At 46.8% G+C, this 52,071-nt stretch overlaps 6 protein-coding genes across 6 annotated transcripts; 1 reads left to right on the top strand and 5 right to left on the bottom strand.

Annotated features, from left to right (window-relative positions):
* Positions 1 to 9,793: 9,793 nt before the first annotated feature.
* Positions 9,794 to 13,408, bottom strand: PtA15_3A150 (uncharacterized protein; the record flags this gene model as incomplete). Its single annotated transcript, XM_053167090.1, has 12 exons — positions 9,794 to 9,941; positions 10,004 to 10,266; positions 10,332 to 10,495; positions 10,581 to 10,669; positions 10,749 to 10,849; positions 10,913 to 10,986; positions 11,075 to 11,398; positions 11,509 to 11,695; positions 11,790 to 11,880; positions 11,969 to 12,246; positions 12,354 to 12,492; positions 12,576 to 13,408. 12 exons carry the CDS (start codon positions 13,406 to 13,408, stop codon positions 9,794 to 9,796), a joined length of 2,691 nt encoding a protein of 896 aa, XP_053018341.1.
* A 9,383-nt stretch (positions 13,409 to 22,791) lies between these two features.
* Positions 22,792 to 24,554, bottom strand: PtA15_3A149 (uncharacterized protein; the record flags this gene model as incomplete). Its single annotated transcript, XM_053167088.1, has 3 exons — positions 22,792 to 22,862; positions 22,971 to 23,667; positions 23,928 to 24,554. The coding sequence occupies 3 exons, from the start codon at positions 24,552 to 24,554 to the stop codon at positions 22,792 to 22,794; spliced, it is 1,395 nt and encodes a 464-aa protein (XP_053018340.1).
* Positions 24,555 to 25,807: 1,253 nt separating this feature from the next.
* PtA15_3A148 (uncharacterized protein) lies at positions 25,808 to 27,987 on the bottom strand (the record flags this gene model as incomplete). The annotated part of the gene is made up of 6 exons (XM_053167087.1): positions 25,808 to 26,383; positions 26,463 to 26,615; positions 26,703 to 26,896; positions 27,008 to 27,341; positions 27,497 to 27,775; positions 27,874 to 27,987. 6 exons carry the CDS (start codon positions 27,985 to 27,987, stop codon positions 25,808 to 25,810), a joined length of 1,650 nt encoding a protein of 549 aa, XP_053018339.1.
* A 312-nt stretch (positions 27,988 to 28,299) lies between these two features.
* Positions 28,300 to 29,780, top strand: PtA15_3A147 (uncharacterized protein; the record flags this gene model as incomplete). The annotated part of the gene is made up of 2 exons (XM_053167086.1): positions 28,300 to 29,679; positions 29,772 to 29,780. The coding sequence occupies 2 exons, from the start codon at positions 28,300 to 28,302 to the stop codon at positions 29,778 to 29,780; spliced, it is 1,389 nt and encodes a 462-aa protein (XP_053018338.1).
* Positions 29,781 to 30,322: 542 nt separating this feature from the next.
* PtA15_3A146 (uncharacterized protein) lies at positions 30,323 to 31,932 on the bottom strand (the record flags this gene model as incomplete). The annotated part of the gene is made up of 4 exons (XM_053167085.1): positions 30,323 to 30,697; positions 30,767 to 31,150; positions 31,217 to 31,770; positions 31,866 to 31,932. 4 exons carry the CDS (start codon positions 31,930 to 31,932, stop codon positions 30,323 to 30,325), a joined length of 1,380 nt encoding a protein of 459 aa, XP_053018337.1.
* Positions 31,933 to 40,482: 8,550 nt separating this feature from the next.
* On the bottom strand, positions 40,483 to 41,824 carry PtA15_3A145 (uncharacterized protein; the record flags this gene model as incomplete). The annotated part of the gene is made up of 2 exons (XM_053167084.1): positions 40,483 to 41,672; positions 41,734 to 41,824. The coding sequence occupies 2 exons, from the start codon at positions 41,822 to 41,824 to the stop codon at positions 40,483 to 40,485; spliced, it is 1,281 nt and encodes a 426-aa protein (XP_053018336.1).
* Positions 41,825 to 52,071: the final 10,247 nt, after the last annotated feature.

Below are 52,071 nucleotides of genomic sequence, written 5' to 3'. Positions count from 1 at the left end.
GCCATTGAAGGGAGCCCGCACTCCCTTTGGTGCCCGGTACAACCCAGCTGTCAAAGGGAGTGCATACTCCCTTGCACTCCCTTTGATGGCAACTACACCTCGGCCATCGGGTGTAGACTCGCCTCGATGACCGGGTTGCACCGGCCATCGAAGGCAGTGTGTACTCCTTTTGATGGCCGTTACAACCCGGCCATCAAAGGGAGTACACATTCCCTTTGGGGGCTGGCACAGCTCGACCATCGAAGGGAGTGTGTAGTTTGCCTCCCTTCAATGGCCAAGTTAGCCATTGAAGGGAGTGTGTACTCCCCTTGATGGCTGGTACAACCCAGCCATCAAAAGGAGTGTGTCTCCCTTCAATGGCGGGTGCAACCCGGTCATTGAAGGGAGTTTACATACACCCAACGTCTGAGATGTACCCGCCATCAAAGGGAGTACGCACTCCCTTCAACGGCTGGATTGTACCATCAAGGAGTACACACTCCCTTCAATGGCTGGTACAACTCGGCCATAAAAGGGAGTGTCCACACCTCTCCATGTCTGCGTTGTACTGGCCATTATGGGGAGACACTTCTTTGATGGCCGGTACAACCTAGTGGCCTTATCCCTCCGATAGCCAAGTTGAGCAATGGGGTTATGTTAACATCCTCATTGCCCAAACACACACTTTCACCCTCTGCCTGTGAAGACAGCTGAACCTGAGCACCTGTAATCTTGTCCACCGCAATGTTTGGCCGAATGTTGTGGTGGACAAGTGCGCGGTTCGGACCCCACTTGTAAGGCGCACCCCTTTCTGGGGACTTTCCCGCCCCCACCCCCTTCAGACAAAGGGCCTGCCTGGAACCCTTGCAAGATTCAATGGGAACCAATTCATCTCAAGAATTTTTTATCTGGTGTACGGCCCACCTTTGTCTCCCTCATGACCTACAAGTTGTCACAGGAGGGTATTGGTCCAAAATCCATGATATTGGGCTGGTTTTTTTTTTAACAAAAAACATTGCCTTTCTCACTTCACAATAATTGACAGATGACCTCTTGTATGAATATGAGGTTTGTGGACTTAAACATGACAGACACAGGGGCAACACCCATATAGCATGAACAAGGAAGGTGCAATCAATAATTATAGTACAAAATGTTTGTTTTGAGCTGAATGTGACTCAAAGATGGCAAACTGTGTAGGTTCTATACCGGACTGTTTGATGTATGCCAAAAATTGGATTTGGCAATTTTTTGGGTACATTTATGATAAGGGGCATGCTAAATGCACCCCAAGCTTTTGCTTCATGTACACCAAAGAAATGGGGTACCCAGTTGGGTACCCCAGTAAGCTTGGGGTACTGGTAAATACACCCCAGTTTGCATGGGGTATTCACCTGAGCACCCCAAAATAGTTGGTGTACCGGGACACAGAGACTCAATCTTGGGGTAAAACCTCTTATACCCCAAGTAAATTGGTGTGCACAGTGTGCGCACCCCAAAAGCAACCGCTGGTCAACAGATTTGCACCCCAATTCAAAAATTAATGGGGTGCATCCCCGAGCACACCAAGAACTTGGGGTGCATCTTGGGGTGTGATTGAATTTGTGGGGTAAATTAGGGAGAAAACCATGAGTGGTGTACAGGCTTTCATTGTACTTGAAAAAGTTCAAGTTCTTGAGACAATTTTTATTTATTTATATATGCATGTATAGTCAGCAAGAAAAGAAAAATTAAACACCAAAAAAACAAGAAAAAAAATCAAGCACGGGCAAGGGACTTGCAGAAGAGAGCAAGGCCTGCCTGGATGTGAGTCAACCAGCTTTTGGCATTTTGTGAAGTCACCCGGGTTGCCAAGATGGGAGGGGGGATGGGTTTCACACCATCATTCCCTACCACATTGGCCAAAACCCAATGATTATCGTTGATGTGGAGTAGATAAATTGAGTCTGATTGGCCTGAGGGACCAATGCGTAACGGAAGGTAGGTGCGGCAATCTTTCAGAGAGAGGAAAATGATTGGACATCCGTAAGTGTTGGCGAGTATCTGACCGTGATCCAAGCTGGAAAGCCATTTGTTGGGCTCAATCCTTGTCACCTCTTTTTCCACCTGAAGGTTTTGAACAATCCTTTTCATGGGTTCGTCGCCGCCCTGTAGTTTGGAGTAGACCGCTCGGTATTCCGTCGCTTCCTTGAGCATCTCCTTCCTGACACGGAACCACCCATCTTCTTGGTAACCAAGGGCTTTGGCCACACAGTGAAATCCACAATTCCCATCGCCAGTGGGATTGAAAATATCGAGAATGAACTCTTGGAGATGTACGGGAATCTGGGAAATGTAGTCAGGCTGATCAAAGCTCACATCAGTCATTTGCAGACACCAAAACATCAGACAAATGATAATGAAAAGCTTTACCTTCACAGACACTGTCACTCCTGCATCGGACACTTTGACAATTTTGCCTTTAATGCTGTCACCTTTATTGCTGTCATTGTCATTGACGTCATCATCATCGTCGCCATCACTGCCATCGCTGGAGCCGGACTTGTTGCTGTATTCAAGTGATTCTTCTTGTTTGGAAGATCCGATATCATCGCCGCCCGTTATCTTGACTCTTTTAGATTTCATTTTTGTGGATGCCTTCAACGCTTGTTTCTTAGCCATGTGTTCGTGTTTTAGCTTAGCTTCAATAATCTCAAACCCCAAAGGATTTCTTGTCGTGGCAGTTGTAGATCGTTTCGATTTTTTCTTTGCAGACGGACGACCTTTTGTGTTTGTTTTGATCTCGGGTGCCTGGATTGCAACGGCGGTATGAGTTCCAGCCACAATTTTGTTGATTTGATCGATTAAATCAACGAGTTTGCTGGGCTGTTCGTGCGAGAGCAAAACCATAATTAACTTCATTTCTTCATCCAAATCGAGTTCAGGTGTGTCCAATTTCTGCATGGACACAAAGGTTTTGAACAAAACAGCTAATGAATGGGCTTCTTACGGAGGAAGAAGATGCGTACCGTTATCTCTGGATTATATTTCAGGTGCCACTGAAAGTGGAAATCTTTGGGAGCCAATGCATCCCCCCGTTCGAAAATCTCAGCCATGATGTGCGGGCATGGTATGCCAAGTCCAATCAATACTGTATGCGAGCACGGCTCGCTGCGATCAAAGTCTTTGAGACGTTCAAATTGCATCAGGCACTCCCTGAGTGCAAACGTCGAGATGTTTCCGAGGAGTGGGATGAAGCTCTTGGGAACGTTGACCAGCGTCTTGACCGTATCTCGACCAATCGACTCGTGAACCTGGTTGATTTGGGTGTCAACTGCCAAAGCTAAAGATTTGAAGACTGAGAGCAAGTCTCCTGTCGAATTCTTGATGAACAATTTCAGATAGGCATGGCCCGATTTGACTCAAGAGGTATTGAGGTTTTGCAGATGGGGGTACTGACAAGCCCATGCTACGATAAATTTCTCTTTGAGCGGAAGAATCGTTGATTCAATGTATTCTAGGACAGCGGGGCGAGATGAGAGGTGCTTCTTCAAAGCGTCCAATCGTTCAATATAGATTTCCGGAGTTTTGGCTTGGGTGACTTTGCCCCACACGGACATAAACTCCTTCCATGGATCTGGTTTGGGTTTTTCCGGGGTCTTGTCCTTGGTCGATCAAGGCTTGGGTTTTTCTACAGGAGCCGGGAAGTGCTTCTTGCAATGTGTCGTGATGTTATTGTTAAGGTGCCAAGTACAGAGATTGGCTTGCGAGTCTGGCAAAATTTGAGCCAAGGTGCCACGCAAGGCGTTGTTGCGATCAGTGACAAAAACTTTGGGGATGCGTTGAGGTCGCCATACGTGCTTCTTCAGGCAGTTGACCGCCCATAAGTAACTTCCACTGTCTTCGTGAGCCATGAAACAAAAGCCGATCGAGAAAGTTCGGTTTGAAGCTGCTTGGCCGATGATATGAAGCAAGGGCAATTCATACTTGTTCGTTTTGTAAGTTGAATCCAAAAGGGCAACATGGTGGTTGATCCGAGCTAGGTGGATGGAGCCGGGGTGAGCAAAAAAAAGCGTTCTGATTGCCCCGTTATCTGCCACCTGAACATCGAATGACCAGTTCGATTCCTTCAAAATACACAAGAGTGCCTCGGTTGGTGATTGACCGTCCAAATCCTCCCGGCGCATTTTTTTCAGTGTGTTGCTAACTGTCTTATTGGTCGCATAGGTTTTGTTATCAGACGTTTGGAGCTGGAGTAGGATCTGTGCTGGCTTGAGGTTTGACTGGGAGAGCTTTCGAATTTCCTCAACTTGTTTGGGGAGGAGCTGTTTGTGAGCGGAATGAGAGGAGGGTGCGGCCAATGCTTCATGGTTGTGTTGGCCATGTCGGATTTCTAGACTCCAAGTCTTGTCGGTAATTTTTTTGCTGGTGGGAATCGAGCCTTTAAGTTCAAAGGGGCACCAAATTTTTGAGGTGGATGTTTTTTGTCCAGACAAATTAAGGATTGAGCCACAAAATTCACCAGATCGATCACACCGAATGTACACGTTTTTGTTGGCGTTGGAGCGGGCTTTTAAGATCGCGTATCCGTGCTGTTTGGCCCAGTTTTGACAAAATCTGACCAAGTCGTCCATCGAGATAAACTGGGTGCAAGGCGGAGGATCCAACGGTTCTGAAACGCAAAAAGATAGAATAATTTCAGCTTTGGTATTGTATCTATGGGAGAGGGGAGAGTAAAAGAGAAGGAAGATTCTTACCTCCAGTGGTGTAATTGAAGTCTTTTACATTAGTCACCACACCAATTTGAGAAGACTGGCCTTTGAGTTTTTTGGTTGCTTTGTTTTCATTCATTTTCAAATCTGCGGTGGTGGCGGTCTCACAAGCGGGAGAAGTCAAATCCTTGTCTGAGGATGAGGACTCATCAGATTGTTCTGATTGGGCCAATGGTGGGATAATTGGAGGCACTTGAGCTGGAGCCAACGGAGGCATGATTGAAGCCGTGGGAGGGATAATTGGAGCCAATGGAGGGATGATCGGAGCCAAAGAAGCAGGGGGGACGATTGGAGCCGAAAAAGCAGGGGGGATTATCGGAGCTGAAGAAGCTGAGGGAGCTGAAGGGCCAAAACTGGCCAGAAGCTGTGCCATCTGCGCCCAAACCTCTGGAGGTACCGTGATACCAGTGGTTGATGGGGTGCTGGCGCCGGTGTTGGACATATCTGTTGTGAGAGGTTGATATCCTGCTTCACCGTCGCAGAGTGGTGTTAAACCAGAGGGTTGGTGCCTGGGTGGTGCTGTGTCAAGCTTGAGAAGCTCGGTACCCCAGGAATGTCTGGTTTGGTGTGACACCCCAAATATATCTGGGGTGCCCAGCAGCACACCCCTTTCACGGGGGGGTCACTTTATCAAGGCTGGGGTGCGGGTTATATGCACCCCAGCGGGATGGGGTGCAGGGGCTTTACACACCATTGATTTTTATGTGTTTGGGGTACTCCCTGACACACCCCAACTTTCATGGGGTTCGAGGGTATGTACCCCAACCTCACTGGGGTAAGCGCCTGTACACCCCAATCGACTTGGGGTACATATGGGATGCACCCCATTTTGGTGTACATGGAGCAAAAGCTTGGGGTGCATTTAGCATGCCCCTATCATAAAGATCATTTAGTTTGTGTGACTTCCAAAGTGGTAAATGACACCCAAGAGAAAGCAAGTAATCAGATGATAAATATGTGGTGTGGTAGATGGAAAAGTGAAAAATCAAAAGTTTTTTCTATACTACATAATTACTCACAATACGCCTCAAGATAGGACATTCAGACATGATGAAAAGGAAAACATTTTAGTGGGAACAAGGCTAGTATGCCACTGGTGGTATGGGAAGCAAGTGAGGAGAAGAGAGGGGCTGGGAAGAGGCCTCTTTTATAGCATACCAGTCCGTCAGGGGGCAACTCACTTAACGGTCTCAATGCGCAGACGGCCCAACCCTCTAGTCCACACAGTAGCAGAAAAACCCATGGCCAACAACATTGTACAAGGGAGGACTTCGGATCGGGCCGAATTGAACACCTGCAGGATAGTGCACAACTCGCCAGACCGTACGATGGCGTCAAGACGGTGAAAGACGGCGAAGCTTAATATTTGACGGTTTACACTCCACCCTTGGCGCGAATAATACTTTGAGGACGAATTCATGGACCTCAGCCAATTGCTTCCTTGTATACAAACAAACACTGGCCCACACGGGCTACTCGCTGGAACAAAACAGACCCCAAAAAACAAACAAGCAACCAGCTCGACAGGAGGAGACGGTGGCTTTGGTGGCGTATGCAGGCCTGCAGATCAATGATTTTTTCAGAGTCAAGTCGGTTGTTGGTTGAGGGTTTAAGTTGGTCAAGGTCTGCGGCATCGGAAGGCGTTGGAAGTTTAAGGATATATCCATACCCCTCAGGGGGTATGGGCAATATACATACCCCAGGGCGAGCCCAGACACACACGGGCGGGCGCAAGCAGCGCAGAACACCCGGGTGCCAGGCCCGGCTTAACTAATCAGCGGGTCAAGTCAACGGGTCCCCGATCACCACTCGATCACCGAACCTTGCGGCTCGAGGCGCGCGCACCCAACCAAGCGCTCGTGCGACTGCGGCGGCAACTACAGCAGCTCGACGTCGAAGACTGCGGCGCTGCGCAACTGCACGCAGCACTTCAACTCACTAACACCTCAAAAATTTTCCTTCAAGAAAAGTCAGAAAAACGACAAAAATCAATTTTTTTGGCCAAAACTCACCCCGCTCAGCCTCTCAGTCACTGCACCCAGGAGACATCCAAAGGCTGATTTCCCAAGGATTCCTCATACCACCCGGTAAAAATTCAAGCCTCAAGCTTCCAAACGTCAAGATACAGCACTTTTCTGGTGGAATTGTCTGGGGACAGACAATAAGTTGGGGGAGGATGTGGTAGATGGAAAAGTGAAAAATCAAAAGTTTTTTCTATACTACATAATTACTCACAATACGCCTCAAGATACCACCAAATAGACCTCAGAAATGGATTCTACGGCCAATTTCACCCTTAGTCACCACTGGAAGCGTCACTGGAACCCTGCTGGATTGGAAGTTACACCCTCTTGGACCCTCATGGACACGGCCAGCCCCAGTCATCAACCTGTCACACCCCTCAAGTCACCTTTCCCAGGTACACACATACTCAGACCCAGCCAAACACATACTCTTTTCCATCCCTCTTATCTCCACTGCTTATGCAGGGGACCAACCCCATTTCCTCTGTATTTGACATGTCCCCGCCTCATTTATGCACCCCTTGCAGCTGCATGCAGTATTCTGACCCCATTTCTGCACTCCTTGCATTAGTCTGACACCACTCATGCACCCCTTGCATGAGGTACCCCTGTATTTGAAATTTCCCTGCTTTGTTTATGCACTCCTTGCATAGTATGACCTCATCTTTCATTTCTCACCCCACTTTCTGCCTGTATTTAGTATCTTCTGACACCACTTGTACGCAGCCCACCAGCTAAAATCCCTCATCCAGGGTCCCCCTTGTAGCTAAAATCCCTCACATTTGTCTATATAAGGACCTCTCTCCCCCCCAGTTGTTTTTCCCTCAGCTCAGTACTCCCCAGTTATTTACATACCACCTTCACACTTACCATCACCACCACACATCACTACAACCCTTATGTTTGCAAATAATTACTGAGCTCATTCTCATATTCTCATACTCTCATATCTCCTGGTTGCATATCACACACCTGTCACGAGTTACCCGGTTCCTGGTTCAACTCCCGACTAAGACATATACCCTTCTCAGTCCAGACACTCTTCTCAACTTCTTATATCACCCTCTTGAGGACCTGTGTTCAACCCCCATCGGAAACATCAAGTCAACTTTCACCCTTTCCATCATCATAAACCCTCTCAACTCTCACATAACTGTCATCAAACAACTTCATCTGGAACTAGACCAGACCTATCACTTGATTAAAACTTGCCAAGCTTAGCTTGGTGGGTCTTGTTATCTGATAGTATAGAAGGGCAGAGTTTGCACCTCCATCATCCCCTTCTCCATTCAGCAAAAGGGTTTCACAACCCCTTTTGAGTCTTACAGCGGATGTGAGTATCACAGAGTGATGGAATCTTGCTTCAGTTTGGCACAAAGAGACTTTGATCCCTCAGGCATACAATGGACTGAGGAAACATGGCTTGGAATTTGATTTACTTTGGTAAATTTGGTGACCATGTAACACTTTTTTGGCTTGCTTGGCTACAAGTGCATCTGTAGTCATGCTGGGTTTGATCAGATATCCCACACAGACTGTAAGGATGGACTGGAGGTCAGATTCACATCAAGATAATTCACTCCTGAATACATACTGGAAGAAATATATATATATATCATACTTCCAACAGGTCTCATGATGAGTTACGCATGAGGATAAAGATGAGTTGCAGTTGAAATTAGCACTGACATATGATTAACATCAGACAGGTTGTATGACTGAATTATGGTCTGGCACTCTCTGGAAAGTGCAACCATTCCCCCCCTGGTGATTAAAAATAATAAAAAATAATACAAAAAATTAGCACTACGACTCCCAAAAAACCCGTACCCAAAAAAAGGGTCTAGGTCGGCGTCAAGCGCTGGTCAAAAAATAGTCGCGCCGACGTATGTGAGTCGTTTTCCCAAAAGTTGGGAGTCGTTTTTCCAAGACCCAAAAAATATGTACACCCAAACACGCAAATTAGAGCAACCTTTCTAAAATGGTACATATCATTATCAAATCATCATTTGAAAGTTTTATGATTTTATGATTTTATGATTTCAACTTTGAACACATTAATTTATGGTGTTCAAAGTTGGTTTGCATAATTTTATGCATGCATAAATCATAAAATCATAAAAATATGTTGGTGAAGAAATTTTGTATTACATAATCAGACAGTCATATCCCCTGCAAAAAAGATCTTATGATTTTATGATTTATTCATGCATAAAATTATGCAAACCAACTTTGAACACCATAATTGATTTAATGTTTGCTTGATGCACTCCTTTGTTGCCCCAGGGTCATACCACCATGTCATGATATACTAGCACTGACCAGCTTCAGATTGCTGCACATTAACTGGTATCAGTTCCTTGAGGTTTTCTCTGCTCTGATGATCCATCTCCACTGACCATGTGAAATAATTTGGGCCACTTCCATTTCTATTGCACTGATATGTACAGGTCCCTACCAATTATTTATGACTAGGGGTAGAGGGGGTAGACCTGTCAAACAGCCATAATCATCTGGTAAGGCACTGTATGTTGAATAAGTGCTCCATTCCTGCATGAATTCCTCAGGTTTCAATTCTTAATATTTAATGTCCATTTTGGGCTTGAGAAGATTAAGGCCCCGTTTGGCTGCCGTGTTATACGTCATAAATGGTTGAATTTATGACGCCGCGACCCAAAGTTCGCCCCCCGTTGCCACCAAAACTTTGAAACCCCCGGGGGTCGCGCGTCATAAATTCGACCACTCATGATGTATAACGCGGCAGCCAAACAGGGCCTAAAAGCAAAGAAATAGTTGCGCAGGCATCTGTGCGACTTCAAATATGCAAATAATACGAGGACTATGATAACAGAAGAGATTAATAAATTCACGAAGTGTATTCAAGAAAACAAATTGGAAACTGAGAGGAAAAAGATATTGACGAGAAGTGTCTGAAACTAACTTTACATGAAGTAAGGTTGGACATCAAAATAAGATCACAGGGCAAGAAAATGAGGTCCATCTCTGAAGGTTGCTTGTTCTGTTTCTGGGGGAAGTTGATCATCGTAAGGTTTGATCACTTTCATTTGATGAACTGGTAGCCAGACTGGTGGTTGTTGAATAATCCTCTTCGGTTACCTCCCGAGCACCGAATCGTTTCTCATATCTACTGGTGGGCTGTGCAATGCGGGTATTATTTTTAAATCGACTGAAAAAAAAATATAAATCAGTATTAGAAAGACAATCCCGAAAGACGGGAGTCACACTGACCTGATAATTCTCAAAGTTTTCAAATCAAACGATTTTTTACACCAAAGACTGAAATAAAACTTGATGATGAATCGGTTCTTCTTGAGACGGATTTGATTACGAATCTGATGCAATTTGGTTAAATTATACCAAAGGTCAAAGCAGTTCATCAAAGTATTCAGTCTTGCTCGTCGAAGCAAGAAAATCAAGCTCGATCTAGTCATCCATGCATGCATCATTTGGGTTGTGTAGTTCCTATTTCGCACAGAATTAAAGCTTTGTTCCTAAGAACAAAAAAGAAGAAAGGTCATTGTTCTGTCTCTAAGTTTGAGGATGGGCGATTGCTTACAATAGGCTCCAACTCCCGGGACCGAGTTTTATCCCTCCACCTTTCCCAAACGGAAAGAATAAGTAAACGGCGATGACGATGTGAAAACTGGTCAAGTTTGCAATTGTGGGCAACCTTAGTTCGAGTTCGATCCAGCCAATAAGCTAGTAAGCTCGACTTTTCGGCTGCAATGATCGAGAAGCGTAGGTTAGAGCTTGAATATGGGAATTGTATGGGTATGTTGGCCCATAACGAAAACTGGTTCATTACTTTGACAACGTCGGTGTATAACCAAACTTGATTCATCGAGGAAGACACCAATCAAATCATAACGGCTGGTCCAGATTTCCCAAAATCTCCTATTTTTCAGAATCAGTTTTCCGCTACTCAGCTGCTATTTACCGTAATGAACGTTGCTCAATAAAATGCTGCACTAACTGTTTTAAATTTTTCCGAGCAAGTTTCAAGGCCTTGTGTTTGTTTCTAGTCGTAAGAACCAGCCTAACCCGCCAGTGGGAAAGTGCATTGAGACATTGACGCTGATGCATTCAAGTCGAGGGTGAGTCATTATCGTGGAAACGTTTGTTCAATTTTGTACTCACTTCTGCGATTCTTTGCTGAAATATGGATAAGGCTGACGAGAGTCGTCGTTTTTTTCGAGTCAAGAGTCGCCATGCTGTCAAAGGTGTGGGGCATTCCAGTCTGTCAACTCATGATCTATTTAAGCCCCGATTTGATCATTTCGATATGAGAAAAAACTCAACTGATGAGACAGCCGCGTAGATTTACCAGCATTTTTTCCTGGCGCCACGAGTTTCCTTTTATCCTCTGTATTCTGTGTTTCCAAACGAACAAAACCCTTTTCTGTAGAAAGTTGATCCGGGTCGAACTAGCTACCACTTGCAGCTCTCGGGTCCACTGGAGATGAAACCTCCAAGCCAAGAATGAATCGCGAATGATATAAAGTTGGTAAATATTCTGAGCTCGAGCCAACTTTTGAGTGAGGTCATGCTGATACTGGATCCAATGCTGGAGGTGATGATAAGCGAGGTTGAGTGTGCACTGCACAGTGAATTGATTTTGTAAGCCTGCTCTTTACATCCCGTTACAAGAATAAAAGATATCCCAAACGTTAATAAATATATTATATCTAGCAATGCAAAATCCCTCAATTTTCAGATGCTAGACGTCCGCTTACGCGGGAGATTATGGCGAACGTATGCCACACGCCGCCGCCATTGCTGCCAACGCGTTTTTATTAACCTTTTTTGGACGAAATTTGAAAATAAAGACCCCCGCCCGCGAATAATCCAATGTCTGAGAACGTGTAGCTGAGTGTTTGAACTTCGAAATGCCATGACTGTGCTTTCTGAAAACTCGAGCATCTGGGGATCATGTGTACGTGTACATTGACCGATATACGTCAGAGTAGAAACGCACGACAAGCCTTTCACTTTTTCGAACGTTAAAAACACTGACACGCTGGCGAGCACGGAGTTTCTTGCACGCCTTGAGAAGCCGGTAAAAGCGTGATTTAAGCAAAAACAGGTTACTCTGACGAGATTGGGAGCTGTGTAAAATGGGGGGGATAGAAATCTGACGAGTCAAAAGAAGACACCATAAGGGAGAAATTACTGCTGACTTTGATGGCCACTTACAAAGTAATGTTCCAATTTGTAAAAAACTGATGCTTCACTTGGGAGTCCCGATGATGTAGAAAGCCTGTGAGCTTCGAGAGCAAACAGGCGTGTTGAACCCAGTGTGAAAACTTTTGTCGGAGTCGCAAAGAATTGAATTTAACCGATAAATCGTGGGATGCAAGAGACAAATGAGAGAGATATTGCAGCTTTTGATACCATTGCCTCAATGATCGGTCAACGAGTTTTCGCCTAAAGGAGTCATAGATCCTTGTTGATTTCATGTAATTCGCCCATATCTTCATGTTGGCATCCCCATCAATAGACAATCGAGTCAGGTTGTTAATGTTTCAATCACCATACAGTGCTTTTTCATCATTGAAAAAGGTAAAGGGGACAAACAGACAATTAAGACTTGACGACAAAGGTTCCTTTCCCTCGTTCCTTTAGTTTTCCGATAAGCATTCCTCAAGGCTAGCGACTTCTTCTGGATTGTTCTTGAAACCGTTAACTTCTTCCAATGACCCAGATGCGCAAATAGTAAACTATTAGTAATTAGAATAAAACGAGGATAATATCAGCGTTTGTGCCGGATAGCAAAAAAAGATAGATTGGAGAGGGTCCGGACCGAGTATTATAGGATGTATCTACTGATTTCAATTTGCTCTGTCGATTACGGAATTTTCGTGTCCAAGTTTGATGAGCAGCACTGATATCGAGAACGCGCCTGGCAGCTTGAGCATTTGAGTCCAATGTATTCCAATCAATTATCGAATTCATCCATTTGTTCAAACAACGAGCCAGTAACTGCTGTCTTCTGAATTTTCTAGCTTTCACGTCGATGGGATCGACTAGAAGGGTCATTTTCGACTGCAGAATTGCCGACTGAGGCTCAAGGCAGAGATCTGTTGGTGGCGGTTGTTCCGTTGGTCTGTGGACATTTTCTTCTACTCTGGTAGGTAAAAAGTGTACTGATTTTGGAGGGCGAGAGTTCCGGTTGACGGCTGTTTGATTAGTATCTGGTTTCGCATTGTTGGTGAGGGCCTTCCGTTTTCCTTTATCTTGTGGGCCAGTACACGCCGTTTGGTTTATTTTCCTTGGTTCATGGTTTGTTGCATAAGCTTGAGAAGCAGCAGGTATGACTGCCTGATGTGAAGGCAAGCCTGAGGGTGTGGATCGATCGGATGAAACCCTTGCCCATTTCTGCTTCCAATCGCTGCCAGGCACCAAGCTGAGCTTAAGTAGAAAGGTGTAATATTTGTCATCTATCTTAGGATCGATTCGATAACGCCTCAAAGTGCTTTCATAGGGTGACAGAAGGACATTGAAAGCGTTTGTATTCGGGGACGTAAGACTGATGATCTGCGAAAGTATTTCCCTCTCCTCCTGGTTCAAAGCCGGAAAGAGTGGAGCAGTTGGACGGGAGGCTATTGATAATAGTTCATGGTTGGATGCTTCCATTTCCCGGTTCTTGAACGTGTTCTTGCGAGAATTTCGGAGGTTAATAGAAGCGGAGAACGAAACGAGCGCGATGGGTGAGACTCGACTGCGTCCTCATCAATTCGATCTTGGGATGTTTTCTGACGTCTGGCTAGCTATGTCGTTCGAACGGTCGGACTAGAGTTTCCAGTTGAATACGATCTTGTGGCGTCGTTCGATAAGACACTTAGTTGGTGCGTCCCTCGCTCGGGAACTGTGACGCGTCCATTGAAGATCTGCCTGAGCATGAGGGGCTCAGCGCCGGTCGCGTCTCAGCGGGTATGTACATATGCGCGGACGTCGTGACGGTCACAAGGCCGCTCCGCAGCACCGAATCTCATTGATCTCCAACTCCCTGCCGGCGGCAGCGATGAGGTCCAACCGCTGGAGAAAGGTTCTATTGCCTAGATAATCAATTGCATCAAAAAAGGCCTCAATATCTTATATGTCAGTGGCTGTCATCGGGGTTAAAATGCCACAACAATCAAAATGCCGTATTGCAGAAAACAAAGCACAAGGGCTGTACCCAACAGTCCAGTGATGGGGTTGTGAAAAACAACATTGACACTCAGGGAACGTGGCGATTTTGGGTCTGATCGAACCCAAGTACACACAAACGATCCCGTCCCCAAGACCTGTGCACCAGGACGTTATTCTTTGGTAAACTTTCACTTGGCTCTTGACATGGGGGAGCTCGGGGGCCTCTTCATGTCAATTTTGTCAGAAGGGTCGCGAGCTCGGCCTACGGTTGTCGGTATTTGATGAGTAATAAGAGGTCCAATGAATTTGTAGAATCGATGTGAGAGGCTGTGCCGTGATGTTCTCTTAAAGTTGGGGGCGGCGGCGATGTCCCATTCTCATTAAAACCTGCATGTATTTATACATACAAAGCTCCATCCTTGGCCGATTCTTCATTAAATTTTTGGATAAACCCTTCATCTGTCTTCAGCCTGCTATGTAAGTGGCTGTTCCAGGAAGGTCCACTGGGTGAAATATACAACCGGGCCAATGGCATAATGGGAAAAATATTTAAACGCGGCTACTTGTCCCCACTCCACCAGACACATCAACGCGCACACCACCTAAAGACATACCAAAGTGTTCCCTGCGCCAAGATTTAAGATGAATCGCTTTCTCACTGTGATCATGTTCTCGTTCCTCTGGCTTCTAACTGTTGCGCGCCGTACGAAATTACCACCGTTTGTCGCATGTGGCCCCAGCAGCGAATGCTAACTTAACACAAGTCCCCCACATTGGAGGGCCCTGGTAAAGCCTGGGCGGGCGCGAAGCGCCCTCGCGCGAAGCGCGACCTCCGAAGGAGGGACTTGCGACTAATGTCCACATTTTGGCCTGAGGGTTTGAGGCCTTTTGGTGGGGGATTTGTGCCATTCCAATTTTGACCTTGTTCCCAAACAGCCCCACACACGCCCTTTGGACCATGAGAATCCTCTGGTTCTTCCCCATATTTTGACGCTACACTCATCCCTGAGAACCCAACCCTTCTCTTTCCATGCTCCTTCAAACTTTTGGTTTTGAAGGTCATTCTGAGCTGTATCATGTGAATGTATTGAAAAACAGTACAGTATTCAATTCAATCCCCAGGAACCAAGCTCTGTTTTAGATTTCTTGCCCAATCCAGCTCTTGTGACAGATTTTCACTTTGAGGACAGGAACTGGAAGCCAAGAAGCTTGGCTGTTCCATCCCTTCATACCTTCACCCGGGTTGGAACGGTTTTTGCTGTGTGAGGGGAAAAAGAAGAAATATGGCTAGAAAGCCACAAACAACCCAAACCCTCAAGCCAAAATTACAACATTAGTCATAAGCCTCTCCTACAGAGAGTCCCTTTGGGATGTGGGGGTCCCCCCCCCTCCGTTTGAGAGGCTTAGTTAGGCTAGCAGCAAATGTGTGTGTGAAGTATATGATGATGGCAAACTTGGACCTGGAGAGGGCTGTTGAGATAATCTGTAATCTCTGTTATCAACACGTATGTCAACTGGCACTTCAACTTTGTTGAGCTTGAAACTTTCTCCCGATGAAGTGCACCATCACTAACCATCATTTAATGTTAACTATCACCCGCCCTTGTTTATCATTCTTCAAGTCCAGCCCTCCTCCCCCGAGTGGCATTGCACATGCATCCAACAGTTACAGATCACATCCCTCCCCCAAGTGGCATCGCACATGCATCCAACAGTTACAGATCACATCTTGCCGAAAATTCAGATCACCCCCATCTCCCATATTCCCCCCATCAAGCCTTCTCACTGCAAAAAAAACTTGGTTAACTGCTTGCAGTTGACACACAGGATACTTGAGTCAAGCTGCCGTTGTAACTCCACCTGGATGCACAAGTGCCTTTGTTGGCACAGTCACTGTGCAAGGTGCCCAGTGACTGTGCATTGAAGCTTGGGTTGAGTCAAACCTTGAGTAAGGCTGGTGTAACACCACAAGCTTTCTCAGAGTTACCACATGTCAACTGCTCACAGTTGACATGGTTTTTTTTGCAGTGTCTTTTTTAACCTTACATGAGAACACACAGCATGAGAAAAACCATAATGTGCTCACAAGATGATGTTAGCCCAAATAAAAAAAAATTGTTGCTCTGGTTGCTCCCACCATTGATTACAGTTATGGCTTCCTTACTAGACTAAAGCAATGTACACCTAACCTTTATTCCACCAGCTTTCTGCTTTTTTGCCCTTGTTTTATGACTTCACAACTCTCAGCTATTGACAATCCCAAGTTCCAACCCATCATTGCCCAAGTAAACTTGCTACCATCAGCTGAGTAGATCCTTGTCCACCAATCTGTTGGTTCATTTTGAGATTTCAAACTATCATTACTGTGTGAATTTATCCTTTTGTTTAATCTATGCTTTTGGGGCTTCCAATTGAGCTTTGAAGGGGAAAAATGATGGTGGGTATTAATGTTAGGTTTAAACCCGTACATTGAGTTTGATCTATGCATGACTATATGTATACTTGGGTGCGCGCATTGGATCAAAACCTTGTTCATCAATTGATCAACACAGACTTTGGACTATCTGGATTCTGACCAGTAACTTATTTTTTGCTGAAAAAACCTTCTCCACATTCTTATTTCTCTTTCCCTCATCACTTAAACCATTATCCCTTGATTAACAAACAAAATACTTGAAGCTTAATCTTTGTTGTTACCAACGGTGGGCCGCTACGCTACACTACGCTGCAGGGCCACTTAGCGTTAGCGTAGCGGCAAAAAGCGCCCGCCCATTTTGAGTAGCGTTAGCGCGCTGTTAGCGCCGCTAAGCTGCGCTACGTTTCAGCGGCGCTAACAGCGCGCCAATTGTTTGTTAGTGTTAGCGCGCCGCTACTGTCACTACGCTACGCTGCGCTACAGCGCTTTTAGCGGAAAAAAGGCCTTTTTTTCCAGCTAAAAGCACTGTGGCGCACCGTAGCGCGCGCTCTTTTGCGCCCTGCGTGTGTAGCGTTAGCGCAATTGCGCGCATCTGCGCTAACGCTACGCTAACAGCTAAATTAGCTGTGCACCCTTTGCGTGTAGCGTTAGCGCAGAAAGGCGCAATTCCGCTAACGCTACGCTAAAATTTAGCGGAATTCCGCTACGCTACGCCACGCTAACGCTACGGTTAGCGTAGCTGGCCCACCGTTGCTGTTACCCAATCAAATCAAAAATTTGATCTCAAAATTCTCAATCTCTAACATTCAGGAGGAGCTAGATACAGCTTCTGGGCAGGTAGTTGATTTGATTGTTCTCATCTACCAACACATGTTATAAAATTCATTGACACATTTATTTTATCTTTTCTAGGCTGTTTTTGTTGTGTATCTCCTTGTGTTCTATATTGACATAGTTGTGATTGTGTTGTGATTTTCTTTTTTCTTGATTCCAATCTTTGAGGTATTTTTCTCACTTCATTATTCATATCAATCAGGTTATTAAGCGTTCTAATAATTGTATTTAGTTCTTCAAAGTGTGTTCCTTTTTATTGAGTTTTTTACTAAAATACTGTTTCAATAAAGTAATTGTTTTACCATTTTTACATGGTAGCAAGAGCAATTAATTGACAGTTAAAGAACTCACAATAGGAATCCACTTCTAGATAACAAACAACCAAGATGGCAGAACTTCCAGTAGATGTTCCTTGAGTCAATAATTCCTCCAACAGCAACAATGATTACCAAAATGATAAAATCCGCATCACAAAGCTTCGCCGTGATAACTGGCCTGAGTGGAACAAATCTTTCAAACATCTTTTTGTTGGTCGTGGTGACGAGGAGGTTTTTGATCTGGTCTGGTGCAAAACACACAAGAAAGAGAAGAAATTTTGGAAGAAGACCTCAAATGTGTACACTCTTCTCGAGTTATGTGTGACTGCTGTAAGACTCAGAAGCGGTTGTGAAACCCTTTTGCTGAATGGAGAAGGAGATGGTGGAGCTGTAAGCTCTGCCCTTCTAACTACCAGATAACAAGACCCACCAAGGTAAGCTTGGCAAGTTTTAATCACGTGATGGAATTGGTTGGTTCAGGATGAAGTCGTTCAATCAATATGTGTATAGAGTATAGATTAATAATGAGTGTTGGTGATGAAGATGTGAAGAGGGGGAATTGAACTGAGGTTGGGTGAGGTATTGGTATCAATGACAAGAGTCGGGATCAAACCTGGGTTCGCTCAGGTGAGGCGTGAAGGGTGTGGGAGCACTATGCTTCAACCAGGATTGGAACCAAGGACAGGGTAGTAGGGTACTGGCACTAGGGACTTGTTATATTGATGCCAAGAAGAATGTGTTAGACTTTTAATTGTACTTGTAAGAGTAATAATATGAAATTGTAGGTAGTATATAATTCGGTGTGATGAGGAGTGATGTGGTGTGATGTGGGGGGAATTGCCAGCATGAGGAACAAATGGCTGGAGAGAGGCCTCCTTTTATACCCGTGGGTGAGGGATTTTAGCTCCAGGGGAACAGGATTTGCTTGGCTAAATAGCTAATGGGGTACATCCCTACAATGTATAGTTTGACAGGAGCACAGCCTCAAAGGGACCTACCCTAAAGAAACAGGGTGCTACCTACAACAGAAAGGGTACAACCCTGCAGGGTATTATGAATACAAGCAAAAATCATGGATATTCATTATGCATATGTAATACAAAGTGAGCTTGAAGAACAATAAGCAAGAAAATCTCTGTGACAGGTTGAAATCTGTGTAACTCCTAAACAGGTGGAGATAGAGGGGTCATTCCAGTGGGTGACTAAAGTTTATTTTGTGTGAAAAGGCCATTTCTGGGGTTAATTTTACAATATCTTTATGTATAAAAAAGAAAAGGAAATTTTTATATTTCTCTGCATGGAAACACAGGAATAGATACCACACTGCCAATCTCTATCCAGTTGTTCAAGCAGTGGATACCTTTTCCCAAGCAATACTCAATTTAGCCAATGCTTGCGGTGAAAATTCTTTGATCAAACTTGGCAATAAACTTTTTGCACTCATTCATCCCAACTATGTTCCTGGGACTTCAATTGGAGACCATATCAAAAAATTTCAATCTATGTACACCTCTCTAAAATTGGCTCAACTGGTGACAACTAACATGCAAGTTGATACTGCAATGGCCGGAATGTTTTTCCTCAAGAGTTTTTGCTACAATGATTCACTGGCTCCGTTAATTCAAAATCTATTTTGTCACTCCCTTTAGGTTAGAAAAGTTGGCAACTCAAATGACTATTGAACATAGTCATACCTACAAATCCGATTCTCTCAGTGCTTTGTTCTTGAGACCATTTACCCAACCAAATAAGGACAAGTATAAGGCGGTTGAGAAGAAGTTCCAAATCCAGTTCTCTCAGCGCTTTGTCCTCAAGACCATTTACTCAACCAAATAAGGACAAGTTTAAGGTGGTTGAGACTACAATACTGTTTCAATAAAGTGATTGTTTTACCATTTTCACAATCAATCCTATGAATATATCAATGCTATTTATACTTGCAACACTCCATAATAGCTCCTCCATTATTAATTTCCCTGAGGAGAAGTTTGAGAAATACCCTGGCTAGTAGCAGTCCTTTGAGAGGTTCAGAGTATGTAAATAAGCAGCCATAAGTGCTTCAGAATCTTCACTGGGTCACACCAATGATGCATCTATTACCCTATATGTAATTAGCGCCGCTAAAAAAGTAGTGTAGCGCTTGCCGCTAATAATCTGGGCAGTTAGCAATAGCGGTAACGGTCCAGCGCTATATATAGCGCGTAGCGTAGCAACACCCTCGCTACACTATTTCCCTGTGCCGTTTAGTTTACCTTTTTGAAGGATCTAACGATAAAAATAGCTGTATTTGAGCGCCAAAGCCGCTACACCCGCTGAAACATTGCTACATGCCAGTTTAGCGGGATAAACGCTAAATATTCAAATTAGCGCAAATTAGCGCATCAATAGTGGGGCTAATGCACTTCCTGCAAAATCTTTAACTTAGCCCAAACATTAGGGCATCAATAGCTTATAGATTCTGGAGCTAGAGGTCTGGTTTTTTCCCAGATTAGATGAATACCGCTAATTATACAATAATTACCGCTAATTATTTGTTAAATTAGCATAGCAATAAGGAACGCTAATCTATTGCTATATTAGCGCAGAGTTGCTAAATATGGCTGAAGCGTAGCAATCAGACGCTAAAAACCGCTACTTTCTAGCAATTAAAATCTATGATTTTTTTTCTGAATTAAAAGTTAGCTGTAACTGTAATACCAACAACGCTATGATTTAGTTTAGTTTAGCGGCGTTAAAAAACCGCTAATTTAGGGTATTACACGCTAACTGTAGCGTAATAGATGCATCTTTGGTAACACTGCAGGTTCCATGTATGTATCTAAATACTTGTGGCAGGCTGGTGTAGTTGTTGAAATAAGCAACCAAGAGAGATGAGAATGGTAAGATTTCTGAGCTCAACAGGTTGACAAGTTTAAACCTACAAAAATTAATCAAAGATACCAAAAAGTAATTGAATGGAGTATAATGTGTCTGAATTCAAGGACCATTATGGTTAAGAACTGATGCTGAAGTTCTTGGGAGCAAAAAAACAGGTTTACATAGTAGATAAATATGTAGTTGTACAATATGCATACATAAATGTAGGGTCTTGATTAATCGACTACTTGAAATTTGATTTCCAACTACCAAACACTGTTTACATTGGGAGGACCACTCCCCAATGCTGCACCCAGATTGCACGGACCAAGAATTTACCCGGGTACACTTTGGTAGTTGGAAGTCAAAAATGAAATTACCAAAAGGTAGTTGTATATGCAATTTTTGCAAAAATGGCAAAAATTGAAAAAAATGACTCCTCACTGCAGCGCCCAAGCCCTCCCCAAATTTTAACAAGGGCATAAAGCCCTCTCAAGAGCACATGGTGAGCTGCATGGCATTAGAACACCCTAGGAATGGGGTGTGCTACTGTGGGCCCATTTTGGCCAGTGTCCTACTAAGGAACACCACCAAAACCTTAGCCAAACCCATTCCTGGGTTTTAATAATGTCTGCATCTCATAATATTTTTTTCAGGGCTTAATCTGTGTACTGTAACACTTTAGGACCCTTTGGGGCACCGTGGCTATGGTTTTGGTGGTGTTCCTTAGTAGGAAACCAGCCAAAATGGGCACACAGTAGCACACCCCATTCCTGAAGTGTAGTAATACCATGCAGCTCATTATATATTTTTCAGAGCTTAATCTGTACACTGTACAATTTTTGGGACCCTTTGAGCCTTGAGTCACTGTGGCTATGGTTTTGGTGGTGTTCCTTAGTAGGACACTGGACAAAATGGGCGCACAGTAGCACACCCCCGGAATGGGGTGTGCTGATGCCATGCAGATCAACATTCTCTCTTGAGAGGGGTTTCTTCCCTCTGTAAAATTTTGTTGGGGCTTGGGCGCCACAGTGAGGAGTTATGATTTCTTTTTTTTTGCCATTTTTGCAAAAATTACATATGCAACTACCTTTCAGTAATTTAATTTTTGACTTCCGACTAACAAAATGCGCCCAGTTAAATTTTTGGTCTGTGTGGCCCGGGCGCAACGTTGGGGAGTGGTCCTCCCAACGTAAACCACATTTGGTAGTTGGAAATCAAATTTGAGGTAGTCAATTAACCAAGACCCTAAATGCATATAAAAATCAAAAGAACAAACACGTAGAGCTAAAGATGTAATCTGTGTGGAAGGCAATGGCAAAGCAAGAGAAATAGCAAAGACAACATGAAATGAAAACAAATAATTTCAATAGTAGCAGCTCTTCAGTTTGACTACAGTAACCTTTCTAATTGCACAGCATGCCACAGAAATGATCATTTGGTGGACTCAAAATTAACAGTATGTGGTATTTGAGGTTGTGTAGTATACTCATAAAAGGATGTAGTTAAAGATTTTTGACTGTAATTCCTTCCCAATCTTATTAAACCATGAGCATCTGTTGAAATTAAAGCCAGATGCAAGGGGAACATACATAGAGGGCAAGATAATTGGCTTAGCCAATAGCAGACAAAATGGTCTGAAAAGGACCAGATACTCACTCTTAGGGGCTTAAGTGCCTAAGCAGGGAGACTTGAGGTGGGGCTAGACTGCCAACTCAAGGATACAGTGTGCTGATAACTTGATTTCCTTAGAGTCTGGGGGTTCCCAGGATCTCAGACATCTACATCTGCATCCCCTGGTGAGTATCCACTGGTATTGGCGGGTACCCGCCAGGGGATAGTGGATACCCGCAGCGGGTTCAAAGTGACCATCTTAATAGAGGGACTTAGTTATAACTTACACCACGGATGCACTTTTGAGATTTCACTTTGAAGAAACTTTGACGGGGAATTAATCCATCTTTTTAAACAAGCATCCAAAAAAAAACTCAAACATTTTTTGGATATTTTTTGAGATTTTTGAGTTTGACTGGATGGGCAACATCCCAACTGAATTAATTTTCATTTGAGTTTCATTTGAAGTAACTTCAAACAACCTTTGGAGTTTTGCGTCCATGCTATAGGAGGTGGATGCCACCAACCACAAGAAGGGGCTGTTACCTTGCTGTGTCTTTTTCTGGACTCAAGGATTTGCAATCCATTTGCAATCTGAAACAGTAGAGGACTTCTTGCCAATTTAGAAATCTGGCTATTTTGTATGTTCCATTTCTATTTTCTATTGTTTAGCATAGAAACCAGTTTGGCTCCCCTTTAAAAATAGAAGCTAGCATTTGGCTGGTCTTCTAAATCAAAGATAAGTCCTCCAATGAGCCTTTTGTCTTAAAGAAAACAGCTGAATAAATTTTACAGGTCACGGATGTCTATGTATATCATCTAGCGTCGATGCGTCAGTAGGAAAGTATTCAAGGATTAAAACTGGACAATTTTTGCTGGATCAGTGCACTACATTCTTTAGCCATCACTTCATTATCCTCTGAAAAAGGGTGTGCGACGTTAAAACAAGGAAAGTCAGCAGGGATTTCGGCTGACTCGATTTTTTGTTTTCAAAGCAGTTTGTATGGGCACGAGACACGAAACTTACTCAAGCAAAACGCATGTGGTATCCCTTCATCCATTCTCTTCCAGGACGGAATTTTGCCGGAAGGTTTAACTTGAGATTGAGAGTCTATTGACTTGTCCCCAAACAGGATGGAGGACTGATTGAGATGAGAGGGAACGACACGATGTTGATGATTGATTGTATTATTTACATTATCTGGAGAAGTGTCAGGGTGCAGACTCAGAAGCTCGATGATTTCCGTGATTTCGGTCTCGCCTACCCATTCATCTGCCTGATGACTTGTCCAGAATAATGTCAGCTGTTGATGGAATAGATGGATGAACTTGGTATCTAATGCACAAATCGATTCCATCTCTGATCGAGCCATCTTCAAGACTGCCGAGACACAATTGATATTCAAGATGAAATTGAGCATGATCAGCAAGTTCTGTTCCGAGGTATCATCGGCCTTCTTTCCGCTTCCCGGGAGGCCTTGAGCAGCTGGTCGAGATTCGCTTCTGGTTCCACTGATGGGGTTATAGTAGAGTGTAATCAGACGGCAGATAATCATCTTGGGTAGAGCCAAAGAAACTAGGATTTGGAGCATGTTGATGAATGGTAGTAGAATTGGCGAAAATAAGGGTGACAATCGGAGCCCGTTGGGTGATCGGGCAATATGCGAAATCGTCGGGAACAGGCCGATGATGTGCATCACCTGGTCGGGGTATCTTTCAAGTACCTGGCCAGACAAGGTTGATCATAAGAAAAATTAGCAAAGGGTTGGCTTGCTTTTTCAGGCGAGATCATTATAAGGGTAATGACTTGTGACAATTGTAGGAAATATGACAAGAAAACGGTTGGTTGTCAACACATGCGAATATATCGCGTTCAGAAAATTCAACATCGAAAGAGATGTTTAGTAGAAAAATACGGCTTGGAAAACACCAAAGGCTTGGGGAAATGTTCAAATGAGGTTGTCTGTGACGAAGTTGCCCCTACCTTTGTAGCAATATGTCCACCAACACTATGTCCGATGACGACTAGCTTCGTTTTAGTAGGATCACCGATTCCTTGATGAATAATTTTGCCGACAATCTCAGAATGATACTCAATTTGATCATCTAAGGAGCTACCACCGAGTTGGGGAGGAGTAGATGGAAGAGGTTGGTTCGAGGACTGGAAAAGTTTCCACAGCTTGAAGTTTTCCAAGAATCTGAAGTCCAAGTTGGAGTTATGTCGCAAGGAATGACCGAGATGACCGCTACAGACGATTTCACATCCGCCGACCTGATCGAAAGACGCACACAAGAGTGAGAGGAACTGTTCATAAAATTCCACCAAGCCGGGGTTTCCAGGGATCATGTAAACAATTATTCGCGGGGTCGCTCTACCCCCGGTCGGCTTCGCAGAGTCCAACGGAGCTTCATCGTCGGATGGATAGCTGAAGCAGTTCCTAGAACTATCAAATTTTAGATAGGGCTGGTCGAACGAAGAGTGAATCGATAGATCAGTGGGTGGATAGCCGGGATATCGGTAAGATGTCAAGAGCTTCCTGAGGTTATCTCTCAAGCCAGTCTGGCTATCTTTAGAATCAGGGACGGTGCTGCTATTTCCGGCCGTGGCCATGCTTTGTAGGAATCTGTTTCGGTTCGAGATGCAGATTTCGATGGACGGGGTCTCTAGTCTACCAAGCGACCAAAGAGTTATATATGATAGTTGAATCGGATGACGATGGTTTATATGCGCGTGTTTGAAACCTATCTTGGTGGAAATAACTCTTCGGTTTAAATTCTAGAACTATGTATTAGCCAAGGCATCTACTCATGTTTCCCTATGCAACCAACGAGCAGGAACGAAGCTGAGTTTTTATGTTGCCCAAGCTGACGTATAGAAATGGCGAAAGATACATACATAGATAATCTTTCGGGAGAACCTCACCCATTAATTCAGAGCAGCCTGGCAGGTGAAGTTTTCAGTTGGATTGACAGACTAGACGATATCTGGTCGATCATAATCAGTAAATCGGTACATACTTGACTCCTTCATTGATTTGCTAACTTCCGGGAAGGAGGTACATACATATGGCCGAGAATCTCAGCCAGAAATCATCTCAACATCTGCCTCTCGAGTCTCTTGAGCTGTCTGTTGTGCTCCCTCTCCAGTTGCCATACATACTCCTTCGCCCTGTACCTTAACTTCCCCCATAGGAGCTGACCATTTGTCGATTGATATGGATATTCAGGGCGTGGTGGATTTCATGGGTTGCTTGTTGGGTACTATTTTGTTCCAGCAGCCCGAATGCTGAAAACCAAGACCTGTTGAATTCTTTGAAGATTGTGCGTCGCTGGACGATTTGGTGTGTAAGAATATAGCGATCGAACAGCTGCTTCGACTCGCTGACCAGGTTGAAAGTCAGCGTCATAGGAGCAACCATTGAAGGATGGTTGAATAGGAGGACTAGTGGTTGAGGGCATCATGAGTAACCGGACGCGTTGGATTGCTGATGGTGATCAAGAGAAAACAGGACAGTCCGTTGTAACATAATGATGAGTACAGACAAATGTTCCCAACCCTCCAGGAAAAAAAAAAAACACGAATGGAATACAGCGTAAAAATAATTTGATCAGAAAGACTCAATCATCAGTGCCAAAGGTTTCTCTGATGAGGACAGTGATACCGGCGAAGCTATTCCTGCATGAGAAGCCTAAAGGGACTCACGGAACAATCAAGGAAAATATCAACGATTGCGAAGGACGAAAGAAAACTAATTCTTGTTGTCAAGGCAAGAAAGTGAAGGGCCAAGAAGATGAAGGTTCAAGAAAGAAAAACGGTAAGTATCTTCATTAGAAATAAAATAAAGATCTCCAACGAACATGGGATTACTCTTTCTTGAAGGTTGGGGCGACAGAAAACAGTTGATCGAGCCACCCAGTCAGTTTTTTATCTTGATGATCATCGCCCTCGACCAACTTGGCTTTGGTCTCGAAGAGATCCTCGATCCCAGTCTCTTCTCTGAACGGAGGCGGGGGTAAGAAGGTTTGAGGACGCAAGAGGATATCGTTTGACTGAATATCTCCGTCTGGACTGGGCTCCCAGTCCATCTGGACATCTTTTGATGGTCCGGATAAATCTTTAGCTGGGGCTGTCCATGGTTTATCAGACTGGTTGAATGTGCCTTGGAGGAAGCTTGGTTTCCCGAATGCGGGTCTGACTGGTAAGCGACTACAGCCATCTGACCCTCGATCGACCGCAGTAGGCGAGTTCGAGTTAACTGTCTTCAGAGCCGATAGACTTGATGCTGGACGGCTCAGAGACAACGTAGAAAAGAATTCGTCCTCTGCGAGTGCAGGCGTTGGCTTGGGCGTCGACTGGGCTAAACTCCGAGCTTTCGTGGCCAGGGATTTAACCCCAATGGGGGAATCTGTCTTGAGAATAGTGAGGGAGGCTGTGAGGAGCTAGAGAGAGGCGATTGTTGCAGCTCAGCTGACTTGCTATCTTGTAAGAACAAGCTGCTCGAGGACTGGGAGACTCAACTGTAGCCAGAAGCGCACCGGTCAGGCCAAACATCAGGTTGCCAAATGAGTCCGATATATCACAACTGTGCACATCGACGCGTGCTTTCATTCCTGCATCGAAGAAATAGAAACAGAGCAATAGACGAAGAAGGCATGCAATAACGTTCAAGCACTGGGTTAAATGACAGCTGATCAATGATTCAGATTCGGCTTGCGTCCTCACATGAGAAGAATGTGGGAGGGTATCGATCAAACTCACCACAAAACCCCGTTTTCCAATCACTTTGGTGCGAATCCCTTGGGCACGATTCTTGCGCACCCTGGCCCAGGTGAAATCAAAAAAGCTACACCCAATTTCAAGCAGCAAGTAGCTCAACACCAGTAGAGGTCCAAAAGGTTTGTTTGGCCGGATGGGATTGGTGTGAATTGGTTGGCATTGGAAGGTATAAGAAGCTTATGAACGAAAAGGGTTAGAAAGACAAAAGGATGAGATCAAGACCGTTCTTTTTGAGATGGTCAGAGGTCAATCCCAAGTATCAACATTACAAGGAAACCTTGACCGACAATAGATTGCAACAGAGATGCTGACGAGATAGCATGACAGCCAAGCCAATCCCTGTATTCTCCACAGGCATTCCTGAATTGTCCACAGTTTTCCACCCATTCCAGATAGCGGGATAGCGGCGTTATGATTCGAAGCGGAAAAGGGATGAGTTGAGTTGAGACGAGATTGGCAGGATTTGGCGAGACGTTTGACGGATTCGTTCAAGGAAAACGCTTTGACTTTGTAGTTCCTCTCTTTGATGATTTCGGAGGCTTTCACTGAACATGTCGAGCAAAGTATCGGATACCGGGCCTCCAAAGACGCCTTGTAGGCGGGCAAACTATCGTACAGTCCCTATGATGTAAAAAAAAAACCCCCGATATCAATTCAATGAAACAGCGATGATCCATTTCTTTGAGGGAGTGATCCACGAAGCTTTCACAATGAAGTGGTGAAATTTCTCTCGAGCTGAGCATTGAAGTGCCATACACCATGCTTTTAATGCTCACCCTGGTGGAGACTGATGAATCAGTGCGAATCTGTGAGATTGGGAGGTCCGAGTCGCCAGGGAGGTAATTAGCCAGAAGATTGAGTTGGAGGTTTTGATTTGCTAAGCAAGTTGAACAAAAAGGTGACGATTGAGAATCAGACGACGATGCAGCACCGTCCTTTGAGCTTTCGGGCTTCCGAGATACGGTCAAGATGCGCGGGATCGAGAAGGCGAGGTGAGGTTTGGGGTTCAAGTTGGGATCTGACATTTGTGGAAGATAGTCGATCAGATTACCATTCTAAATCGAAGATTATGTACCCATCCAAAGAAATACAAATAGGAATGAGCATGATGGGGAGATCAATGGTCGTGTAATGCAAACATTGATTGACGTACCTCGTCCTTCCTTGACCAGCCGCCACAGTGACAGTTTGACTGTTCGCTGGCCCCACAGAAATGGCATGACCGGTCCTTCCGCCGCCTCCTGGGAGTTGATAAGAGTGCGGCCATCGTTCGAAGTGAGAGGGAGGTGGTTGGTTCGCAGAGGAGATTCAGCGAAGCCTGCGCGTGAAGACGCTGAGGAAGCGCGCGGCGCTGCGCGGCGCACATGGGCCCGGGCCTCGAAGATGACGATTTGGTGTTCTCCCTCGAACTGAACTCCCCTCGACCTTGAACCTTCGAGTCCCCATCGTGGCGCTGGCTCTGGTCGCAGAGCAGCCAACCTTCCAGGTGCGTATCCACAATTCATCCACTCCATCCGTCTGCGGCCCGGCTATTGCACGCGCAAGATACATTGCTGATGCCCGTTCCAGATCATCAGCAATGCCAAATATCTTGGATCTTCCGTGGGAAATCTTCGAGGGCATCTACAAGCATGTCATCGAGGACGGCGATAGTTACTTGTGGGCAATGTGGACCGGAGCAAGAGACAGCCCTCCCGGTACAAGAACCATGACCGCAAAGTTGAGACTGGTCTGTCGCCAATGGGCGGACTGGTTATACGTCCATTACCTTTATCATACGATCACCTTCGGAAGTGCTTCGCGAGCGCTCCGTTTCACCAAGGACCAAATCGCCAGACGTTCGAAAAATCTTCCACGTGCTAGATGTCACAGTCTACAGGTCATCGAGATTCTCACCTGGGGTCCTCCGCCGGTCGATAAAAATACTCCGGGCTTAGGGATCTCAATGAAATTAGCCAAAGCAAGAACCAGGAAACCCAATGATACGATCACTTCCGAAATCTTGGAAGGTCTCATCGAGCTGTTCACCGATTCGATCGTCAAACTCAACTTGAGGTTCTGGCATGTCATGTCCCTTCCTGCGAGCACGATTGAGAAGATAGGGCGCATCGAAAATCTGCGCACCATGACACTCGGTCACGAATTGCCAGAAACCCTTCCAGGTCCCCCACAGCCATTATATCCGCTTTACCACAACAGTTCCGATGAGGAGCTTGAACAACAATTACGCCGCGGGGAAGTAGCGGATGATGATGAAGATGAACCTCCAACCGAAATGGACCCAGTCAAGTCGAAAATCGATTCTGATTGCTTGAAGTCGTTGATCCTAGCCACTCGAAATTTACAGTCACTCGATATATCCGACTTGGATCCTATTTGCCTACCAAAGCCAATCTCCTCTAGTCTCTCCAGCCATCAAATACTGCCTACGATAACCCACCTAGACGTTAACCTAGAGGGGCAAAGTCTAGCCAGACTCGTAGATCTTTCTATTGCTCTCAAAGGTACTTTGAAAGTACTTTCCCTTAAGGATCAATATGGAAACAATCCCGGTCGAATGATCGTACCCGTTTTCGAAAATCTTAGAGAATCGCTCGAAGGCCTCTTCGTGCCAAACGACAAGATCCTGAAGCCTGTTGCCCGATTCCAGTTCCCGAAATTGCGCGTATTCAAGACGATCTCCTGGGATGGTCCTATCGCCAACCTTCTGGAGAAGCCCATGATTTCACAATCCCCCATCGAGGTTCTTGCCCTCCGAGCGGACATCGTCGATCGCAAGCCCAAAACGAAATTCCTTGTCAATCCGTTTTCAAATCTGCCCTCGCTGAAGCGACTACTGTTTTACGACGTTTCTCCTGGTTATTCCGCACCACCCGCTTACACAGAAGCGTGTGCTGCCCGTTGCGTGGAGTGTGTTTATCTAAGCACTATGGACAGTGAAAATGTCTCTTTGATCATGGTCGGTTGATTTGCTATTATTTTCCTTTGCCTTATTGCTCCGGACAATAAGACGCATACAGGTGCTTACCCTGCTCCTCTTTTAAAATGTAGAAATTGTAAACCATCGACCAAGCCTGTTTTCTACTAACCTCGGCTTCCCGCTGACGTTTTATGATACATCTGTGCAATGTATTCTCACTTTTACCTTGTAAATCCAAAAATTGTAAGCATCTGTTGAATGCACCACCATCTTATTTTTTCCCTCACCCTCTTGCTTCCATAGTTTCCTCCAACAACCACAAAAGCTCAAAAAAACAGATGTCAAGCTTGGCGAAAAAATCAATGATTGAATAGATTTGCTGTCAAATCAACCCCCCTGCACATTTATGCTCTCTTTCTCCTGTCCAGCATTCAAAGTGGGCCAGATACAAGTTGTTTGCACTTTTGCAAGCCTGGGTTCAAACTTCAAATCTTAATGGTGTGCACAGATCTACTCTATGGCAAATTGTTTGTTATGAGCCGTCAACATGTCACAAACCATACATTCATGGTTTGAGAGGCTGGAGATCGACCATCTACCACACAACAATAACAACAACAACAACAGACAACTGGCTGGAAGCAAGAAGGTTACAAGAAACAACAACCAAACAGGCCCGCATTCAAGCAATGGTTGCCACGCTGACTGGCACTGGCTGGTCGGGCTCATCCCGGGTATTCTCAGCCGACGGGGGCTCCGATCGATCCTCGCTGGGCTTGGCCGGCTGCTCATTGGATCCATCCTGAGTGTTTTCAGGCGACGGGGAAGCGGTGGGTTTGCCAGTTTCCGGAGTGTTGGCCGGCTCGACGGCCGTCTGGGCGCGTTGGGCCAGGATGCGCTGCTTGGCCAGCGTCTGCGTCCATAGTCGGCTCTCCGCCGCCGTCCCGGGGAGCGCCTCGGTGGCGATGCCCATGTCCCTCAAGATCTGCTCGGCCTCGGCTTCCCGGCCTTCTTTGATAGGGATCCTGGGTTGGTTGGGCAACCTGACAAAGGCAAACTAGCGAGCTCGTAGAGTTCAGCACACACACCCAAGTTGTTGATGTTGAAAGAGAAAGAGAGAACCAACCTTGCAGACTTGGAAGCCCGATTGGCCCGCCTCCCGCCAACACTTCTCCACCCGATAGAGGCCATCGTAGCGGTAGCCTTCGTCGGGCGCGAACGGGCTGTGGTTCTTGTATCCCCGGATCACCCGCACCGAATTCTTGAGGTCGCACGACAGTCGCAGGGAGGCGTTCATCGCCGTGAATTCCTGATCCGAGCTCTGCGGCGCCGTCCGCAGGTTCTTCGGCTTCTCCGCCGTCCCGCTCAGCGCCCGTCCGCCCGAGCCCGTAAACGTAAACGCATATCCCAGATCCACGTCGTCCTCGTACCCCCCACTCAGCGCGACACTCCAACAGCCCACTCCGTCGCTACCGGCGATCCCGCACACAGGCGGCGCATGCACACCCGCCTAATTCAAGAAGAGGGGTTACAACTTTCCATGAGGACTCCTCGAGGGGAAGAAAACCTGACTGACCTGGGAGCAGTCCATTCTCGAGTTCCACCAATCGCCGACCTCGGTGCCGATCTGCTGGCCGAATATCTTAGGATTGGGCCGATTTCCCTTCAAGCACTGGGTCTTACGCTGGGGTGGAAGCGAGCCGCGGGGGCGCTTAGGTTCAGTGGGCGGACGCCAGGTGGATTTGCGTTTGCGGGTGCCGTTTTCCTTGGCTTCCGAGTCGTCGGAGTGTCCGTCGTCGTCGGCTCCCGCCTCGTACTCGTCCGCGTCCTCCGAGTCTCCATCATCGTCCTCACCGGCGACCCGGGAGGTCCGCTTGGACGCCGTGCGTTGCTGGAGCTGCTGCAAGATCCGCCCGCTCCGTCGACGCCCACCCGGCGCCTGCTGCTCCTGCTCCTCCGCGTCCGCCGGCTCACGTCGCGCTGCCTTCTTCCGCCGCTCCTTCGTCCCACCGGTAGGCTCCCTCTTTGTCTCCCCTGTCACCGCCGCTTTCGGACCGACTGGCTTCGGGACTAGGCTTGGCCCAAACCCGCCAGGAACGGCTAGTTGTAAGGACAGCAACAAGCTCCGATCTGCCCACCACATCCCCCAACAAAGAAAACAAACAAACAAACTCCTTCAATTCTGCCGATGAATGTCCTGATCTGCCGAATAAGTGGTCACCTACTAGCAGCAATGTTGCGTTGACGGATCTCCTCGTAACTCTCGGTTGTCTGACCTGCCTTCGGCGCCATTCTAGCAGTAAATTCTGCGAAAAGGGAAACGGATTTGTACTTGAGCTGTTTCTGGGCTGGGGTATATGTGCTGTCGTCGTGAGGTGTGCTTTTTGGTGGGCGGTTGCGGAGGGGAAATCGGAACGCGTCGCGCTGGCCACTCCCGGGGATTTTTTTGTGGGAGGGCACCCGCCTGGGTCGGGGAGGATGCTCCGGGGAGGCAAGGCGCGGGGGTAGGGGGGCTGCGCGATCGCGGCGCCAGTACACCACGGCGCCACTTGTAAAGTGCGTCGCGCGGCGGGCGGACCCATCCGTCAGATTTGGGTCGGGCCTTCCTCGCATGACGTCGAGCCGCCCTTCAGGTCCCCACCTCCCGTCGGCTGTTCTTTCCGACGGGAAGGGCAGGCGGACCTAGTCCAACCATGCCGACCCGCGAGGCAGCATGGTCGGCTTGTCTGATGCGTCTGGCCAACCCATCTGCCCGGTGGGTCAGCATGGTCGGCTCGCCCTCGAGGTTGTCAACATGTCGGCTGCCCCCGGAAATGAGCCAACCTTCCCGACGAGTCACCGGACTAGTTGACCTGTCCGTTGGCCCAAGGTCAGAAACTCACTTGAAAAAGTGAGTTTCCTGAGACCACCATCAATCATGTCATTATCATTAACCTAGCACTAACAGATCATGGATCACCAGGTCCGTAATTATTTTGAGTAACTTTAGCTTCATTTTGAATCAACAGGTAGATAGGAGTATAAAGTTATGGACAACTAAGAGCAGGCAAATTTGCCGTGTCTCTGAGCTTTATGTGTAGAGTGGAAATTGGGGCACGAAGCCTAGGAGTGAGAATTGGAAGGAAGTGGGATCGGCTAGGAACTGAAGAGAGGAATAAGGCTGTGTCTTTCTCTCTTGAGTTCAGCGCACTCGTGTCTATACTGTCGAGTCTATTAGACTGTGGAATTGTTCCTGTGGGAATCGTTTGTCTTGGGGCTGATACGAGCTGATAGGTTGTCTGAGCTGTTTACGCGGCTGGATATTCTTTGAGACAGTGAGCTGTGATGTATGAGCGATGATTAGTCTTGTGCCTCATTCATGATCTCAAGACTGCTCTTTAAGTACTCACGAGACCAAAGGTTCTGGAATCGCGGCTGCCTTGGAGTTGTTAGATCTTTCCGTCGCGGCTTGCACCCTCGGAGTCTGGTTGCTCGTTTCACCTGCTGTGTTTGGAGATGGTACAAGTCGGAGTTAGCGACTGTCTATGTGGCTTGGTTTGAGCTATTGTCTGAGAGGGTGAAACTTGGAACTTACGTTGCTGTGCAACATAGTCTGTTTGCCCCCTGCACCGTTTGGCGGGTTGCGCAGCTGGCACTGTATTCTGACAGGCTGGGTTGACTCGAGCCGCTAGGCTTGAGTCAGAGGAAGGAGGAGAAGTGACTCCTAGGGCTGCAAGTGACCTTCTGATGGTGCAGCGACCTGTGGGTTTGGTTAGGAAGTCTGCATGATTGTTGATCGTCCTGATGTAGTGAAGAACTATGAGTTTTGAAGTAACGAGTTCGCGGACAAAATGCAGTCGGATGTCCATGTGTTTGGTTCGGAATCCATTCTGCGAAGTTTCGCTTTTGGCAAGATCAATGGCTCCTTGATTGTCGATGCCGACAAAAAGCTGGTTGGGTTTGTAGTCGAGGTTGATCTCTGAAATAAGACTGACTAGCCAAGCGATTTCTCTACCCAAATCCGAGAGTGCCTTGTACTCTGCTTCGGTTGAGGACAACGAGACTGTTGCTTGACGACAGGCTTTCCAAGAGATGAGTTGAGATTGAGTCATGACCGCATATCCTGTTGCCGATCTTCTGGTGTCGGGACAGTTGCCCCAGTCAGAGTCAACGTGTGCTCTGATTTTGAGGCTGGGTGATTTCCTGAAGACTAGGCCCACATGTTTTGATCCGAGCAGGTATCGAAACACTTGCTGAGCTGCATGCAGGTGCTGAATGCCTGGTCTCTCTAGGTGCTGGGAGAGGATGCTTACGGCGTAAGAGATGTCGGGGCGCGTTAGAACGCTGAGGTAGTTGAGTGAACCGATGAGGGCACGGTAATTGATATTCATGCTTGCGAATTCTGCGGCTTCAGATTCAGTTGCGGCTTTCAGATGCACTTTTGGGTTCATGGGACAGGAGGCTGGTCTCGCTGTTTCAAGCCCAAATTCAATAAGTTTTCTCTCGATGTACTGCGTCTGGTGAATGTGAAGGTAGTTTTCTGATCGATCGATGTTCATGCCAAGCAGAAAAGACGCCTGACCGAGGTATTTTATCTCGAATTCCTTCTCCATTTCGGCTTTGAATACCGCCGGGTCACTGCTGATGATGACAATGTCATCGACATGACAGTAGAGCCATGTCGCAGGAGAGGTGGAGCGATGGAAGACGCATGGGTCAGAGACGGAGGCGGTGAATCCGATTTGCTGAAGATATCCACTGAGGCGCTTGTACCAGACAAGGGATGCCTGTTTAAGGCCGTAGATGGCTTTGCGCAGCTCGAAGATGGTGCCGGTGGGGCAGTCGTAACCTTGAGGAGGTAGAAGAGTGACGGTGTCCTCCAGTGGGCACGTTAGAAACGCGCTTCGTACATCCAGTTGATGTATCTGAAGGCCTAGATTGACCGCAAAAGATAACAGTAGTCGGAGCAAGGCGGCTTTTCCGGTGGGCGCATACTTGAGCTCAAAATTTACGCCAAAGGTTTGTCGAAAGCCCTGCGCGCAGATTCTAGCCTTGTATTCTACTACTTGGTTTTCAGGACCTAGTTTCTTGCGATATGCCCATGTGGAGGCAATGGGAGAATCAGTTGGTCTTCTTTGTCTTTCAATCCATACTTGATACTTCTTCATATTGTTGATCTCTTTTAACTCAGCTTCGATCCATTGCAGCCTTTCTTGACTTTTCATTGCTTGATTATGAGATTTTGGATTGGAAGTGATGGCGATGTAGCAGACCGGTCTCCTGGAGCGCTTCCCTTCAAGAATGTTTGATTGATCGATGGAGCTGACAATGTTCTCTGATGGTGTATAGTCTTTGACATATACCCATTGCTTGCCGGGTTCGGGGCTGACCGGGTGGTTGTCGACGATGGGGAGCTCAAAGTCGTCCTGATCGTCTTGTTCGTCGACTGGCTCATCTCGTGAATGTTCTGATTCATCTTCAAAAGGAAGAATTGGGTCTGAGTTGAAGAGCGGTGCCGCTCCTTCCTCAGGGGGTAAAAGGTCGACGCTTTTGTTGATTGCTGCACAGGATGGAAATGTGTTCTCGTCAAATCGAGCTTGTCTGGTGATTACAATGCTTTTGTCTTCATGCCGGAGAATGCGGTAGGCTGAGTAATCGTTGGCGTAGCCTATGAATGTCCCTTCCCAGGATATAGGATCGAACTTCTGATCCCTCTTCACTTTGTCCTTCAGGATCCACGCTCGGCAGCCAAAGGGTTTGAAGAATGTGATTGATGGTCGAAGCTTCAGAAGTAAGGTTACCGGAGGCGTTCGACTCTTGGAAAGGGAAGGAAGACAGTTGGTGATTGAGGCGGCGGTTAGGACGGCTTCTCCCCACCACTCAGCAGCCATGTTGGACTGCAGTAGGATACATCGTGTCATTTCAATGACCGTTTGGTTTGCTCTTTCGGCTATGCCGTTATGCTGGGGCGTGTAAGGAGGTGACACATTGTGTTGGATGCCTTCGCTCCGCAGGATTTCGCTGAGGGTATTGTTGCAAAATTCACCACCACCGTCTGTGACTAGCTTTCTGATGGAGTTGCCAGTTTGTTTTTCGAACTTGGTTTTGAAATCAAGGATGGCTGCGGCGGCGCCAGATTTCTCCTTCAGAAGGCTGAGGTGAATGAAACCGGTGTGCTGATCAACGATGGTGAGAAAGTATCGACAACCGCTGTTGGTGGCGGGGCGAATGGGGCCGACTAGATCACCGTGAACCACTTCAAGTGCCAATTCTGTTGGAGTGAACCTTCCTTTGAACGGTAGCTTGATCATCTTTCCCTGCATGCACGCAGAGCAGGCTGACTTGTCTCGGGGAAGCTTGTGTTTACCCAACACGGTCCTGATTCTGGCCGCACTAGCATGGCCAAGTCTCTTGTGCCAAGCCATGAAAGTGTCGGCTGGAGCAATAACGGTCATTGTGAAGACGGATTGTCGCGGAGTTTTGATGCCTTCAACTCGGAATAGATTCTGATCTGTGTTGATTTTCAGACTGTGATTTCCGTTCAGCTTCACCATCATGCGTCCGTCATCATTTATTATTTCCGCCTTGTTCTTGATCAGTTGAGCAAAGGAAATTAAGTTCGTGGAGAGATTCGGTACGAAGAGCGCATTGTGAAGAACAATGGTTGTCTTGTCTTCAAATTTGAGTCTCACTGTTCCTTGCCTGGTTGCCACCATCTCGGGGTTCTCCGCACCTGTGCCGGTCACAATGAACACACTCGTTGGCTTAGAGTCGATGAAGTACTCCATTGAGTTGAACATGTGTTGGCTGGCTCCTGAGTCGAGGATGACTGAATTTATCGCCACTTGGTCAGCCGTGATGTGGTATGCATAGCTTTGCGTGTTGGCTTCGTCTCAAGAGTTGCTGACGGTTGTGGCAAGATTGGTGGCGCGCTTCTTGAGTGGTCGGAGCTCAGGATGAAGAGGGGAATAAGGCTGTGTCTTTCTCTCTTGAGTTCAGCGCACTCGTGTCTATACTGTCGAGTCTATTAGACTGTGGAATTGTTCCTGTGGGAATCGTTTGTCTTGGGGCTGATACAAGCTGATAGGTTGTCTGAGCTGTTTACGCGGCTGGATATTCTTTGAGACAGTGAGCTGTGATGTATGAGCGATGATTAGTCTTGTGCCTCATTCATGATCTCAAGACTGCTCTTTAAGTACTCACGAGACCAAAGGTTCTGGAATCGCGGCTGCCTTGGAGTTGTTAGATCTTTCCGTCGCGGCTTGCGCCCTTGGAGTCTGGTTGCTCGTTTCACCTGCTGTGTTTGGAGATGGTACAAGTCGGAGTTAGCGACTGTCTATGTGGCTTGGTTTGAGCTATTGTCTGAGAGGGTGAAACTTGGAACTTACGTTGCTGTGCAACATAGTCTGTTTGCCCCCTGCGCCGTTTGGCGGGTTGCGCAGCTGGCACTGTATTCTGACAAGGAGGACTGGTCTCTTCCTTCTTCCCATTCACAACCAACCAGAGCTTCTACAATCCAAGCCACACATCAAACTGAAACATTTCTCATCCTACATATTTATAAGGCTATGTCGACTTGCTATTGCACTATCAAAATTATGAGTAACTAAAATTCTATCCATGAAAGAAAATTATCAAACAGATCATTCAGTTTGACTCTTTGCTACTAAATCAGCTCACTGCACAATGGTCATTCATCAAACCAGAACTGAAACCTCTTTACTAATTAACTTAGTCATATGATCAGTTATTGAATGAGGTAAATTAGCATGCTCCATAATGAGTACAGATTCAACAAAAACTGTCCCTGATAAGAATAAAACATCTTTGATTTGTTTTGATCAAGCAGATACTTGGTGTTTTATTGCACTCATTTTCTCAGCCCTTTATCAAAGTGTTATTCAATCAATCGTAATATTAGCAGAGACAATCTGCCTTTAGGTAAACAAGATTGAGAGGGTTGAGCACTCTTGATGACCGGTCTGACCTGTCATCGAGGGGCTTGTATGTGTATGTACTCTCCCCAATGGCCGGTGCAGACCGGCCATTGAGGGGAGTGCTATTGCTCAATGGCCAGCCTTTGCTGGCCCTAGACAAGGGTACATACAGGAGTGTCCAGGTGTTCACTCCAAACCAGCATGGAGTGCAGGGATGTGCACTCCAAAAAAGACCTGGTTTTGGAGTGAACCACATCCCACTCCAAAAGTATTGGAGTGGTCAGAGGTTCACACCTTTTTTCACTACAAACATTATGTACTTTACATGCATGTATAGCGGTTCAGAGTCATGGTATAGCGGTTTGACATATAGCAGTTGCATTTTTTTAAAGCCATGCAGATTGTATTGTTGAATTGAAGAAGCAATTGAATATGTATAGTTTCAAATTTACATCTTCATGTCAAAATGCATCTTTGAAAATGGCCCATTAGCAGCATTTTCCCTCACCATCTGGAATAGAAGTAGCTTAGAGCATGCACATTGGGGTGGACAAGTTCTGCAACTGTGAATCAAATGGTGCCCAAATGTTCTCCATTGAATAATCTTCCATAATAAATACTCTTCTCACTGATTGTGGCATTACACACTGGTGCAAAAAAGCAAAAACAGGTGAAAATCACACTATTTAGGCTGCAAGCATGCAAATTGGTGTGGAAAAATGCCACAACTGTAAATCAAAGGGTGCCCAAATTTTCTCCATTGAATATTATCTCATAATAAACACACCCCTAATGATTTTGGCATTACACACTGGTGCAAAATAGCAAAAAGAGGTGAAAATCCTGCTATTTAGGCTGCAAGCATGCACATTGGGGTGGAAAAATGCCCCAACTGTAAATTTAATGGTGCCCAAATGTTCTTAATTTAATAATCTACCATAATCAACACTCTCCTCACTGATTTTGGCATTACAGACTGGTGCAAAAAAGCAAAAATAGGTGAAAATCCCGCTATTTAGGCTGTGAGCATGCACATTGGTGTGGAAAAATGCCGCAACTGTAAATCAAAGGGTGACCAAATTTTCTCCATTGAATAATCTTCCATAATAAGTACTCCTCTCACTGATTGTGGCATTACACACTGATGCAAACCAACTTATATTCCAGATAATGAGGCCAAATCCTTCTAATGCCAAATTTTCAAAGATACATTGTGTGCCCAATGAGCTGTAAATTTTGACCAATACCAAGTCAAATTCTTTCTCAATCCAATAATTCTCATTTGTAGTACTCACAAAAAAACGCAACCGCTATATGTCAAACCGCTATACAATGACATTGAACCGCTATACATGCATGTAAAGTACATAATGTTTGTAGTGTTTGGTGTGCCCGTAGTAAATAATTGGTGTGTCTAAAGCCTGACCCTTCACCAAGACCTTGGGGAGGCAACCCAACAGGAACAGCTTAGAACACTGCAAAAAAAACTGTGTCAACTGTGAGCAGTTGACATGTGGTAACTCTGAGGAAGCTTGTGGTGTTACACCAGCCTTACTCAAGGTTTGACTCAACCCAAGCTTTAATGCACAGTCACTGTGCACCTTGCACAGTGACTGTGCCAACAAAGACACTTGTGCATTCAGGTGGAGTTACAATGGCAGCTTGGCTTGAGTTCTCTGCATGTCAACTGAAAGCAGTTGACCAAGTTTTTTTTGCAGTGGAACTGACACACCGCCTCCCATTTCCAGCTCCCAGCGGACCAGCTCGGAGGCAACCAGCCAAGAGAAATTGGAAAAGGTCAGGTCGAGGCCGTGTGTCCGAAGCGCGTTTCGGCGGCCTGGGCTTGGGTTGGTCGCCGATGGGGGATGGTGGGCGGTGACGGAAGGGATCATTGACGAAATCAAGGAGAGCTTGATCGGCTTCCGGGAGATCTTTATCCGCTCGTCCACGAGCGGCCCAAGGCGCTTGGGGTGGGAGAGACCGGTGTTCGATGTTGTCGACGAGCGCGCCCCAATGTCGTCAGTTTTATGTAGCTTGTGGAGGTTTCTGATTGTGCTTGTGGATCCAAGGACCGTGCTGGTCAAGGAGTTACAGCCTGAGCTGGCCCAAATTGGCCGTGCTGATCAGCCGGGGTAGCTCCATCCCCGGGGTGTTGAGGTTGACAAAGCATTCCCATCGGCCGCGACAAAGACGCTCGCTGGCTTAGTTTTGCTTGATTCCTACAAGTTTGTGCTGGGTGGGGATGGGACCAATAGACTTGTTTGGTATTCTTGTTGGATGGTCGGCCCGTCTCCTTCAAAGGGTCCCCTCAAGTAGGATGGCTTTTGGTAGCTGATCGATGTGACCCGCAGTCAGTTCTGCACTGCCTTCAATTTTTCCGATGAATCAAGAGACCTCCCCTTACAAACTCGCGGACAAGATCGATTGGAGCGGATGAGATTGAAGGATGTGGTTTGGCTGGCCATCGAGTAAAAATCAAGGGAGTTCGGATCAAGGGCTTCCAAATGACCGAAGGGCAGCAAGCAAGAATTGAGATGGCAATTTAAGCTGAGCTCCTCTGATCAGGTGTGGCTTAGCACCAGGCACCTAACCCTAACACCCGCTTTAGTCCCAAGTCCCTCCCTGCGGTCGGCGGCACTTGGTTCACCACTCAGCCCCGCATAGGGGGACTTTGTTCAGTTAGGGAGGGACCGCTCCCGGTTGACTGCTGTATATTTTTGTCGACCGGGAGGGACTCCTTCTGGTTGACACGTTTTTATGCATGTCCTCCCGGTCGACACGGTTGTATTCTGTTGTTGACCGGCAGGGGCGGTCACCATTTTTGCTAATCACTCGCAGGCCCTAGTTTACTGTAAGCAACCCGCAGGTGTTTAATGTTACATTGTTTTTTTTTTTTTTGCAATGAAGAGTAATGAAATTAGACATGCTATAAGGCGTTGTTGATGGATAATTCAACATGGTCAATAAGGTTTTGAATGGCAATACTGAACTGAGTGTGCCACATAGTAAACCAAGACCTGAAGTAGTGTTGAATGGGAAAACCCTCGGTGTCCGGAACCAGAGGCACAAGATACTCGAGTATCAGATGTAAAGCCGGTTCAAAACAGTCCTCAAGTCTTTTGGCTACCCGGTTGAACCCTAAAGCATAGGCAGTGTTGCCAGGCCAGTCGGGGATATTCGTTGCCTCTTGGAGGCACATGAGTTCATAACGCATTACTGCAGCAAATCGCCATAGAGAATCCAACTGGTCCGAACGCATTTTTGAAAACATGGGCAGTCGCTTTTCCTTAATTCCCCGTCTTGATAATTTCTTGAAAAACAGGCGGCAGAGCTTGTTGATTGGCAATAGCAATTCATATAGCTTGATCTTTTGGGCCCTGTATAATTCTGGCACGGGCCTTCCGCTTCCTTCTTTCCAGTGCGCTATCGATCGCGAGACAGATTCCGAATACCCGTCTATAAGAGGTGTTTCTTCATACCAACCAGTCCGTACGAGGTCATAATCAGATGCTAGGGACCAACCGATCGCACACCTGATTCCCTTCCGAACAGCCCTTGTGTTATCCAATATTGATTGTCTTGCTTGGGCTACATTGTTTGATTGGCTGAAGTAAACTACGTCGGTTTCGTAAGGGTCGTTCTTTGTTGTGAGTTGCATTTTTTGAATAAGCTCTATGCCATGGCAGGACACAAGAATGACTCGAGAGTAGAGGGATGAGATCCGATTGTACAGGCCTTTTAATCGAAATTCTTTGAATTCTTCGACATCCTGGTCATTGCATTGGGTTCCTGGGATTATTTCTGGTCTTGGACAGCGCATGCAAATCGTAGATTGAATTTCATTCAACAATCGTTCAAGGTGGGATCTGGTCACTAGAACGAGATCAAGAGTGAAATGCATCCACTCTGGTTTCAATAGGGATGAGAGAATTCCGATGTGGCGTCCAAGTTGCGGTAGAAGATTCGAGTGTAAGTCGCTCCAGAGATCTTTTTTCGTCTTGACTTGTTCACTGGAACATTCTTCAGCAGACGCGGGGAACACTTCTTCGTTGGCGTCGTTGTATATGTGCGAAGTCAGACGCTCGGCGAGACTGACGAGCGCGTCGATGGCTTGATCTGGAGGGGTGTTGGCATACAAATCAGCAAAATGGAAGATGGAAAGCTGAGCTCTACTTACCACCCTGTGGCCAATATTGCTCGTTTGCTGACGATTGCGCTTCAGGTCCGTTGGGCGCGTCCAAGCCTGTGCTCGTGGCTGATTGAGCCATCGTGTACGTTTCCTTGAGGTTCAATCCAGATAACTCCAGGTTCGTCTGCTTGGAGGGCCTTGGACTTGATGGTTGTCTCATGGTTGGCTCGGCCATTGTGTATGTACACGGTGGTTGCGGGAGGCCGGCAAAAAGGGTGGAAGTTCGGAGGTCAATTTGACGGACCTCGCCCAGCGAGCTTTGATGGGAGGGAACCGGAGCGCAGCGTAGCGCAGCGAGGTCCCGTGGTCCATGGGCTAAGAGCATCCACCACCGTCTCTGTAAACCCGCTCGGTAAGGCATATTTACCGAGTATGTAAGCAATTTTCTACCCCCGTGCCCTCTTTAGGGCTCTTTAGCTAAATATTTGTTCGGTAAATCTTTAAGGCTCGCTAGATTTACCAACGGCTACAGAGCCTCTGTAAGACCATTCTAGCGAGCCTGCCAACTGCCCTCGCCAAACCACAAGTACCCCCAGCACATGTACACAGCAGATAAATACATATGTACATGTCAGTAGCTCTCCACCCCTCAACCGGTCATCATATTGATTGACCGGTCATCGATCAACCGGTCATCAATGGGATGACCGGTCATTGCTCAACCGGCCAGTCATCAGATAGGATGACCGGACATCAAATTCAATAGACCGGACATCGATATGATGTCCGATCATTGATCAGATGACCCGTCATCTATAGGATGACTGGTCATGGATAGACTGGTCATCAGATAGCACAACCAGTTATCGGGATGACCCGTCCTTGCAAGGATGACCAGTCATACGGTCCATCGATAGGATGACCTGTCCATTAACAGGATGACCGGTCCATCAACAGGATGACCAGTCCATCGATAAAATGCCTGGTCGTCAATAGCATGGGCTGTCATCAATAATACGGCCGGACCATCAACGGTATGGCCGGTGCATCAATACAATGACCGGTCATTCGATAAGATGACCGGACATTCAATTGTATGACCGGTCCATCAATGGGATGTCCGGTCATTGATGGTAGGACCGGACATCGATGGTATGAACGGACATTGATGGTGTGTATGACCGGGGTTTCACACATGTACCGTATGTTGAGCTGGTCATTCTCTTGTGCTGTGCTACTTAACCAAGGGTATTTAAATAAGTACTTACATAGACATGAGGGTGCTGTTGGTGTCTTTAGCTAAATTTGTGTTACCTATTGAGCCGATAACGGCTGGCAAGGGTGGGTTTTTTCTTTAGCTAAGCAACCGAGCCTCGCGGGACTCGCTGGCTAGCTAAAGATTTACCTAGACGGTGGTGGATGCTCTAAGCCCGTACACCCGGGGAGTCCTTCGACGAGGATATCTCGAGGAATCCTCGTGGATTCCCCGTAGTGCCCCTGCGCGAGGTTGGACCAGCAGCTGCTGGTCCACACGTTCACGTGTTCTCCACCAAGTGGATCACAGGGGCTCCTCGTGATGATCATCCGAGGATACCGATTCCGCCCGCCGTGAAATCCACGTGGAACGTGCGGAGCTGGTGAAAAAAGACCTGCACCGACAAAATGGTATTGGTGGGATTCGAACCCAGCTGCATACCAGGGTGAACCTAGCAGCGTTACTGAGCAGCTACCACAGCGGGCAATCGGATGTTGCACGCAGCCCGCAGCGACACCCGAGCCAAGGGGACCCCCTTTACGCGGGTGTCGCTGCGGGCTGCGTGCGACACCCGATTGCCCGCTGTGTACGCTATTCCAGATGGTGAAGGTCCCCCTGGTTCAAAAGTATTATACCCGCTCAGGAAGCCGTTTGCGAGTCAATTTTCCATCAAAGTTTTTTTTCAACTTTTTTTTTCTTCCTTTCAATTACTTATTTTCTCGAACTTTCAACACTTCAGGACCAGCCTGAGCTAGTCCTGGTTGGAAGTGAAAAAAAAAAGTTGTGGTGGTGGAACCGACGTGAGCAACAAGCCAACGTGGTCTCCACAAGTTACAGGAGTGTGCTTCGTGGAACCGATGGGGAAAAGTGACAAACCCGTCGGTTCCACGGGGAAAATGATGATCTGTGGAACCAACGAGCTTACCGAGCACTTACCGAGCTGATCCTCGTCGGTTCCACGTATCAACAGCTCCTTGTTGGATCCACAAACCTGTTTGCCAGGAAGTACCCCCGGCGTGTAGTGACAAGTCCTGGGACGCGTTACTAGCACCTCCCCTAACTTAACTAAGTCTCACCCTCCTACAGGTGGAGTGGTAAAACACTGAGGGTCCCTGCGGGACAGCGTCCCCCCTCAAATAGAGGGACTTTGTTAAGTTAGGCGCCTCCCTTCCCCTACACGGCGGGGGTACTTCCTGCCCCGCCCGTTTGTGGAACCGACGAGAGGAGGGTAATCCGTGGGACCGACGAGGATTGGCTCGGTAAGCTTGTCGGTTCCACGAAACGCTTTTTTTCCACGTGGAACCAATGGGCTTCATACTTTTCCCCGCCGGTTCCACGATGTGCCTTCCTGGCACGCGTGGAGACCACATCAGCTCATTGCTCACGTCGGTTCCACGGCTTTTTTTTTTTTTTTTTACTTCCAGCCAAGACCACCTCAGGCTGGTCCTGAGGTTTTGAAAGTCCGACAAAACTTGATTTTGAATAGAGGAAAAAAAAAATTACAAAAAAAAACTTAACAAAAAAACCTATTGCAAACCCAATTGCAAGCCATCGTTTGGGGGGTTGATACTGTGTAAAGCAGCCACCTGTGACAATGTGAAATGGTCGAGTTGTATGGCACTGCCACTACGAGCTCCCAGCCTGGTTGTGGGTTCGAGTCCAATGAGCAATACTTTTGAACAAGGTGCGTTTCTGCTGAATTTTTCACTAGCCCGCCTACGTGGCCACGTGGATTCCACGGGTACACATCGGTAAGTATCCGTGGAATCCTCGGGGCCATCACGAGGTGCCCCCGTGATCCACTTGGTGGAGACCCCGTGAACGTGTGGACCAACAGCCGCTGGTCCAACCTCGCGCGCGGCTACCACGTGGACTCCTTGTGGATTCCACGGGTTATCCTCGTGGAAGGACTCCCCGGGTGTAGGAAGGGGCAAGCCACGGGTAAAAACAAAGTTTGAGGTGTCTTTGGAGGCTCGAGGGATACGGGGTGGAAAGCCCCCCCCAACCCACACACGGCTGACTTGGAACCCCCCCCAAAGGGGTTCGGGCTGGCCTAGGGCCCGCGTGGAAAGAAACCTTCTTCACACGGGCCTGAACCTGTAAGAAGCAAAAGTGAGACACTGGAAGGGGCTCCAGTAGTCCAACATGGACAAGAGAGCCCCTCCTGCTACCCAACCAAGGTTCCCAGAGGGACCTAAGTTGCGGAGGGTGCGTAAAATGGACCGTTCAAAAACAGACCTCTGGTCAGCCGGCAAAGACCCCGTCAAAATTGCAACCACCCGATCCGCATCAAGTCAAACCACGAGCAAACTTAACGGTCGACCGACCGCAAGGGCAAATTGACTGTCCAACCCAAGCCTCAGCAGACCGGGGGTCAGGGTCGTTCAAACCCTCACGAAGGCTATTCAACGGCTATTTGCTGTTTGATCACCCCTCCCCGAAGCAAAATATTGGCTTGTTCCAGCTCATCAGCTTGCCACACCTCCTCATTGATCATTTTCAATTGTTTTCAGCTCACTCTGCACCAGGAACCTCACTCAACATGCTGAGCAAAGTCGGGTGAAGAAATACAGGCCACCAGGGATTTTTTTGGGTTTCTATTGCATTATAAACCTTTTTTTTTAGGCTTTAATACAGTTTTTTCTACTTTTTTTGTTTTTGTTTTTGGCTTTATTTTGAGTATTGATTAATGAGAAGTAAGAAAAGAAGAGATAAATCAAGGGTGGTAAAGATGAGGAAATTGCTTGAACCAAACACAATGAGATGGCCTGTTCTAATTGGCAAGGGCGACTTCTCTCATAACAAGAGCATGGACCTTGTTGTTTGTCGGATTGGGTCGGAGTTGGGCCATCATTGCCTGGGCCTCCAATCTGCACCAGTTCAATTGGAACGTTGGTAAACATGAGATTGCCGGGGAAGCTCCCGGTCCCTGCGCAAAATGAGCAGGCCATGCCTAAGTCACAGTTCCCAGATTTATTAGTATACATAAAGGAGCTCGAAGGGGCTGGCAATATGAAGAACTGAGCTACTCACGCTTGTATTTCCAGATACGACTTCTCCTGCAACACCTCCAAATGGTCATCAATCAGGTCCCACTGGGACCGCATATCTCCGGGTCCATGGTGCTCAAGCCGCGAGTTGAGTTCTGTTGAGTTGTGGTTGAGAATTAAGTTTGGTTCAAGTATTGTCGGCGATTTGCAGCGCTGTTCGGGGTTGAAACTGGCAATCTATTTGCACAACTAGTTCAAACAGCTTGGGGGCCAGCCCCAGCTCTTGTACTTGGGTTCTTGCCAAACATTCATCAGAAGTTGTCCCCGGAGAGGCCAGGCAAAAAAAATGGCTGGGTTAGCGCAATCTAACTAAAAAAAGGGAGCAAACGTACCAAGTTCCGTATGTGAGTCCGCTTGTGCTTGACCATGGCTCTCTGCAGGAAGGTGATAAGGCTCGCCATTGCCTCATGAGTGTTTGGAACTCCTGGGGGGGGTTGTCCTCCTCCTGAATGCAACTGGTTGCTGTAAAACAAAGGTCTAGATGTGATTGGGTCAGCTATTGCGCCATACCTGAACTCACAGAGCATAGTACCAGCTCCCGTGGAGGCAGTGGGAGTTGAAGCGGAAGCGCCCGGGGAATCAATCTTGCATTCACTCACAACGGAGGGACTTGGTTGGAGAGGTGAGGTGGAGGGGTGTTGAGGGTGACGTGTCCCTCCAACGCACGGACTTTTGGAATCTGTGTAGCCCACCCTCCCGCTGGCCGCTGGTGGTTGTTGGCTTGTTGGCCATCAAAGCTTCTTGACAGCAAATTGCCGCTATGCCTGCCAGCGGATGTTTGGTCAGGGCGTGTTTGCCGGCGACTTGACCGGGCAAGTTAACATAACTTGCCTGAAGTTGAGTCAACTTCATCTGAGCTTGAGTGTTGGCGGGAGAGTGGTCAGATTGGCGGCAATTTGACAGAGCAGGGGTCAATTTGCCGGTGGCTTCCACCCCCCGTCAATCTGACGGGCAAAACTTTAAAAATCAAAACCGCTGTGTATCCTTGAGGTTCACCATTCAATCCCTATCTTAACAAAGCCACTCAAACGGAGGTACCCGCGCAGAGCGCTCTCTGTAAGGGTTGAACGTATCTAAGCCCTTGTCCCCAAAGCGACCGGGGGCACCCATTTGGCCTGGGAGAGATGCATAGCATTGAGATCTCTCCCACAGGGAGAGGATTACAAATTATCAGGCATTTTGGCCTGAGAGAATCTGGATGTTTTGGTGGTGGCCAATGTAATCACCTGTGAAGCCCCCGCGCACCGCGGGCTCCACAAGAAATACATGTCACACCTTATGTAAGCAGCAGGACTCATCATCCCTGTTGCCCCGGGCCTTCCTAGCTCAGCAGAAGAAGACTGGACCTTTTATATTCTTCTCCGAGCTAGGTGAGCATTTCCTTTCCCCTTATTCTCCTTTTCCCTTTTCCCCAGCTCCCTCCTGAATTGTATATACTGAGAAGAAGACTGGACCTTTTATATTCTTCTCCGAGCTAGCTATTGAAATACAGCCCCGAGTACTAGAAATTGCGCTCCTCAAGCCCACTCAAGACTGTCCCCAGTGAAGAGATCTTTGATCTCTTACACTTTTTTTTTCTAGTCTCACCAACTAGCGGAGATTTTTTCCGCTTATCGAATTTACTGAACACTGCCCGATCCCAATTTCACTATCGGGACAAACATTTCACTGCACACTGACTGTACTGCCCGGACCAATCCTACCTCCGGATTGAGACGACTTCAACTGATCCTCAAATTTCGACTGATTTTTTTTGACCAATTCATGACAACACGACGGTCAAATAAAGACCCTCTTCTCCCTCCGACTGATACCGAAGCTATTATCCGCGCCAGCAACGCGGAGCGCCGCAGACGAGCGCAGCTAGAAGCTCTACTGAGGAACGAAACAGCCATTCACGTTCCACTGCCAGTCTCACCGACGATCCCAGCCAGCTCTCCCCAATTTGAGTTGATTGATCCGTTATCGGCTCTTTCCTTGATTGACTCGGCAACCGATCGCTCCATTGTCCCGAACGACGTGACTGTGTCTCTCAATCCACCCGCTGCGTCGACCCACGGATTACCTACCATGCAACAACCAAACAACCCTGGGGACTCGCCAGGTCCTTCTTCTCAAGCACAGGGAAAACAACCAATTGACCCCACCACTATTGAACTCCCGGACAATATGTCCACTAAAGACTATATACGGGCCATGATGGCAATACAACAGACCACTCTAATTCAACTTCAAACTGCCCAAGCCCAATCCCAAGCTGATTGGAACAAAATCTCAAGCCGCACCGCTCTCTTGGAGAAAATTTTCATCGAAGCATCAGTCAAGAAGGAACCCACCTCACCTCCAGGTACTGGTTGCATCGATCTCCAGCGCTACCACATCTCCGACGGCCCCAAGTTCAGAGGTCCTTTTCAGGACATTGAGGCCTTCCTGAAGTGGATCCACGCAGTGGAAATTCATTTTGCAACTAGGGCCGTTAGCAACGCAGATGATAGGATTCATTTGGTCGGCGGATTCATTGAAGAGACCAATTTGCTGTCACTGTACGCCACTGAGTCGGAATCCTACCTCGGCAAGCCTTGGATTAATTTCAGGAAACGACTTTTTGACTATGCTCTCCCGCGCCTCTGGCGCACTCAATTGAAAAGCCAAATTCGACAGGCTACAATGACAGATTCAGAATCATTCATTATCTTCAGTACACGAATTCGGACGCTACAAAGAATGTACAACTTTGACAAACCCGCTGATGCAATTTCCGACTTTGAGCTAGCCGAGTGGGTCACTCTCGGCGTGTCAGAAGAACTTCGCACCAAAATATACGACTTTGGCATCCTTGAACCCGAAGATTTTGACTACATGGTCTTTGAGAAAAATGCTATAACTTATGCGGACGGTATTTCACGGCTGGCTGCTGCCCGGGCCCGCCTTTCGACCTCCCAAGCCCGGTCCCGCTCTCCCAGTAATACTCCAAGCAGTGACTTCCTCTGGAGACTCCGCTCGTACCTCGACTCCATGGGCCGATGTCACTTCTGCAAACTTCACTGCGGGAATGACGCAGGCTCCTGCCCGGGCCCCCTTGATCGATCACACGTCGATATCCCGGCATCCTTTAAAACCCCCCCCCCAAACCTGCTAATTATAAGCAACCCAAGGCCTGGACCAAAGCCCAAGCTGCAAGTAAAACCAGGAAGGCCACTTGCTTCCCCAGCGGGGGTAGCCAGTGTGGAGGACGACAACCTCTGCCCCGACCTGAGCGTCTCTTCACTTTCCCTCTACCGCGAATTGGACGCGCAAGCTGAATTGAACTTGCTCCCTTGGATAGCAAACTCCAAAGCAATCTCACTCAACAAGATCATGGAAGACAACAAAGCTGACGCGCAAGCTGCGTCAAACTTGTCATTTCAAATCGAGAGCTCCGCAGCGACGGCTGCTGAGAACGCTTTTGAGGACCACCAACTCCCGATCGGCAACAATGAGCCAACCTTTTTTGAAGGCTGCCTTGACGCCGTTGGGGCTACTTTTCCCGATGATTTCAACAGCCAAGCGGAGTACGTTGCCCTTTCCCTTTCCCCCAAACGCCGACTTCACCAATTCCATGCGGGCCGGTGCTTACGGGGCCGCGTTGCAACAGGCACACCAAGTAAAATTTTGACAACATCTTCGAGATACCGGATGCCCCCACCTGCCCCAGCCCGCGGCCCTTGTACTGCCCCATGCCCGATTATAGTCAACTTGCACTCAACTGTACCGATTCAACTTCACTTTCCTATTGCCCCTTCATTCCCGCCGACTTATGCCTTGCGCCCAGCCGTCTGTCTGGGTCTTCCCCCTTCTGGTGTCTGCCCCTTGTCGTCTCCTATGTTTGCTCAGCGCCCTCCCTCGCCTCATTTCTTTATAGGGGGGGAGACTGTGAAGCCCCCGCGCACCGCGGGCTCCACAAGAAATACATGTCACACCTTATGTAAGCAGCAGGACTCATCATCCCTGTTGCCCCGGGCCTTCCTAGCTCGGCAGAAGAAGACTGGACCTTTTATATTCTTCTCCGAGCTAGGTGAGCATTTCCTTTCCCCTTATTCTCCTTTTACCTTTTCCCCAGCTCCCTCCTGAATTGTATATACTGAGAAGAAGACTGGACCTTTTATATTCTTCTCCGAGCTAGCTATTGAAATACAGCCCCAAGTACTAGAAATTGCGCTCCTTGAGCCCACTCAAGACTGTCCCCAGTGAAGAGATCTTTGATCTCTTACATCACCACCTGCAGACCACAGTTTTTGACAAGTTCATTTTTTGTCTTAACAAATGGAAGCTTGTATTTTTCTGAATCCAACTGTCTCTTCAGAATTTTGGGATTTCATCGCCCTTGTCCCCAAAAAATATTCAAAGTTTGTGATACTTGGCCGCTTACTGGCAAGGGAGGTGTGTTTTTAATTAAGACCAGAGTTCAAGGCGGCTACGCCACTGCACTTTCAGGAGAAGAGGGTAACATACCATAACTCACAAGCCCGCCCCACCCATTTTACATATGTGTTGAAATGGATAATGCAGGAGGAAAGATCCTCACAAACATTTACATGTGAAAAGTAAAAGAATGGGAGCCACTGAAACAATTTATTTGCATGTTTCTAATCACTTGTACTATTTACAATTGTTTTAGATTAAAAACAAGCAAAACCTCTTTGAAAGAATTTTTTAGCTGAAAGCAGCAAAAGAGGTTGCTGGTTTAGGTAAAGTATTTCTGGTTGCTTGAGGCGGTGGGGATAGAGAGTCCAACGGGTATAACTCTCTAGCCTTGGTTCTGGTTTCTGTCTTGGTCCTTCAACTCCCTGATGCAGGGACCAGTTATCTGAACAACTTGGTCGTTTCCTGTCTGTATGGATGAGCCAAGGCTGAGCCTGCTTATCAAAAGTAGTTTGATCTTTTCTAGTTCCCCATTTTTGCTTTCAGATCTTCAAGGAGAAGTCTGCTCACCTTGTGCCATACTGGTTGCAATTCTGGAGAGGAGGGAGTGGGCCTGGTTGGCAATAAAATCCACAAGAGGTCCGAGTCCCACTTTAGCCCTTCTCAGGTACGTACTTGGATGCTATGTCTGGGCTACCTCTTCCACTTACTGTTACCGCTGCGGTTGTCATATCTGCAATTATTGAGTGCTGCTTGTCAGCTATAGCTTGGGTTAGGGTAATTTTCTGGGTCTGGACTGAGAGGGTGCTGACCTCTTCTGGGTCTTTGTTTGGTTCTCATCATGCAAGCTGCCTTATGGGCTGCTCCGGGTCTGGGTTTTGTTCTAGCCGCACTATATTCTTTGGAGGTTGTTTCCTGTCTAGGTCCATAATCTCACAAACAGGAGCAAAATCAGAATTTCACTTCAACAAAAATGATGCATGATAGACAACAAATGGAGAACCAAATTATCCCACCACCCCAAAAGTATTTGAAAAATCTTCACCACATAAGCAAGTTTCAAGAATTGGTATTTTTCAGACAAAAAATCTTTTATCCAAATCATGTATTATGCAAGTGGAAACACCAATCTGGATTACTGCAACTCTTGAGCCCAAGACTGACCATAATGACATTCTGTGGTCTCTTCAAAGAGGGGATGTAGTTTTGGAATTCTCTGTGTTCATTTCATGTCACTCAAAATCCCTTGACTGTCACTTCATGTTTTTGTGTAGTTATTCTTATTCATCTCTTGTGCATATGATGTAACCACATTCTGCACAGGATTTGTTTTCTAATTAAAAGACTGTTTCCTCATTCAAGTAATTTCATCATCAGTTCTAAACCAAACTGGTCCTCAAGTTGGGGACCTTTAACCTCCTTTTTGAGCACTTCCTGCATCAATGCATGATAAGTATCTTTGACTAAGTTCTATAGTTTAAGCTTATCAGACTCAGTTTGATCTTGGCAAATCTACCACTCTCAATTCTCCAGTTGTTATTTTTTGTAGCATTTAAAAGCAAGGTGAAACTGTGATGTGCTCTTTGACATCTATAGCATCATGGATTTGTCTGAAAGGGTAATCAGCAGGAACCAGCCCAATCTTGGTATGAAAGATTGGAGATGCTGTGGTACATGTAT

The sequence above is a fragment of the Puccinia triticina genome, chromosome 3A (assembly GCF_026914185.1).
Source record: "Puccinia triticina chromosome 3A, complete sequence".
NCBI lineage: Eukaryota > Fungi > Basidiomycota > Pucciniomycetes > Pucciniales > Pucciniaceae > Puccinia > Puccinia triticina.
Note: the sequence above shows the minus strand (reverse complement) of the source record. Positions and strands in the feature narration are given on the sequence as shown.